Genomic DNA, 61,514 nt, shown 5'->3' on the forward strand with positions numbered 1-61,514 from the left:
GGAGGAGGGGCATAGAGGGAGGAGCCAGTGCACACCCAGAACTAAAGTCTTTCTTAAAGTGCCCATGTCTCCTGCGGAGCCGTCTATCCCCATGGTCCTTACGGAGTCCCCAGCATCCTCTAGGACGTTAGAGAAAATAGGATTTTAATACCTACAGGTAAATCCTTTTCTCTTATTCCGTAGAGGATGCTGGGCACCCGTCCCAGTGCGTACTGTGTCTGCAGTTATTAAATGGCCCTTAACTCCAGAACATTTATGTGGAGACAACTTTCCCGACTTGACCATCTTCCTTGGACGTTTTCCCCCTGTGTGACTGCTCCCCAGCCTCGGAGGGTTGCATCCATGGTCCCTAGGATCCAGTCCTGGATCCCGAACCTTCGCCCCTCTAGGAGGTGAGAACTGTGCAGCCACCAATGGAGTGAGATTCTGGTCTTGGAAGACAGGATTATCCTCCGGTGCGTGTGTAGGTGGGATCCGGACCACTTGTCCAACAGGTCCCCCTGGAACACTCTGGCATGGAACCAGCCAAACTGAATGGGCTCGTAGGCCGCAACCATCTTACCCAGCAACCAAATGCACTGATGGATTAACACTCTTGCTGGTTTCAGAATTTGTTTGACCAGACTCTGGATCTCCAGAGCCTTTCCACTGGAAGAAAACCTCTTCTGTGTCCAGTATCACTCCCAAAAACAACAACCGCGTCATTGGGACCAACTGCGATTTTGGCAAGTTTAGGAGCCAACTATGTTGTTGAAGAACTGTCAGGGAGAGTGCAATGTTTTGCACTAACTGGTCCCTGGATTTCGCCTTTATCAAAAGATCATCCAAGTACGGGATAATTGTTACTCCTTGCTTGCGATCACCCTGGTGAAAATCCTCAGAGCCGTGGACAGACCAAACGGCAATGTCTGAAATTGGTAATGGCAATACTGAATTGCAAACCTCAGGTAGCTTGATGCAGAGGCTAAATGGGAACATGTAAGTAGGCATCCTTTATGTCTACCAAAACCATGAAATCTCCTTCCTCCGGACTGGAGATCACTGCACTGAGAGATTCCATCTTGAAATTTAATTTCCTTAGGTAGAAATTGAGGGATTTCAGATTTCAGATTGGTCTGACTGAGCTGTCCGGCTTAGGGACCACGAAGAGGCTTGAATAAAAACCTTCTCCCTGCTGACTAAAGCCGATTTGAACAATCGGTGAGGGGGAACGTCTTGAAACCCCAGTTTGTACCCTTGGGACACTATTTGTAAAACACACGAGTCCATGTCCGAATGAATCCGGAACTGACTGAAGAGTTTTAGACGTGCCCCCACTGGTGCGGGCTCCTGCAAGAGAGCCCCAGCGTCATGCGGTGGATTTGGCAGAAGCAGAGGATGATCTCTGCTCCTGCGATCTTGAAGAGGATGCAGACCTCTTCCCTCTTCTCCTTCCTCTACCTGCAAAGAAAGGGGAATCTTAACTTCTTGCATATCTATTGGGCCGAAATGACTGCATCAGATAATGATGCGTCTTCATCCGTTGGGAGGGAACATAGGGCAAGAAGGTTGACTTACCTGCGGGAGCTGCCGAGATCAAATTAACTAGGCAGTCACCAAACAACGCTTCACCTTCATAGGGAAGGGACTCCCTTTCTTCTTGGAGTCAGCATCAGCATTCTCTTGGTGAATCCACAATGCCCTCCTATCCGAGACTGCCATGAAATTGGCCCGTGAACTCAAGAGTCCTATATCCCTTGCAGTCTCACGTAAGTATGCTGCAGTGTCCTTGATATGATACAACGTAAGGAGTATCCCATCTCTCCAAGGTATCTATATCGGATGACAAGGTATTCGACCAATTCTTGAATACTACTACTCACCCATGCACATGTAATGGCAGGTCTAAGTAATGTACCCTTGGTTACATAACTAGAAATAATGTAGCTTCCTGCATACGATCCGCTGGATTTGTGACAGGGCCCCGTGCAGAACAGGGGGTGACTCCCACTTTATTCTGTCCGCGGCGGGAAATGAATAAACAACCAGAATCCTTTTGGGGATTTGAAACCATCTTGTCGAGCTGGCCCAGACTTTCTCAAACAGAGATGGAGGAACGTTACATCAGCTTTCATTATATATCTATATATACATACATATAGACCCCTTTCTCAGGAACAGCAGGGTCTTCAGTGATTTTAATATGTCCTTAATATCCACAATCATGTACTGAATGCTCCTTGCCAATATTGGATCTAATCAGGAAACATTATGGTCGACATAGGAATCAGTATCCGTGTCAGTATCAGTGTGTAGTAACTGGGCAAAATAACATTTTTGCGACCCCGCGGGGCCTGAGGGAAAAGAAACATAGCCAAGAACATCACATCTATTCTCTACGTCTGTGTCTGGGACACAGATTTATCCAACCTTACTCTGATATTACTGAAACTTTTACCCAGTCAGTTATTGGTGGTGCCAACAGGGCCACCATCATATGTCTGCATTCCTAATATAGTTTCCTCTTGGGAAAAACATTCAGCCATCGACATGTTGACACACATGTACCAAGTACCCACAGACACATCGGCTTATGGGGGACAGACCGTCAGTAAATCTGTCAGAGGGACACAGAGGATTTTTCAGCTCACAATCCAGCGCCAAAAGTACACAGTCTGGGAAATAATAAACTCTATAGTGATAGACTTGTAATGCTCTAAAGATGTTCTGGTGAGGTGAGGAAGAAGCCCCGCTACTGTAATGGCGCGTATTTGTCCTGCTCAGAAATAATTAATTACGCTAGCGGGGTAAGGACAGTGCCCAGGCACTAATGTCCACTTTTTCCAGCCTTTTGTGAGGAATTTATGCTGCCCAGGGTGCCCCCCCCCCCCCTGTGCCCTGCACCCTGCAGTGCCTGTGTTTGTGTGGGAGCATGGCGCGCAGCGTTCCGCTCGCTGCTCGGTACCTCAGAATGCCATCACTGGAGAAGAAGTCTTCTGTTCTTCTGCTACTCACCTGTCTTCTGGCTCTGTAAGGGGGTGACGGCAGGCTGCGGGAGTGTGCATCTAGGCGTACCCAGCGATCAGCACCCTCAGGAGCTAATGGTGTCCTGTCAGCCTGAAGCAGAGCTATTGAACTCACTAGAAGTTGGTCATACTTCTCTCCCCTAAGTCCCACGAAGCAGGGAGACTGTTGCCAGCAGCCTCCCTGAAAATAAAAAAAACTAACAAGTCTTTTCAGAGAAACTCAGTAGAGCTCCCCTGTAGTGCATCCAGTATCACTGCGCACAATACTAAAACTGGAGTCTGGAGGAGGGGCATAGAGGGAGGAGACAGTTCACACCCTTTGAAAGTCTTAAAGTGCCCATGTCTCCTGCGGATCCAGTCTATACCCCAAGGTTCTTAATGTGACCCCAGCATCATCTAGGACGTATGAGAAAACAAATAACGCACACATGAGGAGGAGAGAACTAAGGAAGCTATAAGGAGAAGAGGGGAGGGGGGGTTGAAAGGTAAGGTAGTAAAGGCATATTGGATAAACTACAACCTTATACATATTCATTAATGTACCAGTAGTTAGAAGTAGAAGAGCTCTAACAGAAACCACAAAGCTTATCTAAAGCCACACCACACTGGATATGCCCAATCTCATTTGATTTTTGAAGCAAAGCAGTATTGGACTTTGTTAATACATGGATGGGAGACTGCTTGGTAGTATCAAATTCTTTAGGTGTTTTTAAACTACCAACACCATTTTCTTGGTACATTTAATTTTTACATGTATTCTTTTATGTACCAGAAGTTAGAAGTAGAAGAGCTGTAATAAAAACCACCAGCTCATCTACAGCCACAGCACACTGGATTTGCCCAATCTCTCCTGATCATGGAAGCTGAGCAGTGTTGGTCCTGGTTTTAGTACTTGGATGGGAGACCACCAGGAAATACCAGGAGCTGTGTGTATTTTTACAATACTAACACCGTTCTCTTGATGCATTCCATTTTGAAACATTGGGGCAGATCTATTAAGCCTGGTGAACTGATAAAGTGCAAGGTGATAAAGTACCAGCCAGTCAGCTCCTAACTGTCATTTTTCAAACCCAGCCTGTGACATGGCAATTAGGAGCTGATTGGCTGGTACTTTATCACCATGCAAATTATCATTTCACCAGGTTTAATAAATCGTCCGCTTACTCATTTATGTACGAGTAGTTAGAAGTAGAAGAACTCTAACAGAAACCACTAAGCTCATCTACAGCCACACCACACTGTATATGCCCAATATCACCTGATTTTAGGCCTGGTATGTTCTTGGATGTGAGACCACCTGGGAATACCAGGTGCTGTAGGTAGTTTTATACTACCAACACCGTTCTCTTGATGCATTCTATTTTGAAACTTATTCATTGATGTACCAGTAGTTAGAAGTAGAAGTTAGAAACAGCAAAAATCATCTACAGCCGCATCACACTGGATATGTCCAATCTCATCTGATGTTGGAAGCTAAGCAGTGTTGTGCCTGGTTAGTTTTTGGATTTCAGGTCCTGCCTTCTGGTTTGGCCACGGCACCTCGGAAATTCACCAAGGTCATGGCCGTGATGACGACCCTTCACCATCGGTGGACCAGGGAGGAATCTCTCCTCCCGATAAACATTCTGGAATTGCAGGCAGTGTTCAATTCATTGACACTGGCCCTGCCTCTAGTACAGAACAGGCCTGTTCAAGTACAATCGGACAACGCCACCACGGTAGTGTACACAAATCATCAAGGCGGCACTCGAAATTGCATAGCAAAGCTGGAAGTATCAAAAATCCTCAGTTGGGTAGAACGTCATCTGCCAGCAATATCGGCAGTGTTCATTCCCGGAGTCCTCAACTGGGAAGCGGATTTCCTCAGTCGTCAGGACGTTCACGCTGGAGAGTGGAGAGGCCGCAGCAGAAATGTCTGCACTGGTGTCAGTAGGTGACTGAGGCAGGGATGACTGGGAGATAGTGGGTGACTGAAGCATGTATGAGTGGGAGATAGTGGGTGACTGAGGCCGGGGTGACAGAGATAGTGGGTGACTAAAGCAGGGGTGACTGGTATAGTGGGTGACTGAGGCAGGGGTCGCAGGTATAGTGGTTAACTGAGGCAGCGGTGACTGGGAGATAGTGGGTAACTGGGGCAGGGGTGACCGGGAAAGTGTGTGACTCAGGCAGGGGTGATAGGGAGATAGTGGGCAGCAGATCACTGCCTTGCTGACAGCAGCACATCCCTGCTTCACTGACAGCAGCACATCCCTGCCTCACTTATAGCAGCACATTCCTGCCTTACTGACAGCAGCAGATCACTGCCTCACTGACAGCAGCAGATCACTGCTTCACTGACAGCAGCACATCCCTGCCTCACTGGCAGCAGCAGATCCCTGCCTCACTGGCAGCAGCAGATCCCTGCCTCACTGGCAGCAGCAGATCCCTGCCTTACTGACAGCTGTATATAGGGCCTAATTCAGACCTGATCTCTGCTGTGCATATTCACACAACAGGAGATCAGGTCTGAAGTGTGTGCTGGTGCCGCAGTGCACCGGCACATGCCAGAGATGCGATCAGCATCTCTGCCCAGTGAGCGCCTCTGCCAACACATACTTATCTTGCATATGAGATCTCTTGATCATAAAGATAGTTCTCACAGGGTGAGGTTCATCCATTACATTTTAAAGTAGGAAGGTACAAATTACATATTCAAATTACATATATGTGCTGGATTCAAATGTTTTCCCCCCTTCCTTTCTCAATTGTGCCCATCAGCAGCTATTCTAATGTTGCTGCCAATGGGTGTGACACATTCATTTCTTCTGTGGGGTACACTGGACTCCACAAGGATTCACATTGGGGTGTAGAGTAGGATCTTGATCTGAGGCACCAACAGGCTCAAAGCTTTTGACTGTTCCCAAGATGCTCAGCGCCCCCTGCTCTATAACCTCGCTTCCATGAACAGGGAGCTCAGTTTGTAGTTGGTGCCTTCAGTAGCAGGCCACTTAACAGGGGGCTGCCTCAGGCAGCCTATTCTTAGCTATTAATTTTGACAAGAAAAGAAGAACTTTTTTTATAAGAATCTACAAGGGCTGCAGCAGGCTAGGTCTAATAGACATCTTTACTGCAGCTCCATCACTCCCAGCGGCGCAGTATACTCCCGTGCCCTGGTTGCTGGGTCACTGCAGCGGAGGCTCCGGTTTCTTCCTAAGGTCAGTCACACACACACCGCCCTCCGGGATCACGAGGCCGCTGATGAAAGGGAGGTAAGGGGCTTCTGTGCCCACACTATACCGAGATCCAGCGTGGCTGTAGGGGGCAGGCCGTGTGCGCACTGGCGTGGACACTGATTACTGGGCAGACGCTCCACTAGCCACCAGGGACAGTTAAGGAGCACAGCTCTGGGGGTTTTTCTCCTATATTAACCCCATTTTGTACTACCTGCAGTGCATTGTGATAGGTAATAGAGCCTGATTCAGGTTGGATTGTAATCGCAAAGAGCTGCGCATTGGAAAATTCAGGGCTATGCCGTGTAGATGATGGCCTAACAGGAGGCTTTAAAATTTTCTTTCTAGTGTCCTTCGTTTGGAATTTTAAAGCCTCCTGTTAGGCCATCATCTACACGGCATAGCCCTGAATTTTCCAATGCGCAGCTCTTTGCAAAAGAGAGATATTGGCAAGGAAAAGCTGTCTTGTACCTTTGCATTTTTCTCCCAAACGAAGGACACTAGAAAGAAAATTTTAAAGCCTCCTGTTAGGCCATCATCTACACGGCATAGCCCTGAATTTTCCAATGCGCAGCTCTTTGCAAAAGAGAGATATTGGCAAGGAAAAGCTGTCTTGTACCATTGGATTTTTCTCCCAAACGAAGGACACTAGAATGAAAATTTTAAAGCCTCCTGTTAGTGCTTCATCTACACGGTATAGCCCTGAATTTTCCAATGCGTAGCTCTTTGCAAAAGAGAGATATTGGCAAGGAAAAGCTGTCTTGTACCTTTGCATTTTTCTCCCAAACAAATGTAGTTTGTTTTTGTCAATTACCATTTTAATAATAGGGTAAAAAAAATTAAGTAGATTTTTGAAAGAAAACAATACTGTCAATATACTATTAAAACAAATTAAAATGGTAAAAGTTATTGTACTTTAAGAAAACATAAAAGAGCTAAAATATCAATCCCAGTTTTGGATTACTTTAATTAACAAAAAAAATGCATATAGCAGAGGATAGTTTCAATCTGCCTACCTCTGGGTAATGGGCTCAGCATGCTTCCATTGCAGTACTCTGCTGCACATGTAAGTGCAAGAGATCCTAAAGCACTCACTCATCATGGGAAAGTACCAATGTGTTTCTTCGTTGGTTGATGGAAGAAACATCTTAAAAAAACTCTCCAGATTATTGACTTTTTAAAGTTTTTCTAGGAAAAGTTTTAGATGTATGCTTATTAGCCTTTGTCAGTATGTACTTTTCGCGAAGTGTCTCTGTGGCGCAATTGGTTAGTGTGTCCGGCTACTAACCAAAAGGTTGGTGGTTCAATCCCACCCAGGGATGTAATTGACCTTGTTATCAGATTTTGGTGATCTTTAAGTAGACAAGTCAAAATTTCAAACCCCCTGTTATGGTGTAGGGTACCTGGCCTTTTCTGATGTAATCAGAGTTAGATTTGATTCAGTGATTTAATAAAAACAGCTAGGAAGCACAATTTAGCAGTGGGTTGCAGAGAAAAAGAAATATGCTGGCAAAAAAAATCCAATTGAGTGATTAAACAGCTCTTCATTTTCTGGCTTTATTTTTATGCTAACAAATTTGTTCTCTGAAAAGTGTCCACAAAGCCAAGTCTCTGATTAACACCTTTGTAGGGATGGTTTTTCACCTATTACTAAATTAAACTTGCTTCATTGGAAAGGCAGCAAGATGCATCCTCATTTCAATGTCTACTGAAATAATACAGGTTGACACCAGGAAACATTAACGCCACTGCATCCTTGCTGCTTTCTCATGTAGAAGTCTGTTTAATGTGAAAACAAGGTGATATCTAATTAGCACACAGGTAAGGAATTAAGAAAATCTTTATTTAAGGGTGAAGATGTTTCTCACAAAATCGTTGCCCCAATGCATCATTGAAATTCAAGCTGGAAAGATGATTTTAATATATCACTTGTACATTTTGTATTGCTCTTCTGGTGACAATGTAGTTTGTTTTTGTCAATTACCCTTTTAATAATAGGGTAAAGAAAATTAAGTGGATTTTTTAAAGAAAACAATACTGTCAATATACTATTAAAACAAATTAAAATGGTAAAAGTTATTGTACTTTAAGTAAAAATAAAAGAGCAAAAATATCAATCCCAGTTTTGATTACTTAAATTAACAAAAAAAAATGCATATAACAAAGGATAGTTTCAATCTGCCTACCTCTGGGTTATGGGCCCAGCATGCTTCCACTGCAGTACTCTGCTGCACATGTAAGTGCAAGAGATCCTGAAGCACTCACTCATCATGCGAAAGTACCAATGTGTTTCTTCATTGGTTGATGGAAGAAACATCTTACAAAAACTCTCCAGATTATTGACTTTTTAAAGTTTTTCTAGGAAACGTTCTAGATGTATGCTTATTAGACTTTGTCAGTATGTACTTTTTGCAAAGTGTCTCTGTGGCGCAATCTGTTAGTGTGTCCGGCTACTAACCAAAAGGTTAGTGCTTCAATCCCAACCAGGGACGTAATTGACCTTGTTATCAGATTTTGGTGATCTTTAAGTAGACAAGTCAAAATTTCAAACCCCCTGTTATGGTGTAGGGTACCTGGCCTTCTCTGATGTAATCAGAGTTAGATTTGATTCAGTGATTTTATAAAAACAGCTAGGAAGCACAATTTAGCAGTGGGTTGCAGAGAAAAAGAAATATGCTGGCAAAAAAATCCAATTGAGTGATTAAACAGCTCTTCATTTTCTGGCTTTATTTTTATGCTAACAAATTTGTTCTCTGAATAGTGTCCACAAAGCCAAGTCTCTGATTAACACCTTTGTAAGGATGGTTTTTCACCTATTACTAAATTAAACTTGCTTCATTGGAAAGGCAGCAAGATGCATCCTCATTTCAATGTCTACTGAAATAATACAGGTTGACACCAGGAAACATTAACGCCACTGCATCCTTGCTGCTTTCTCATGTGGAAGTCTGTTTAATGTGAAAACAAGGTGATATCTAATTAGCACACAGGTAAGGAATTAAGAAAATCTTTATTTAAGGGTGAAAATGTTTCTCACAAAATCGTTGCCCCAATGCATCATTGAAATTCAAGCTGGAAAGATGATTTTAATATATCACTTGTACATTTTGTATTGCTCTTCTGGTGACAATGTAGTTTGTTTTTGTCAATTACCATTTTAATAATAGGGTAAAGAAAATTAAGTGGATTTTTAAAAGAAAACAATACTTTCAATATACTATTAAAACAAATTAAAATGGTAAAAGTTATTGTACTTTAATGAAAAATAAAAGAGCAAAAATATCAATCCCAGTTTTGGATTACTTTAATTAACAAAAAAAATGCATATAGCAGAGGATAGTTTTAATCTGCCTACCTCTGGGTTATGGGCCCAGCATGCTTCTATTGCAGTACTCTGCTGCACATGTAAGTGCAAGAAATCCTGAAGCACTCACTCATCATGGGAAAGTACCAATGTGTTTCTTCGTTGGTGGATGGAAGAAACATCTTACAAAAACTCTCCAGATTATTGACTTTTTAAAGTTTTTCTAGGAAACGTTTTAGATGAATGCTTATTAGCCTTTGTCAGTATGTACTTTTGCAAAGTGTCTCTGTGGCGCAATTAGTTAGTGTGTACGGCTATAAACCAAAAGGTTGGTGGTTCAATCCCACCCAGGGACGTAATTGACCTTGTTATCAGATTTTGGTGATCTTTAAGTAGACAAGTCAAAATTTCAAACCCCCTCTTATGGTGTAGGGTACCTGGCCTTCTCTGATGTAATCAGAGTTAGATTTGATTCAGTGATTTTATAAAAACAGCTAGGAAGCACAATTTAGCAGTGGGTTGCAGAGAAAAAGAAATATGCTGGCAAAAAAATCCAATTGAGTGATTAAACAGCTCTTCATTTTCTGGCTTTATTTTTATGCTAACAAATTTGTTCTCTGAAAAGTGTCCACAAAGCCAAGTCTCTGATTAACACCTTTGTAGGGATGGTTTTTCACCTATTACTAAATTAAATTTGCTTCATTGGAAAGGCAGCAAGATGCATCCTCATTTCAATTTCTACTGAAATAATACGGGTTGACACCAGGAAACATTAACGCCACTGCATCCTTGCTGCTTTCTCATGTGGAAGTCTGTTTAATGTGAAAACAAGGTGATATCTAATTAGCACACAGGTAAGGAATTAAGAAAATCTTTATTTAAGGGTGAAGATGTTTCTCACAAAATCGTTGCCCCAATGCATCATTGAAATTCAAGCTGGAAAGATGATTTTAATATATCACTTGTACATTTTGTATTGCTCTTCTGGTGACAATGTAGTTTGTTTTTGTCAATTACCATTTTAATAATAGGGTAAAGAAAATTAAGTGGATTTTTAAAAGAAAACAATACTTTCAATATACTATTAAAACAAATTAAAATGGTAAAAGTTATTGTACTTTAATGAAAAATAAAAGAGCAAAAATATCAATCCCAGTTTTGGATTACTTTAATTAACAAAAAAAATGCATATAGCAGAGGATAGTTTTAATCTGCCTACCTCTGGGTTATGGGCCCAGCATGCTTCCATTGCAGTACTCTGCTGCACATGTAAGTGCAAGAGATCCTGAAGCACTCAGTCATCATGGGAAAGTACCAATGTGTTTCTTCGTTGGTGGATGGAAGAAACATCTTACAAAAACTCTCCAGATTATTGACTTTTTAAAGTTTTTCTAGGAAACGTTTTAGATGAATGCTTATTAGCCTTTGTCAGTATGTGCTTTCGCAAAGTGTCTCTGTGGTGCAATCAGTTAGTGTGTACGGCTATAAACCAAAAGGTTGGTGGTTCAATCCCACCCAGGGACGTAATTGACCTTGTGATCAGATTTTGGTGATCTTTAAGTAGACAAGTCAAAATTTCAAATCCCCTCTTATGGTGTAGGGTACCTGGCCTTCTCTGATGTAATCAGAGTTAGATTTTATAAAAACAGCTAGGAAGCACAATTTAGCAGTGGGTTGCAGAGAAAAAGAAATATGCTGGCAAAAAAATCCAATTGAGTGATTAAACAGCTCTTCATTTTCTGGCTTTATTTTTATGCTAACAAATTTGTTCTCTGAAAAGTGTCCACAAAGCCAAGTCTCTGATGAACACCTTTGTAAGGATGGTTTTTCACCTATTACTAAATTAAACTTGCTTCATTGGAAAGGCAGCAAGATGCATCCTCATTTCAATGTCTACTGAAATAATACAGGTTGACACCAGGAAACATTAACGCCAATGCATCCTTGCTGCTTTCTCATGTGGAAGTCTGTTTAATGTGAAAACAAGGTGATATCTAATTAGCACACAGGTAAGGAATTAAGAAAATCTTTATTTAAGGGTGAAGATGTTTCTCACAAAATCGTTGCCCCAATGCATCATTGAAATTCAAGCTGGAAAGATGATTTTAATATATCACTTGTACATTTTGTATTGCTCTTCTGGTGACAATGTAGTTTGTTTTTGTCAATTACCATTTTAATAATAGGGTAAAGAAAATTAAGTGGATTTTTGAAAGAAAACAATACTGTCAATATACTATTAAAACAAATTAAAATGGTAAAAGTTATTGTACTTTAAGTTAACATAAAATAGCTAACATATCAATCCCAGTTTTGGATTACTTTAATTAACAAAAAAAATGCATATAGCAGAGGATAGTTTCAATCTGCCTACCTCTGGGTAATGGGCCCAGCATGCTTCCATTGCAGTACTCAGATGCACATGTAAGTGCAAGAGATCCTGAAGCACTCACTCATCATGGGAAAGTACCAATGTGTTTCTTCGTTGGTTGATTTAAGAAAATTCTTACAAAAACTCTCCAGATTATTGACTTTTTAAAGTTTTTCTAGGAAACGTTCTAGATGAATGCTTATTAGCCTTTGTCAGTATGTACTTTTTGCAAAGTGTCTCTGTGGCGCAATCGGTTAGTGTGTCTGGCTACTAACCAAAAGGTTGGTGGTTCAATCCCACCCAGGGACATAATTGACCTTGTGATCGGGTTTTGGTGATATTTAAGTAGACAAGTCAAAATTTCAAACCCCCTCTTATGGTGTAGGGTACCTGGCCTTCTCTGATGTAATCAGAGTTAGATTTGATTCAGTGATTTTATAAAAAACAGCTAGGAAGCACAATTTAGCAATGGGTTGCAGAGAAAAAAAATATGCTGGCAGAAAAATCCAATTGAGTGATTAAACAGCTCTTCATTTTCTGCCTTTATTTTTATGCTAACAAATTTGTTCTCTAAAAAGTGTCCACAAAGCCAAGTCTCTGATTAACACCTTTGTAGGGATGGTTTTTCACCTATAACTAAATTAAACTTGCTTCATTGGAAAGGCAGCAAGATGCATCCTCATTTCAATGTCTACTGAAATAATACAGGTTGACACCAGGAAACATTAACGCCACTGCATCCTTGCTGCTTTCTCATGTAGAAGTCTGTTTAATGTGAAAACAAGGTGATATCTAATTAGCACACAGGTAAGGAATTAAGAAAATCTTTATTTAAGGGTGAAGATGTTTCTCACAAAATCGTTGCCCCAATGCATCATTGAAATTCAAGCTGGAAAGATGATTTTAATATATCACTTGTACATTTTGTATTGCTCTTCTGGTGTTTTTGTCAATTACCCTTTTAATAATAGGGTAAAGAAAATTAAGTGGATTTTTTAAAGAAAACTATTCTGTCAATATACTATTAAAACAAATTAAAATGGTAAAAGTTATTGTACTTTAAGTAAAAATAAAAGAGGAAAAATATCAATCCCAGTTTTGATTACTTAAATTAACAAAAAAAAAATGCATATAGCAAAGGATAGTTTCAATCTGCCTACCTCTGGGTTATGGGCCCAGCATGCTTCCATTGCAGTACTCAGATGCACATGTAAGTGCAAGAGATCCTGAAGCACTCACTCATCATGGGAAAGTACCAATGTGTTTCTTCGTTGGTTGATGGAAGAAACATCTTACAAAAACTCTCCAGATTATTGACTTTTTAAAGTTTTTCTAGGAAACGTTCTAGATGTATGCTTATTAGCCTTTGTCAGTATATACTTTTTGCAAAGTGTCTCTGTGGCGCAATCGGTTAGTGTGTCCGGCTACTAACCAAAAGGTTGGTGGTTCAATCCCACCCAGGGACGTAATTGAACTTGTTATCAGATTTTGGTGATCTTTAAGTAGACAAGTCAAAATTTCAAACCCCCTCTTATGGTGTAGGGTACCTGGCCTTCTCTGATGTAATCAGAGTTAGATTTGATTCAGTGATTTTATAAAAACAGCTAGGAAGCACAATTTAGCAGTGGGTTGCAGAGAAAAAGAAATATGCTGGCAAAAAAAATCCAATTGAGTGATTAAACAGCTCTTCATTTTCTGGCTTTATTTTTATGCTAACAAATTTGTTCTCTGAAAAGTGTCCACAAAGCCAAGTCTCTGATTAACACCTTTGTAGGGATGGTTTTTCACCTATTACTAAATTAAACTTGCTTCATTGGAAAGGCAGTAAGATGCATCCTCATTTCAATGTCTACTGAAATAATACAGGTTGACACCAGGAAACATTAACGCCACTGCATCCTTGCTGCTTTCTCATGTAGAAGTCTGTTTAATGTGAAAACAAGGTGATATCTAATTAGCACACAGGTAAGGAATTAAGAAAATCTTTATTTAAGGGTGAAGATGTTTCTCACAAAATCGTTGCCCCAATGCATCATTGAAATTCAAGCTGGAAAGATGATTTTAATATATCACTTGTACATTTTGTATTGCTCTTCTGGTGACAATGTAGTTTGTTTTTGTCAATTACCCTTTTAATAATAGGGTAAAGAAAATTAAGTGGATTTTTTAAAGAAAACTATACTGTCAATATACTATTAAAACAAATTAAAATGGTAAAAGTTATTGTACTTTAAGTAAAAATAAAAGAGCAAAAATATCAATCCCAGTTTTGATTACTTAAATTAACAAAAAAAATGCATATAGCAAAGGATAGTTTCCATCTGCCTACCTCTGGGTTATGGGCCCAACATGCTTCCATTGCACATGTAAGTGCAAGAGATCCTGAAGCACTCACTCATCATGGGAAAGTACCAATGTGTTTCTTCGTTGGTTGATGGAAGAAACATCTTACAAAAACTCTCCAGATTATTGACTTTTTAAAGTTTTTCTAGGAAACGTTCTAGATGTATGCTTATTAGCCTTTGTCAGTATATACTTTTTGCAAAGTGTCTCTGTGGCGCAATCGGTTAGTGTGTCCGGCTACTAACCAAAAGGTTGGTGGTTCAATCCCACCCAGGGACGTAATTGAACTTGTTATCAGATTTTGGTGATCTTTAAGTAGACAAGTCAAAATTTCAAACCCCCTCTTATGGTGTAGGGTACCTGGCCTTCTCTGATGTAATCAGAGTTAGATTTGATTCAGTGATTTTATAAAAACAGCTAGGAAGCACAATTTAGCAGTGGGTTGCAGAGAAAAAGAAATATGCTGGCAAAAAAAATCCAATTGAGTGATTAAACAGCTCTTCATTTTCTGGCTTTATTTTTATGCTAACAAATTTGTTCTCTGAAAAGTGTCCACAAAGCCAAGTCTCTGATTAACACCTTTGTAGGGATGGTTTTTCACCTATTACTAAATTAAACTTGCTTCATTGGAAAGGCAGTAAGATGCATCCTCATTTCAATGTCTACTGAAATAATACAGGTTGACACCAGGAAACATTAACGCCACTGCATCCTTGCTGCTTTCTCATGTAGAAGTCTGTTTAATGTGAAAACAAGGTGATATCTAATTAGCACACAGGTAAGGAATTAAGAAAATCTTTATTTAAGGGTGAAGATGTTTCTCACAAAATCGTTGCCCCAATGCATCATTGAAATTCAAGCTGGAAAGATGATTTTAATATATCACTTGTACATTTTGTATTGCTCTTCTGGTGACAATGTAGTTTGTTTTTGTCAATTACCCTTTTAATAATAGGGTAAAGAAAATTAAGTGGATTTTTTAAAGAAAACTATACTGTCAATATACTATTAAAACAAATTAAAATGGTAAAAGTTATTGTACTTTAAGTAAAAATAAAAGAGCAAAAATATCAATCCCAGTTTTGATTACTTAAATTAACAAAAAAAATGCATATAGCAAAGGATAGTTTCCATCTGCCTACCTCTGGGTTATGGGCCCAGCATGCTTCCATTGCAGTACTCTGCTGCACATGTAAGTGCAAGAGATCCTGAAGCACTCACTCATCATGGGAAAGTACCAATGTGTTTCTTCGTTGGTTGATGGAAGAAACATCTTACAAAAACTCTCCAGATTATTGACTTTTTAAAGATTTTCTAGGAAACGTTTTAGATGAATGCTTATTAGCCTTTGTCAGTATGTACTTTTGCAAAGTGTCTCTGTGGTGCAATCAGTTAGTGTGTACGGCTATAAACCAAAAGGTTGGTGGTTCAATCCCACCCAGGGACGTAATTGACCTTGTTATCAGATTTTGGTGATCTTTAAGTAGACAAGTCAAAATTTCAAATCCCCTCTTATGGTGTAGGGTACCTGGCCTTCTCTGATGTAATCAGAGTTAGTTTTGATTCAGTGATTTTATAAAAACAGCTAGGAAGCACAATTTAGCAGTGGGTTGCAGAGAAAAAGAAATATGCTGGCAAAAAAATCCAATTGAGTGATTAAACAGCTCTTCATTTTCTGGCTTTATTTTTATGCTAACAAATTTGTTCTCTGAAAAGTGTCCACAAAGCCAAGTCTCTGATGAACACCTTTGTAAGGATGGTTTTTCACCTATTACTAAATTAAACTTGCTTCATTGGAAAGGCAGCAAGATGCATCCTCATTTCAATGTCTACTGAAATAATACAGGTTGACACCAGGAAACATTAACGCCAATGCATCCTTGCTGCTTTCTCATGTGGAAGTCTGTTTAATGTGAAAACAAGGTGATATCTAATTAGCACACAGGTAAGGAATTAAGAAAATCTTTATTTAAGGGTGAAGATGTTTCTCACAAAATCGTTGCCCCAATGCATCATTGAAATTCAAGCTGGAAAGATGATTTTAATATATCACTTGTACATTTTGTATTGCTCTTCTGGTGACAATGTAGTTTGTTTTTGTCAATTACCCTTTTAATAATAGGGTAAAGAAAATTAAGTGGATTTTTTAAAGAAAACTATACTGTCAATATACTATTAAAACAAATTAAAATGGTAAAAGTTATTGTACTTTAAGTAAAAATAAAAGAGCAAAAATATCAATCCCAGTTTTGATTACTTAAATTAACAAAAAAAATGCATATAGCAAAGGATAGTTTCAATCTGCCTACCTCTGGGTTATGGGCCCAGCATGCTTCCATTGCAGTACTCTGCTGCACATGTAAGTGCAAGAGATCCTGAAGCACTCACTCATCATAGGAAAGTACCAATGTGTTTCTTCGTTGGTTGATGGAAGAAACATCTTACAAAAACTCTCCAGATTATTGACTTTTTAAAGTTTTTCTAGGAAACGTTCTAGATGTATGCTTATTAGCCTTTGTCAGTACGTACTTTTTACAAAGTGTCTCTGTGGCGCAATCGGTTAGTGTGTCTGGTTACTAACCAAAAGGTTGGTGGTTCAATCCCACCCAGGGAAGTAATTGACCTTGTTATCAGATTTTGGTGATCTTTAAGTAGACAAGTCAAAATTTCAAACCCCCTGTTATGCTGTAGGGTACCTGGCCTTCTCTGATGTAGTTAGATTTGACTCAGTGATTTTATAAAAACAGCTAGGAAGCACAATTTAGCAGTGGGTTGCAGAGAAAAAGAAATATGCTGGCAAAAAAAAATCCAATTGAGTGATTAAACAGCTCTTCATTTTCTGGCTTTATTTTTATGCTAACAAATTTGTTCTTTGAAAAGTGTCCACAAAGCCAAGTCTCTGATTAACACCTTTGTAGGGATGGTTTTTCACCTATTACTAAATTAAACTTGCTTCATTGGAAAGGCAGCAAGATGCATCCTCATTTCAATGTCTACTGAAATAATACAGGTTGACACCAGGAAACATTAACGCCACTGTATCCTTGCTGCTTTCTCATGTGGAAGTCTGTTTAATGTGAAAACAAGGTGATATCTAATTAGCACACAGGTAAGGAATTAAGAAAATCTTTATTTAAGGGTGAAGATGTTTCTCACAAAATCGTTGCCCCAATGCATCATTGAAATTCAAGCTGGAAAGATGATTTTAATATATCACTTGTACATTTTGTATTGCTCTTCTGGTGACAATGTAGTTTGTTTTTGTCAATTACCATTTTAATAATAGGGTAAAGAAAATTAAGTGGATTTTTGAAAGAAAACAATGCTGTCAATATACTATTAAAACAAATTAAAATGGTAAAAGTTATTGTACTTTAAGTAAAAATAAAAGAGCCAAAATATCAATCCCAGTTTTGGATTACTTTAATTAACAAAAAAAAATGCATATAGCAGAGGATAGTTTCAATCTGCCTACCTCTGGGTTATGTGCCCAGCATGATTCCATTGCTGTACTCTGCTGCACATGTAAGTGCAATAGATCCTGAAGCACTCACTCATCATGGGAAAGTACCAATGTGTTTCTTCGTTGGTTGATGGAAGAAACATCTTACAAAAACTCTCCAGATTATTGACCTTTTAAAGTTTTTCTAGGAAACGTTTTAGATGAATGCTTATTAGCCTTTGTCAGTATGTACTTTTGCAAAGTGTCTCTGTGGCGCAATCAGTTAGTGTGTATGGCTATTAACCAAAAGGTTGGTGGTTCAATCCCACCCAGGGACGTAATTGACCTTGTTATCAGATTTTGGTGATCTTTAAGTAGACAAGTCAAAATTTCAAACCCCCTCTTATGGTGTAGGGTACCTGGCCTTCTCTGATGTAATCAGAGTTAGATTTGATTAAGTGATTTTATAAAAACAGCTAGGGAGCACAATTTAGCAGTGGGTTGCAGAGAAAAAGAAATATGCTGGCAAAAAAATCCAATTGAGTGATTAAACAGCTCTTCATTTTCTGGCTTTATTTTTATGCTAACAAATTTGTTCTCTGAAAAGTGTCCACAAAGCCAAGTCTCTGATTAACACCTTTGTAAGGATGGTTTTTCACCTATTACTAAATTAAACTTGCTTTATTGGAAAGGCAGCAAGATGCATCCTCATTTCAATGTCTACTGAAATAATACAGGTTGACACCAGGAAACATTAACGCCACTGTATCCTTGCTGCTTTCTCATGTGGAAGTCTGTTTAATGTGAAAACAAGGTGATATCTAATTAGCACACAGGTAAGGAATTAAGAAAATCTTTATTTAAGGGTGAAGATGTTTCTCACAAAATCGTTGCCCCAATGCATCATTGAAATTCAAGCTGGAAAGATGATTTTAATATATCACTTGTACATTTTGTATTGCTCTTCTGGTGACAATGTAGTTTGTTTTTGTCAATTACCATTTTAATAATAGGGTAAAGAAAATTAAGTGGATTTTTGAAAGAAAACAATACTGTCAATATACTATTAAAACAAATTAAAATGGTAAAAGTTATTGTACTTTAAGTAAAAATAAAAGAGCCAAAATATCAATCCCAGTTTTGGATTACTTTAATTAACAAAAAAAAATGCATATAGCAGAGGATAGTTTCAATCTGCCTACCTCTGGGTTATGTGCCCAGCATGATTCCATTGCTGTACTCTGCTGCACATGTAAGTGCAATAGATCCTGAAGCACTCACTCATCATGGGAAAGTACCAATGTGTTTCTTCGTTGGTTGATGGAAGAAACATCTTACAAAAACTCTCCAGATTATTGACTTTTTAAAGTTTTTCTAGGAAACGTTTTAGATGAATGCTTATTAGCCTTTGTCAGTATGTACTTTTGCAAAGTTCTCTGTGGCGCAATCAGTTAGTGTGTATGGCTATTAACCAAAAGGTTGGTGGTTCAATCCCACCCAGGGACGTAATTGACCTTGTTACCAGATTTTGGTGATCTTTAAGTAGACAAGTCAAAATTTCAAACCCCCTCTTATGGTGTAGGGTACCTGGCCTTCTCTGATGTAATCAGAGTTAGATTTGATTAAGTGATTTTATAAAAACAGCTAGGGAGCACAATTTAGCAGTGGGTTGCAGAGAAAAAGAAATATGCTGGCAAAAAAATCCAATTGAGTGATTAAACAGCTCTTCATTTTCTGGCTTTATTTTTATGCTAACAAATTTGTTCTCTGAAAAGTGTCCACAAAGCCAAGTCTCTGATTAACACCTTTGTAAGGATGGTTTTTCACCTATTACTAAATTAAACTTGCTTCATTGGAAAGGCAGCAAGATGCATCCTCATTTCAATATCTACTGAAATAATACAGGTTGACACCAGGAAACATTAACGCCACTGCATCCTTGCTGCTTTCTCATGTGGAAGTCTGTTTAATGTGAAAACAAGGTGATATCTAATTAGCACACAGGTAAGGAATTAAGAAAATCTTTATTTAAGGGTGAAGATGTTTCTCACAAAATCGTTGCCCCAATGCATCATTGAAATTCAAGCTGGAAAGATGATTTTAATATATCACTTGTACATTTTGTATTGCTCTTCTGGTGACAATGTAGTTTGTTTTTGTCAATTACCATTTTAATAATAGGGTAAAGAAAATTAAGTGGATTTTTTAAAGAAAATAATACTTTCAATATACTATTAAAACAAATTAAAATGGTAAAAGTTATTGTACTTTAAGTAAAAATAAAAGAGCAAAAATATCAATCCCAGTTTTGATTACTTAAATTAACAAAAAAAAATGCATATAGCAAAGGATAGTTTCAATCTGCCTACTTCTGGGTTATGGGCCCAGCATGCTTCCATTGCAGTACTCTGCTGCACATGTAAGTGCAAGAGATCCTGAAGCACTCAGTCATCATGGGAAAGTACCAATGTGTTTCTTTGTTGGTTGATGGAAGAAACATCTTACAAAAACTCTCCAGATTATTGACTTTTTAAAGTTTTTCTAGGAAACGTTCTAGATGTATGCTTATTAGCCTTTGTCAGTATGTACTTTTTGCAAAGTGTCTCTGTGGCGCAATCGGTTAGTGTGTCCGGCTACTAACCAAAAGGTTGGTGGTTCAATCCCACCCAGGGACGTAATTGACCTTGTTATCAGATTTTGGTGATCTTTAAGTAGACAAGTCAAAATTTCAAACCCCCTGTTATGGTGTAGGGTACCTGGCCTTCTCTGATGTAATCAGAGTTAGATTTGATTCATTGATTTTATAAAAACAGCTAGGAAGCACAATTTAGCAGTGGGTTGCAGAGAAAAAGAAATATGCTGGCAAAAAAAATCCAATTGAGTGATTAAACAGCTCTTCATTTTCTGGCTTTATTTTTATGCTAACAAATTTGTTCTCTGAAAAGTGTCCACAAAGCCAAGTCTCTGATTAACACCTTTGTAGGGATGGTTTTTCACCTATTACTAAATTAAACTTGCTTCATTGGAAAGGCAGCAAGATGCATGCTCATTTCAATGTCTACTGAAATAATACAGGTTGACACCAGGAAACATTAACGCCACTGCATCCTTGCTGCTTTCTCATGTAGAAGTCTGTTTAATGTGAAAACAAGGTGATATCTAATTAGCACACAGGTAAGGAATTAAGAAAATCTTTATTTAAGGGTGAAGATGTTTCTCACAAAATCGTTGCCCCAATGCATCATTGAAATTCAAGCTGGAAAGATGATTTTAATATATCACTTGTACATTTTGTATTGCTCTTCTGGTGACAATGTAGTTTGTTTTTGTCAATTACCCTTTTAATAATAGGGTAAAGAAAATTAAGTGGATTTTTTAAAGAAAACTATACTGTCAATATACTATTAAAACAAATTAAAATGGTAAAAGTTATTGTACTTTAAGTAAAAATAAAAGAGCAAAAATATCAATCCCAGTTTTGATTACTTAAATTAACAAAAAAAATGCATATAGCAAAGGATAGTTTCAATCTGCCTACCTCTGGGTTATGGGCCCAGCATGCTTCCATTGCAGTAATCTGCTGCACATGTAAGTGCAAGAGATCCTGAAGCACTCAGTCATCATGGGAAAGTACCAATGTGTTTCTTCGTTGGTTGATGGAAGAAACATCTTACAAAAACTCTCCAGATTATTGACTTTTTAAAGTTTTTCTAGGAAACGTTCTAGATGTATGCTTATTAGCCTTTGTCAGTACGTACTTTTCGCAAAGTGTCTCTGTGGCGCAATCGGTTAGTGTGTCCGGCTACTAACCAAAAGGTTGGTGGTTCAATCCCACCCAGGGACGTAATTGACCTTGTTATCAGATTTTGGTGATCTTTAAGTAGACAAGTCAAAATTTCAAACCCCCTGTTATGGTGTAGGGTACCTGGCCTTCTCTGATGTAATCAGAGTTAGATTTGATTCAGTGATTTAATAAAAACAGCTAGGAAGCACAATTTAGCAGTGGGTTGCAGAGAAAAAGAAATATGCTGGCAAAAAAAATCCAATTGAGTGATTAAACAGCTCTTCATTTCTGGCTTTATTTTTATGCTAACAAATTTGTTCTATGAAAAGTGTCCACAAAGCCAAGTCTCTGATTAACACCTTTGTAGGGATGGTTTTTCACCTATTACTAAATTAAACTTGCTTCATTGGAAAGGCAGCAAGATGCATCCTCATTTCAATGTCTACTGAAATAATACAGGTTGACACCAGGAAACATTAACGCCACTGCATCCTTGCTGCTTTCTCATGTAGAAGTCTGTTTAATGTGAAAACAAGGTGATATCTAATTAGCACACAGGTAAGGAATTAAGAAAATCTTTATTTAAGGGTGAAGATGTTTCTCACAAAATCGTTGCCCCAATGCATCATTGAAATTCAAGCTGGAAAGATGATTTTAATATATCACTTGTACATTTTGTATTGCTCTTCTGGTGACAATGTAGTTTGTTTTTGTCAATTACCCTTTTAATAATAGGGTAAAGAAAATTAAGTGGATTTTTTAAAGAAAACTATACTGTCAATATACTATTAAAACAAATTAAAATGGTAAAAGTTATTGTACTTTAAGAAAAAATAAAAGAGCAAAAATATCAATCCCAGTTTTGATTACTTAAATTAACCAAAAAAATGTATATAGCAAAGGATAGTTTCAATCTGCCTACCTCTAGGTTATGGGCCCAGCATGCTTCCATTGCAGTACTCTGCTGCACATGTAAGTGCAAGAGATCCTGAAGCACTCAGTCATCATGGGAAAGTACCAATGTGTTTCTTCGTTGGTTGATGGAAGAAACATCTTACAAAAACTCTCCAGATTATTGACTTTTTAAAGTTTTTCTAGGAAACGTTCTAGATGTATGCTTATTAGCCTTTGTCAGTATGTATCTTTTGCAAAGTGTCTCTGTGGCGCAATCGGTTAGTGTGTCTGGCTACTAACCAAAAGGTTGGTGGTTCAATCCAACCCAGGGACGTAATTGACCTTGTTATCAGATTTTGGTGATCTTTAAGTAGACAAGTCAAAATTTCAAACCCCCTGTTATGGTGTAGGGTACCTGGCCTTCTCTGATGTAATCAGAGTTAGATTTGATTCATTGATTTTATAAAAACAGCTAGGAAGCACAATTTAGCAGTGGGTTGCAGAGAAAAAGAAATATGCTGGCAAAAAAAAATCCAATTGAGTGATTAAACAGCTCTTCATTTTCTGGCTTTATTTTTATGCTAACAAATTTGTTCTCTGAAAAGTGTCCACAAAGCCAAGTCTCTGATTAACACCTTTGTAGGGATGGTTTTTCACCTATTACTAAATTAAACTTGCTTCATTGGAAAGGCAGCAAGATGCATCCTCATTTCAATGTCTACTGAAATAATACAGGTTGACACCAGGAAACATTAACGCCACTGCATCCTTGCTGCTTTCTCATGTAGAAGTCTGTTTAATGTGAAAACAAGGTGATATCTAATTAGCACACAGGTAAGGAATTAAGAAAATCTTTATTTAAGGGTGAAGATGTTTCTCACAAAATCGTTGCCCCAATGCATCATTGAAATTCAAGCTGGAAAGATGATTTTAATATATCACTTGAACATTTTGTATTGCTCTTCTGGTGACAATGTAGTTTGTTTTTGTCAATTACCCTTTTAATAATAGGGTAAAGAAAATTAAGTGGATTTTTTAAAGAAAACTATACTGTCAATATACTATTAAAACAAATTAAAATGGTAAAAGTTATTGTACTTTAAGTAAAAATAAAAGAGCAAAAATATCAATCCCAGTTTTGATTACTTAAATTAACAAAAAAAAAATGCATATAGCAAAGGATAGTTTCAATCTGCCTACCTCTGGGCTATGGGCCCAGCATGCTTCCATTGCAGTACTCTGCTGCACATGTAAGTGCAAGAGATCCTGAAGCACTCAGTCATCATGGGAAAGTACCAATGTGTTTCTTCGTTGGTTGATGGAAGAAACATCTTACAAAAACTCTCCAGATTATTGACTTTTTAAAGTTTTTCTAGGAAACGTTCTAGATGTATGCTTATTAGCCTTTGTCAGTACGTACTTTTTGCAAAGTGTCTCTGTGGCGCAATCGGTTAGTGTGTCCGGCTACTAACCAAAAGGTTGGTGGTTCAATCCCACCCAGGGACGTAATTGACCTTGTTATCAGATTTTGGTGATCTTTAAGTAGACAAGTCAAAATTTCAAACCCCCTGTTATGGTGTAGGGTACCTGGCCTTCTCTGATGTAGTTAGATTTGATTCATTGATTTTATAAAAACAGCTAGGAAGCACAATTTAGCAGTGGGTTGCAGAGAAAAAGAAATATGCTGGCAAAAAAAATCCAATTGAGTGATTAAACAGCTCTTCATTTCTGGCTTTATTTTTATGCTAACAAATTTGTTCTATGAAAAGTGTCCACAAAGCCAAGTCTCTGATTAACACCTTTGTAGGGATGGTTTTTCACCTATTACTAAATTAAACTTGCTTCATTGGAAAGGCAGCAAGATGCATCCTCATTTCAATGTCTACTGAAATAATACAGGTTGACACCAGGAAACATTAACGCCACTGCATCCTTGCTGCTTTCTCATGTAGAAGACTGTTTAATGTGAAAACAAGGTGATATCTAATTAGCACACAGGTAAGGAATTAAGAAAATCTTTATTTAAGGGTGAAGATGTTTCTCACAAAATCGTTGCCCCAATGCATCATTGAAATTCAAGCTGGAAAGATGATTTTAATATATCACTTGTACATTTTGTATTGCTCTTCTGGTGACAATGTAGTTTGTTTTTGTCAATTACCCTTTTAATAATAGGGTAAAGAAAATTAAGTGGATTTTTTAAAGAAAACTATACTGTCATTATACTATTAAAACAAATTAAAATGGTAAAAGTTATTGTACTTTAAGAAAAAATAAAAGAGCAAAAATATCAATCCCAGTTTTGATTACTTAAATTAACCAAAAAAATGTATATAGCAAAGGATAGTTTCAATCTGCCTACCTCTGGGTTATGGGCCCAGCATGCTTCCATTGCAGTACTCTGCTGCACATGTAAGTGCAAGAGATCCTGAAGCACTCAGTCATCATGGGAAAGTACCAATGTGTTTCTTCGTTGGTTGATGGAAGAAACATCTTACAAAAACTCTCCAGATTATTGACTTTTTAAAGTTTTTCTAGGAAACGTTCTAGATGTATGCTTATTAGCCTTTGTCAGTATGTACTTTTTGCAAAGAGTCTCTGTGGCGCAATCAGCTAGTGTGTCCGGCTACTAACCAAAAGGTTGGTGGTTCAATCCAACCCAGGGACGTAATTGACCTTGTTATCAGATTTTGGTGATCTTTAAGTAGACAAGTCAAAATTTCAAACCCCCTGTTATGGTGTAGGGTACCTGGCCTTCTCTGATGTAATCAGAGTTAGATTTGATTCATTGATTTTATAAAAACAGCTAGGAAGCACAATTTAGCAGTGGGTTGCAGAGAAAAAGAAATATGCTGGCAAAAAAAAATCCAATTGAGTGATTAAACAGCTCTTCATTTTCTGGCTTTATTTTTATGCTAACAAATTTGTTCTCTGAAAAGTGTCCACAAAGCCAAGTCTCTGATTAACACTTTTGTAGGGATGGTTTTTCACCTATTACTAAATTAAACTTGCTTCATTGGAAAGGCAGCAAGATGCATCCTCATTTCAATGTCTACTGAAATAATACAGGTTGACACCAGGAAACATTAACGCCACTGCATCCTTGCTGCTTTCTCATGTAGAAGTCTGTTTAATGTGAAAACAAGGTGATATCTAATTAGCACACAGGTAAGGAATTAAGAAAATCTTTATTTAAGGGTGAAGATGTTTCTCACAAAATCGTTGCCCCAATGCATCATTGAAATTCAAGCTGGAAAGATGATTTTAATATATCACTTGAACATTTTGTATTGCTCTTCTGGTGACAATGTAGTTTGTTTTTGTCAATTACCCTTTTAATAATAGGGTAAAGAAAATTAAGTGGATTTTTTAAAGAAAACTATACTGTCAATATACTATTAAAACAAATTAAAATGGTAAAAGTTATTGTACTTTAAGTAAAAATAAAAGAGCAAAAATATCAATCCCAGTTTTGATTACTTAAATTAACAAAAAAAAATGCATATAGCAAAGGATAGTTTCAATCTGCCTACCTCTGGGTTATGGGCCCAGCATGCTTCCATTGCAGTACTCTGCTGCACATGTAAGTGCAAGAGATCCTGAAGCACTCAGTCATCATGGGAAAGTACCAATGTGTTTCTTCGTTGGTTGATGGAAGAAACATCTTACAAAAACTCTCCAGATTATTGACTTTTTAAAGTTTTTCTAGGAAACGTTCTAGATGTATGCTTATTAGCCTTTGTCAGTATGTACTTTTTGCAAAGAGTCTTTGTGGCGCAATCAGCTAGTGTGTCTGGCTACTAACCAAAAGGTTGGTGGTTCAATCCCAACCAGGGACGTAATTGACGTTGTTATCAGATTTTGGTGATCTTAAGTAGACAAGTCAAAATTTCAAACCCCCTATTATGGTGTAGGGTACCTGGCCTTCTCTGATGTAATCAGAGTTAGATTTGATTCATTGATTTTATAAAAACAACTAGGAAGCACAATTTAGCAGTGGGTTGCAGAGAAAAAGAAATATGCTGGCAAAAAAAAATCCAATTGAGTGATTAAACAGCTCTTCATTTTCTGGCTTTATTTTTATGCTAACAAATTTGTTCTCTGAAAAGTGTCCACAAAGCCAAGTCTCTGATTAACACCTTTGTAGGGATGGTTTTTCACCTATTACTAAATTAAACTTGCTTCATTGGAAAGGCAGCAAGATGCATCCTCATTTCAATGTCTACTGAAATAATACAGGTTGACACCAGGAAACATTAACGCCACTGCATCCTTGCTGCTTTCTCATGTAGAAGTTTGTTTAATGTGAAAACAAGGTGATATCTAATTAGCACACAGGTAAGGAATTAAGAAAATCTTTATTTAAGGGTGAAGATGTTTCTCACAAAATCGTTGCCCCAATGCATCATTGAAATTCAAGCTGGAAAGATGATTTTAATATATCACTTGTACATTTTGTATTGCTCTTCTGGTGACAATGTAGTTTGTTTTTGTCAATTACCCTTTTAATAATAGGGTAAAGAAAATTAAGTGGATTTTTTAAAGAAAACTATACTGTCAATATACTATTAAAACAAATTAAAATGGTAAAAGTTATTGTACTTTAAGTAAAAATAAAAGAGCAAAAATATCAATCCCAGTTTTGATTACTTAAATTAACAAAAAAAAATGCATATAGCAAAGGATAGTTTCAATCTGCCTACCTCTGGGTTATGGGCCCAGCATGCTTCCATTGCAGTACTCTGCTGCACATGTAAGTGCAAGAGATCCTGAAGCACTCAGTCATCATGGGAAAGTACCAATGTGTTTCTTCGTTGGTTGATGGAAGAAACATCTTACAAAAACTCTCCAGATTATTGACTTTTTAAAGTTTTTCTAGGAAACGTTCTAGATGTATGCTTATTAGCCTTTGTCAGTATGTACTTTTTACAAAGTGTCTCTGTGGCGCAATCGGTTAGTGTGTCTGGCTACTAACCAAAAGGTTGGTGGTTCAATCTCACCCAGGGACGTAATTGACCTTGTTATCAGATTTTGGTGATCTTTAAGTAGACAAGTCAAAATTTCAAACCCCCTGTTATGGTGTAGGGTACCTGGCCTTCTCTGATGTAATCAGAGTTAGATTTGATTCAGTGATTTTATAAAAACAGCTAGGAAGCACAATTTAGCAGTGGGTTGCAGAGAAAAAGAAATATGCTGGCAAAAAAAATCCAATTCAGTGATTAAACAGCTCTTCATTTTCTGGCTTTATTTTTATGCTAACAAATTTGTTCTCTGAAAAGTGTCCACAAAGCCAAGTCTCTGATTAACACCTTTGTAGGGATGGTTTTTCACCTATTACTAAATTAAACTTGCTTCATTGGAAAGGCAGCAAGATGCATCCTCATTTCAATTTCTACTGAAATAATACAGGTTGACACCAGGAAACATTAACGCCACTGCATCCTTGCTGCTTTCTCATGTGGAAGTTTGTTTAATGTGAAAACAAGGTGATATCTAATTAGCACACAGGTAAGGAATTAAGAAAACCTTTATTTAAGGGTGAAGATGTTTCTCACAAAATCGTTGCCCCAATGCATCATTGAAATTCAAGCTGGAAAGATGATTTTAATATATCACTTGTACATTTTGTATTGCTCTTCTGGTGACAATGTAGTTTGTTTTTGTCAATTACCCTTTTAATAATAGGGTAAAGAAAATTAAGTGGATTTTTTAAAGAAAACTATACTGTCAATATACTATTCAAACAAATTAAAATGGTAAAAGTTATTGTACTTCAAGTAAAAATAAAAGAGCAAAAATATCAATCCCAGTTTTGATTACTTAAATTAACAAAAAAAATGCATATAGCAAAGGATAGTTTCAATCTGCCTACCTCTGGGTTATGGGCCCAGCATGCTTCCATTGCAGTACTCTGCTGCACATGTAAGTGCAAGAGATCCTGAAGCACTCACTCATCATGGGAAAGTACCAATGTGTTTCTTCATTGGTTGATGGAAGAAACATCTTACAAAAACTCTCCAGATTATTGACTTTTTAAAGTTTTTCTAGGAAACGTTCTAGATGTATGCTTATTAGACTTTGTCAGTATGTACTTTTTGCAAAGTGTCTCTGTGGCGCAATCGGTTAGTGTGTCCGGCTACTAACCAAAAGGTTGGTGGTTCAATCCCAACCAGGGACGTAATTGACCTTGTTATCAGATTTTGGTGATCTTTAAGTAGACAAGTCAAAATTTCAAACCCCCTGTTATGCTGTAGGGTACCTGGCCTTCTCTGATGTAGTTAGATTTGACTCAGTGATTTTATAAAAACAGCTAGGAAGCACAATTTAGCAGTGGGTTGCAGAGAAAAAGAAATATGCTGGCAAAAAAAATCCAATTGAGTGATTAAACAGCTCTTCATTTTCTGGCTTTATTTTTATGCTAACAAATTTGTTCTTTGAAAAGTGTCCACAAAGCCAAGTCTCTGATTAACACCTTTGTAGGGATGGTTTTTCACCTATTACTAAATTAAACTTGCTTCATTGGAAAGGCAGCAAGATGCATCCTCAATTCAATGTCTACTGAAATAATACAGGTTGACACCAGGAAACATTAACGCCACTGTATCCTTGCTGCTTTCTCATGTGGAAGTCTGTTTAATGTGAAAACAAGGTGATATCTAATTAGCACACAGGTAAGGAATTAAGAAAATCTTTATTTAAGGGTGAAGATGTTGCTCACAAAATCGTTGCCCCAATGCATCATTGAAATTCAAGCTGGAAAGATGATTTTAATATATCACTTGTACATTTTGTATTGCTCTTCTGGTGACAATGTAGTTTGTTTTTGTCAATTACCATTTTAATAATAGGGTAAAGAAAATTAAGTGGATTTTTGAAAGAAAACAATACTGTCAATATACTATTAAAACAAATTAAAATGGTAAAAGTTATTGTACTTTAAGTAAAAATAAAAGAGCAAAAATATCAATCCCAGTTTTGATTACTTAAATGAACAAAAAAAATGCATATAGCAAAGGATAGTTTCAATCTGCCTACCTCTGGGTTATGGGCCCAGCATGCTTCCATTGCAGTACTCTGCTGCACATGTAAGTGCAAGAGATCCTGAAGCACTCACTCATCATGGGAAAGTACCAATGTGTTTCTTCATTGGTTGATGGAAGAAACTTCTTACAAAAACACTCCAGATTATTGACTTTTTAAAGTTTTTCTAGGAAACGTTCTAGATGTATGCTTATTAGACTTTGTCAGTATGTACTTTTTGCAAAGTGTCTCTGTGGCGCAATCGGTTAGTGTGTCCGGCTACTAACCAAAAGGTTGGTGGTTCAATCCCAACCAGGGACGTAATTGACCTTGTTATCAGATTTTGGTGATCTTTAAGTAGACAAGTCAAAATTTCAAACCCCCTGTTATGCTGTAGGGTACCTGGCCTTCTCTGATGTAGTTAGATTTGACTCAGTGATTTTATAAAAACAGCTAGGAAGCACAATTTAGCAGTGGGTTGCAGAGAAAAAGAAATATGCTGGCAAAAAAAATCCAATTGAGTGATTAAACAGCTCTTCATTTTCTGGCTTTATTTTTATGCTAACAAATTTGTTCTTTGAAAAGTGTCCACAAAGCCAAGTCTCTGATTAACACCTTTGTAGGGATGGTTTTTCACCTATTACTAAATTAAACTTGCTTCATTGGAAAGGCAGCAAGATGCATCCTCAATTCAATGTCTACTGAAATAATACAGGTTGACACCAGGAAACATTAACGCCACTGTATCCTTGCTGCTTTCTCATGTGGAAGTCTGTTTAATGTGAAAACAAGGTGATATCTAATTAGCACACAGGTAAGGAATTAAGAAAATCTTTATTTAAGGGTGAAGATGTTGCTCACAAAATCGTTGCCCCAATGCATCATTGAAATTCAAGCTGGAAAGATGATTTTAATATATCACTTGTACATTTTGTATTGCTCTTCTGGTGACAATGTAGTTTGTTTTTGTCAATTACCATTTTAATAATAGGGTAAAGAAAATTAAGTGGATTTTTGAAAGAAAACAATACTGTCAATATACTATTAAAACAAATTAAAATGGTAAAAGTTATTGTACTTTAAGTAAAAATAAAAGAGCAAAAATATCAATCCCAGTTTTGATTACTTAAATGAACAAAAAAAATGCATATAGCAAAGGATAGTTTCAATCTGCCTACCGCTGGGTTATGGGCCCAGCATGCTTCCATTGCTGTACTCTGCTGCACATGTAAGTGCAAGAGATCCTGAAGCACTCACTCATCATGGGAAAGTACCAATGTGTTTCTTCGTTGGTTGATGGAAGAAACATTTTACAAAAACTCTCCAGATTATTGACTTTTTAAAGTTTTTCTAGGAAACGTTTTAGATGAATGCTTATTAGCCTTTGTCCGTATGTACTTTTGCAAAGTGTCTTTGTGGCGCAATCAGTTAGTGTGCACGGCTATTAACCAAAAGGTTGGTGGTTCAATCCCACCCAGGGATGTATTTGACCTTGTTATCAGATTTTGGTGATCTTTAAGTAGACAAGTCAAAATTTCAAATCCCCCTGTTCTGGTGTAGGGTACCTGGCCTTCTCTGATGTAATCAGAGTTAGATTTGATTCAGTGATTTTATAAAAACAGCTAGGAAGCACAATTTAGCAGTGGGTTGCAGAGAAAAAGAAATATGCTGGCAAAAAAAATCCAATTGAGTGATTAAACAGCTCTTAATTTTCTGGCTTTATTTTTATGCTAACAAATTTGTTCTCTGAAAAGTGTCCACAAAGCCAAGTCTCTGATTAACACCTTTGTAAGGATGGTTTTTAACCTATTACTAAATTAAACTTGCTTCATTGGAAAGGCAGCAAGATGCATCCTCATTTCAATGTCTACTGAAATAATACAGGTTGACACCAGGAAACATTAACGCCACTGCATCCTTGCTGCTTTCTCATGTGGAAGTCTGTTTAATGTGAAAACAAGGTGATATCTAATTATCACACAGGTAAGGAATTAAGAAAATCTTTATTTAAGGGTGAAAATGTTTCTCACAAAATCGTTGCCCCAATGCATCATTGAAATTCAAGCTGGAAAGATGATTTTAATATATCACTTGTACATTTTGTATTGCTCTTCTGGTGACAATGTAGTTTGTTTTTGTCAATTACCCTTTTAATAATAGGGTAAAGAAAATTAAGTGGCTTTTTTAAAGAAAACTATACTGTCAATATACTATTAAAACAAATTAAAATGGTAAAAGTTATTGTACTTTAAGTAAAAATAAAAGAGCAAAAATATCAATCCCAGTTTTGATTACTAAAATTAACAAAAAAAAATGCATATAGCAAAGGATAGTTTCAATCTGCCTACCTCTGGGTTATGGGCCCAGCATGCTTCCATTGCAGTACTCTGCTGCACATGTAAGTGCAAGAGATCCTGAAGCACTCAGTCATCATGGGAAAGTACCAATGTGTTTCTTCGTTGGTTGATGGAAGCAACATCTTACAAAAACTCTCCAGATTATTGACTTTTTAAAGTTTTTCTAGGAAACGGTCTAGATGTATGCTTATTAGCCTTTGTCAGTATGTACTTTTTGCAAAGAGTCTCTGTGGCGCAATCAGCTAGTGTGTCCGGCTACTAACCAAAAGGTTGGTGGTTCAATCCCAACCAGGGACGTAATTGACCTTGTTATCAGATTTTGGTGATCTTTAAGTAGACAAGTCAAAATTTCAAACCCCCTGTTATGGTGTAGGGTACCTGGCCTTCTCTGATGTAATCAGAGTTAGATTTGATTCATTGATTTTATAAAAACAACTAGGAAGCACAATTTAGCAGTGGGTTGCAGAGAAAAAGAAATATGCTGGCAAAAAAAAATCCAATTGAGTGATTAAACAGCTCTTCATTTTCTGGCTTTATTTTTATGCTAACAAATTTGTTCTCTGAAAAGTGTCCACAAAGCCAAGTCTCTGATTAACACCTTTGTAGGGATGGTTTTTCACCTATTACTAAATTAAACTTGCTTCATTGGAAAGGCAGCAAGATGCATCCTCATTTCAATGTCTACTGAAATAATACAGGTTGACACCAGGAAACATTAACGCCACTGCATCCTTGCTGCTTTCTCATGTAGAAGTCTGTTTAATGTGAAAACAAGGTGATATCTAATTAGCACACAGGTAAGGAATTAAGAAAATCTTTATTTAAGGGTGAAGATGTTTCTCACAAAACCGTTGCCCCAATGCATCATTGAAATTCAAGCTGGAAAGATGATTTTAATATATCACTTGTACATTTTGTATTGCTCTTCTGGTGACAATGTAGTTTGTTTTTGTCAATTACCCTTTTAATAATAGGGTAAAGAAAATTAAGTGGATTTTTTAAAGAAAACTATACTGTCAATATACTATTAAAACAAATTAAAATGGTAAAAGTTATTGTACTTTAAGTAAAAATAAAAGAGCAAAAATATCAATCCCAGTTTTGATTACTTAAATTAACAAAAAAAAATGCATACAGCAAAGGATAGTTTCAATCTGCCTACCTCTGGGTTATGGGCCCAGCATGCTTCCATTGCAGTACTCTGCTGCACATGTAAGTGCAAGAGATCCTGAAGCACTCAGTCATCATGGGAAAGTACCAATGTGTTTCTTCGTTGGTTGATGGAAGAAACATTTTACAAAAACTCTCCAGATTATTGACTTTTTAAAGTTTTTCTAGGAAACGTTCTAGATGTATGCTTATTAGCCTTTGTCAGTATGTACTTTTTACAAAGTGTCTCTGTGGCGCAATCGGTTAGTGTATCTGGCTACTAACCAAAAGGTTGGTGGTTCAATCCCACCCAGGGACGTAATTGACCTTGTTATCAGATTTTGGTGATCTTTAAGTAGACAAGTCAAAATTTCAAACCCCCTGTTATGGTGTAGGGTACCTGGCCTTCTCTGATGTAATCAGAGTTAGATTTGATTCAGTGATTTTATAAAAACAGCTAGGAAGCACAATTTAGCAGTGGGTTGCAGAGAAAAAGAAATATGCTGGCAAAAAAAATCCAATTGAGTGATTAAACAGCTCTTCATTTTCTGGCTTTATTTTTATGCTAACAAATTTGTTCTCTGAAAAGTGTCCACAAAGCCAAGTCTCTGATTAACACCTTTGTAGGGATGGTTTTTCACCTATTACTAAATTAAACTTGCTTCATTGGAAAGGCAGCAAGATGCATCCTCATTTCAATTTCTACTGAAATAATACAGGTTGACACCAGGAAACATTAACGCCACTGCATCCTTGCTGCTTTCTCATGTGGAAGTTTGTTTAATGTGAAAACAAGGTGATATCTAATTAGCACACAGGTAAGGAATTAAGAAAACCTTTATTTAAGGGTGAAGATGTTAGATGTTTCTCACAAAATCGTTGCCCCAATGCATCATTGAAATTCAAGCTGGAAAGATGATTTTAATATATCACTTGTACATTTTGTATTGCTCTTCTGGTGACAATGTAGTTTGTTTTTGTCAATTACCCTTTTAATAATAGGGTAAAGAAAATTAAGTGGATTTTTTAAAGAAAACTATACTGTCAATATACTATTCAAACAAATTAAAATGGTAAAAGTTATTGTACTTCAAGTAAAAATAAAAGAGCAAAAATATCAATCCCAGTTTTGATTACTTAAATTAACAAAAAAAATGCATATAGCAAAGGATAGTTTCAATCTGCCTACCTCTGGGTTATGGGCCCAGCATGCTTCCATTGCAGTACTCTGCTGCACATGTAAGTGCAAGAGATCCTGAAGCACTCACTCATCATGGGAAAGTACCAATGTGTTTCTTCATTGGTTGATGGAAGAAACATCTTACAAAAACTCTCCAGATTATTGACTTTTTAAAGTTTTTCTAGGAAACGTTCTAGATGTATGCTTATTAGACTTTGTCAGTATGTACTTTTTGCAAAGTGTCTCTGTGGCGCAATCGGTTAGTGTGTCCGGCTACTAACCAAAAGGTTGGTGATTCAATCCCAACCAGGGACGTAATTGACCTTGTTATCAGATTTTGGTGATCTTTAAGTAGACAAGTCAAAATTTCAAACCCCCTGTTATGCTGTAGGGTACCTGGCCTTCTCTGATGTAGTTAGATTTGATTCAGTGATTTTATAAAAACAAGAAAAAAGAACCAAAACGTGCGCAAAAGGAAGAGCCAATCAAAAATTATTTGGATTAATTATTTTTATTTTCTTATTTTTGTTTTTATTAAATATTATTTAATTGTAGTTAATACCAAATAAATTAATTATAAATATATTCCTTAGAGTGACCACAATAGGATATTGAAAATAATATTAAAATGAATAAAATAACACAATCATGAAATATATAACCATCTAGTTAATTACTCATATATGGTTAGTATTCCAGAAAACCAATAATGGATACAAATATATAGAATCCTGAAGAACACTGGCAGGCCAGCCTTAATTAATAATTAATAAATTGTGCACAAACAAAATGTATCAAAAATCAATGGAGTATACACATGGAAGATGTATTGCCTGTAGGATATCATAAAATTGCATATAAAATAAAAACTCAGAGTTCTTCCAATAACGATTTAAACTGGTAGTGGTTAGCCGTTATATATGTATCCAAAAGTCTCGTACGGCTCATTAGCTCTTAACCTCGTACGGCTGCTGATGTGAATGCTAAATGTTTGAGCAAATGAATAGAAACCAGTCCCGTCCTTTTGACCAATGTTATTGAAAAGTCTCGATAAAGGCACCTATCCTTAAGCAGCCGTTAGTATGGGCAGCCAATGCCGTAGAATTACAGTCCCGTATTTAAGATGATTAATATGAATAAATAAAATACTAAAACAAAGTCCCGAATGGCTCAAATAGCCCCTAGCCTAGTGAGGCCATAGGTGTGGGTGGCTAAAATGACGGGATAATGTATAAATAAATAAAACCCCGTCTCACTCGTAGCAATCTCACCCGTGCCAGTGAATGCAGTAGTCGTCTCACTCGTAGCAATCTCACCCGTGCCAGTGAATGCAGTAGCTGTCTCACTCGTAGCAATCTCACCCGTGCCAGTGAATGCTATAGCCGTCCGACCGGCCGGATGTTCACCGGACCTCCGCCGTTTCCAATCCACAAGCCGTTCTGTGCTGCGCTGCCTGGATGCTCCTCCGACAGCGCAGCTGGGTAATCCTTAGGCTGGGATGTAGGAGATGGAAATATCTGTGGCGGTTTAGGGCGGATTAGGGCTGTCGGTGATATCCGTTCGTCTCCAAATAGCAGAGAGATGGTGTATATCCGTGGATCACTCCAAAGCCGTTCAATCTAACGCGTTTCTCGACCGTAGGCACTGGTCGTTTCATCAGAGGAAGTGTAACTGTAATTCTACGGCATTGGCTGCCCATACTAACGGCTGCTTAAGGATAGGTGCCTTTATCGAGACTTTTCAATAACATTATTATTAATTTATTATTTTCAATATCCTATTGTGGTCACTCTAAGGAATATATTTATAATTAATTTATTTGGTATTAACTACAATTAAATAATATTTAATAAAAACAAAAATAAGAAAATAAAAATAATTAATCCAAATAATTTTTGATTGGCTCTTCCTTTTGCGCACGTTTTGGTTCTTTTTTCTTGTTATTGCTATTTTTTGGGGGTTGACAGCTTCCCCATTTTTCCATATTGTGCGGCATCAGGAAGTTCATCTAGGTTGTAAGTCACGGGCGCCTCTCTTTCTTTTCTTTTATAAAAACAGCTAGGAAGCACAATTTAGCAGTGGGTTGCAGAGAAAAAGAAATATGCTGGCAAAAAAAATCCAATTGAGTGATTAAACAGCTCTTCATTTTCTGGCTTTATTTTTATGCTAACAAATTTGTTCTTTGAAAAGTGTCCACAAAGCCAAGTCTCTGATTAACACCTTTGTAGGGATGGTTTTTCACCTATTACTAAATTAAACTTGCTTCATTGGAAAGGCAGCAAGATGCATCCTCAATTCAATGTCTACTGAAATAATACAGGTTGACACCAGGAAACATTAACGCCACTGTATCCTTGCTGCTTTCTCATGTGGAAGTCTGTTTAATGTGAAAACAAGGTGATATCTAATTAGCACACAGGTAAGGAATTAAGAAAATCTTTATTTAAGGGTGAAGATGTTTCTCACAAAATCGTTGCCCCAATGCATCATTGAAATTCAAGCTGGAAAGATGATTTTAATATATCACTTGTACATTTTGTATTGCTCTTCTGGTGACAATGTAGTTTGTTTTTGTCAATTACCATTTTAATAATAGGGTAAAGAAAATTAAGTGGATTTTTGAAAGAAAACAATACTGTCAATATACTATTAAAACAAATTAAAATGGTAAAAGTTATTGTACTTTAAGTAAAAATAAGAGCAAAAATATCAATCCCAGTTTTGATTACTTAAATGAACAAAAAAAAATGCATATAGCAAAGGATAGTTTCAATCTGCCTACCGCTGGGTTATGGGCCCAGCATGCTTCCATTGCTGTACTCTGCTGCACATGTAAGTGCAAGAGATCCTGAAGCACTCACTCATCATGGGAAAGTACCAATGTGTTTCTTCGTTGGTTGATGAAAGAAACATTTTACAAAAACTCTCCAGATTATTGACTTTTTAAAGTTTTTCTAGGAAACGTTTTAGATGAATGCTTATTAGCCTTTGTCAGTATGTACTTTGGCAAAGTGTCTTTGTGGCGCAATCAGTTAGTGTGCACGGCTATTAACCAAAAGGTTGGTGGTTCAATCCCACCCAGGGACGTAATTGACCTTGTTATCAGATTTTGGTGATCTTTAAGTAGACAAGTCAAAATTTCAAATCCCCCTGTTCTGGTGTAGGGTACCTGGCCTTCTCTGATGTAATCAGAGTTAGATTTGATTCAGTGATTTTATAAAAACAGCTAGGAAGCACAATTTAGCAGTGGGTTGCAGAGAAAAAGAAATATGCTGGCAAAAAAAATCCAATTGAGTGATTAAACAGCTCTTAATTTTCTGGCTTTATTTTTATGCTAACAAATTTGTTCTCTGAAAAGTGTCCACAAAGCCAAGTCTCTGATTAACACCTTTGTAAGGATGGTTTTTAACCTATTACTAAATTAAACTTGCTTCATTGGAAAGGCAGCAAGATGCATCCTCATTTCAATGTCTACTGAAATAATACAGGTTGACACCAGGAAACATTAACGCCACTGCATCCTTGCTGCTTTCTCATGTGGAAGTCTGTTTAATGTGAAAACAAGGTGATATCTAATTAGCACACAGGTAAGGAATTAAGAAAATCTTTATTTAAGGGTGAAAATGTTTCTCATAAAATCGTTGCCCCAATGCATCATTGAAATTCAAGCTGGAAAGATGATTTTAATATATCACTTGTACATTTTGTATTGCTCTTCTGGTGACAATGTAGTTTGTTTTTGTCAATTACCCTTTTAATAATAGGGTAAAGAAAATTAAGTGGCTTTTTTAAAGAAAACTATACTGTCAATATACTATTAAAACAAATTAAAATGGTAAAAGTTATTGTACTTTAAGTAAAAATAAAAGAGCAAAAATATCAATCCCAGTTTTGATTACTTAAATTAACAAAAAAAAATGCATATAGCAAAAGATAGTTTCAATCTGCCTACCTCTGGGTTATGGGCCCAGCATGCTTCCATTGCAGTACTCTGCTGCACATGTAAGTGCAAGAGATCCTGAAGCACTCAGTCATCATGGGAAAGTACCAATGTGTTTCTTCGTTGGTTGATGGAAGAAACATCTTACAAAAACTCTCCAGATTATTGACTTTTTAAAGTTTTTCTAGGAAACGTTCTAGATGTATGCTTATTAGCCTTTGTCAGTAAGTACTTTTTGCAAAGTGTCTCTGTAGCGCAATCAGCTAGTGTGTCCGGCTACTAACCAAAAGGTTGGTGGTTCAATCCCAACCAGGGACGTAATTGACCTTGTTATCAGATTTTGGTGATCTTTAAGTAGACAAGTCAAAATTTCAAACCCCCTGTTATGGTGTAGGGTACCTGGCCTTCTCTGATGTAATCAGAGTTAGATTTGATTCATTGATTTTATAAAAACAGCTAGGTAGCACAATTTAGCAGTGGGTTGCAGAGAAAAAGAAATATGCTGGCAAAAAAAAATCCAATTGAGTGATTAAACAGCTCTTCATTTTCTGGCTTTATTTTTATGCTAACAAATTTGTTCTCTGAAAAGTGTCCACAAAGCCAAGTCTCTGATTAACACCTTTGTAGGGATGGTTTTTCACCTATTACTAAATTAAACTTGCTTCATTGGAAAGGCAGCAAGATGCATCCTCATTTCAATGTCTACTGAAATAATACAGGTTGACACCAGGAAACATTAACGCCACTGCATCCTTGCTGCTTTCTCATGTAGAAGTCTGTTTAATGTGAAAACAAGGTGATATCTAATTAGCACACAGGTAAGGAATTAAGAAAATCTTTATTTAAGGGTGAAGATGTTTCTCACAAAATCGTTGCCCCAATGCATCATTGAAATTCAAGCTGGAAAGATGATTTTAATATATCACTTGTACATTTTGTATTGCTCTTCTGGTGACAATGTAGTTTGTTTTTGTCAATTACCCTTTTAATAATAGGGTAAAGAAAATTAAGTGGATTTTTTAAAGAAAACTATACTGTCAATATACTATTAAAACAAATTAAAATGGTAAAAGTTATTGTACTTTAAGTAAAAATAAAAGAGCAAAAATATCAATCCCAGTTTTGATTACTTAAATTAACAAAAAAAATGCATATAGCAAAGGATAGTTTCAATCTGCCTACCTCTGGGTTATGGGCCCAGCATGCTTCCATTGCAGTAATCTGCTGCACATGTAAGTGCAAGAGATCCTGAAGCACTCAGTCATCATGGGAAAGTACCAATGTGTTTCTTCGTTGGTTGATGGAAGAAACATCTTACAAAAACTTTCCAGATTATTGACTTTTTAAAGTTTTTCTAGGAAACGTTCTAGATGTATGCTTATTAGCCTTTGTCAGTATGTACTTTTTACAAAGTGTCTCTGTGGCGCAATCGGTTAGTGTGTCTGGCTACTAGCAAAAGGTTGGTGGTTCAATCCCACCCAGGGACGTAATTGACCTTGTTATCAGATTTTGGTGATCTTTAAGTAGACTAGTCAAAATTTCAAACCCCCTGTTATGATGTAGGGTACCTGGCCTTCTCTGATGTAATCAGAGTTAGATTTGATTCAGTGATTTTATAAAAACAGATAGGAAGCACAATTTAGCAGTGGGTTGCAGAGAAAAAGAAATATGCTGGCAAAAAAAATCCAATTGAGTGATTAAACAGCTCTTCATTTTCTGACTTTATTTTTATGCTAACAAATTTGTTCTCTGAAAAGTGTCCACAAAGCCAAGTCTCTGATTAACACCTTTGTAGGGATGGTTTTTCACCTATTACTAAATTAAACTTGCTTCATTGGAAAGGCAGCAAGATGCATCCTCATTTCAATTTCTACTGAAATAATACAGGTTGACACCAGGAAACATTAACGCCACTGCATCCTTGCTGCTTTCTCATGTGGAAGTTTGTTTAATGTGAAAACAAGGTGATATCTAATTAGCACACAGGTAAGGAATTAAGAAAATCTTTATTTAAGGGTGAAGATGTTTCTCACAAAATCGTTGCCCCAATGCATCATTGAAATTCAAGCTGGAAAGATGATTTTAATATATCACTTGTACATTTTGTATTGCTCTTCTGGTGACAATGTAGTTTGTTTTTGTCAATTACCCTTTTTATAATATGGTAAAGAAAATTAAGTGGATTTTTTAAAGAAAACTATACTGTCAATATACTATTCAAACAAATTAAAATGGTAAAAGTTATTGTACTTCAAGTAAAAATAAAAGAGCAAAAATATCAATCCCAGTTTTGATTACTTAAATTAACAAAAAAAATGCATATAGCAAAGGATAGTTTCAATCTGCCTACCTCTGGGTTATGGGCCCAGTATGCTTCCATTGCAGTACTCTGCTGCACATGTAAGTGCAAGAGATCCTGAAGCACTCACTCATCATGGGAAAGTACCAATGTGTTTCTTCGTTGGTTGATGGAAGAAACATTTTACAAAAACTCTCCAGATTATTGACTTTTTAAAGTTTTTCTAGGAAACGTTCTAGATGTATGCTTATTAGCCTTTGTCAGTATGTACTTTTTGGGAAGTGTCTCTGTGGCGCAATCGGTTAGTGTGTCCGGCTCCTAACCAAAAGGTTGGTGGTTCAATCCCAACCAGGGACGTAATTGACCTTGTTATTAGATTTTGGTGATCTTTAAGTAGACAAGTTAAAATTTCAAACCCCCTGTTATGGTGTAGGGTACCTGGCCTTCTCTGATGTAATAAGAGTTAGATTTGATTCAGTGATTTTATAAAAACAGCTAGGAAGCACAATTTAGCAGTGGGTTGCAGAGAAAAAGAAATATGCTGGCAAAAAAAATCCAATTGAGTGATTAAACAGCTCTTCATTTTCTGGCTTTATTTTTATGCTAACAAATTTGTTCTTTGAAAAGTGTCCACAAAGCCAAGTCTCTGATTAACACCTTTGTAGGGATGGTTTTTCACCTATTACTAAATTAAACTTGCTTCATTGGAAAGGCAGCAAGATGCATCCTCAATTCAATGTCTACTGAAATAATACAGGTTGACACCAGGAAACATTAACGCCACTGTATCCTTGCTGCTTTCTCATGTGGAAGTCTGTTTAATGTGAAAACAAGGTGATATCTAATTAGCACACAGGTAAGGAATTAAGAAAATCTTTATTTAAGGGTGAAGATGTTTCTCACAAAATCGTTGCCCCAATGCATCATTGAAATTCAAGCTGGAAAGATGATTTTAATATATCACTTGTACATTTTGTATTGCTCTTCTGGTGACAATGTAGTTTGTTTTTGTCAATTACCATTTTAATAATAGGGTAAAGAAAATTAAGTGGATTTTTGAAAGAAAACAATACTGTCAATATACTATTAAAACAAATTAAAATGGTAAAAGTTATTGTACTTTAAGTAAAAATAAAAGAGCCAAAATATCAATCCCAGTTTTGGATTACTTTAATTAACAAAAAAAAAAAATGCATATAGCAGAGGATAGTTTCAATCTGCCTACCGCTGGGTTATGGGCCCAGCATGCTTCCATTGCTGTACTCTGCTGCACATGTAAGTGCAAGAGATCCTGAAGCACTCACTCATCATGGGAAAGTACCAATGTGTTTCTTTGTTGGTTGATGGAAGAAACATTTTACAAAAACTCTCCAGATTATTGACTTTTTAAAGTTTTTCTAGGAAACGTTTTAGATGAATGCTTATTAGCCTTTGTCAGTATGTACTTTTGCAAAGTGTCTTTGTGGCGCAATCAGTTAGTGTGCACGGCTATTAACCAAAAGGTTGGTGGTTCAATCCCACCCGGGGACGTAATTGGCCTTGTTATCAGATTTTGGTGATCTTTAAGTAGACAAGTCAAAATTTCAAATCCCCCTGTTCTGGTGTAGGGTACCTGGCCTTCTCTAATGTAATCAGAGTTAGATTTGATTCAGTGATTTTATAAAAACAGCTAGGAAGCACAATTTAGCAGTGGGTTGCAGAGAAAAAGAAATATGCTGGCAAAAAAAATCCAATTGAGTGATTAAACAGCTCTTAATTTTCTGGCTTTATTTTTATGCTAACAAATTTGTTCTCTGAAAAGTGTCCACAAAGCCAAGTCTCTGATTAACACCTTTGTAAGGATGGTTTTTAACCTATTACTAAATTAAACTTGCTTCATTGGAAAGGCAGCAAGATGCATCCTCATTTCAATGTCTACTGAAATAATACAGGTTGACACCAGGAAACATTAACGCCACTGCATCCTTGCTGCTTTCTCATGTGGAAGTCTGTTTAATGTGAAAACAAGGTGATATCTAATTAGCACACAGGTAAGGAATTAAGAAAATCTTTATTTAAGGGTGAAAATGTTTCTCACAAAATCGTTGCCCCAATGCATCATTGAAATTCAAGCTGGAAAGATGATTTTAATATATCACTTGTACAGTTTGTATTGCTCTTCTGGTGACAATGTAGTTTGTTTTTGTCAATTACCATTTTAATAATAGGGTAAAGAAAATTAAGTGGATTTTTGAAAGAAAACAATACTGTCAATATACTATTAAAACAAATTAAAATGGTAAAAGTTATTGTACTGTAAGTAAAAATAAAAGAGCCAACATATCAATCCCAGTTTTGGATTACTTTAATTAACAAAAAAAAATGCATATAGCAGAGGATAGTTTCAATCTGCCTACCTCTGGGTTATGTGCCCAGCATGCTTCCATTGCTGTACTCTGCTGCACATGTAAGTGCAATAGATCCTGAAGCACTCACTCATCATGGGAAAGTACCAATGTGTTTCTTCGTTGGTTGATGGAAGAAACATCTTACAAAAACTCTCCAGATTATTGACTTTTTAAAGTTTTTCTAGGAAACGTTTTAGATGAATGCTTATTAGCCTTTGTCAGTATGTACTTTTGCAAAGTGTCTCTGTGGCGCAATCAGTTAGTGTGTATGGCTATAAACCAAAAGGTTGGTGGTTCAATCCCACCCAGGGACGTAATTGACCTTGTTATCAGATTTTGGTGATCTTTAAGTAGACAAGTCAAAATTTCAACCCCCCTCTTATGGTGTAGGGTACCTGGCCTTCTCTGATGTAATCAGAGTTAGATTTGATTCAGTGATTTTATAAAAACAGCTAGGAAGCACAATTTAGCAGTGGGTTACAGAGAAAAAGAAATATGCTGGCAAAAAAATCCAATTGAGTGATTAAACAGCTCTTCATTTTCTGGCTTTATTTTTATGCTAACAAATTTGTTCTCTGAAAAGTGTCCACAAAGCCAAGTCTCTGATTAACACCTTTGTAAGGATGGTTTTTCACCTATTACTAAATTAAACTTGCTTCATTGGAAAGGCAGCAAGATGCATCCTCATTTCAATGTCTACTGAAATAATACAGGTTGACACCAGGAAACATTAACGCCACGTGGAAGTCTGTTTAATGTGAAAACAAGGTGATATCTAATTAGCACACAGGTAAGGAATTAAGAAAATCTTTATTTAAGGGTGAAAATGTTTCTCACAAAATCGTTGCCCCAATGCATCATTGAAATTCAAGCTGGAAAGATGATTTTAATATATCACTTGTACATTTTGTATTGCTCTTCTGGTGACAATGTAGTTTGTTTTTGTCAATTACCATTTTAATAATAGGGTAAAGAAAATTAAGTGGATTTTTAAAAGAAAACAATACTTTCAATATACTATTAAAACAAATTAAAATGGTAAAAGTTATTGTACTTTAATGAAAAATAAAAGAGCAAAAATATCAATCCCAGTTTTGGATTACTTTAATTAACAAAAAAAATGCATATAGCAGAGGATAGTTTTAATCTGCCTACCTCTGGGTTATGGGCCCAGCATGCTTCCATTGCAGTACTCTGCTGCACATGTAAGTGCAAGAGATCCTGAAGCACTCACTCATCATGGGAAAGTACCAATGTGTTTCTTCGTTGGTGGATGGAAGAAACATCTTACAAAAACTCTCCAGATTATTGACTTTTTAAAGTTTTTCTAGGAAACGTTTTAGATGAATGCTTATTAGCCTTTGTCAGTATGTACTTTTGCAAAGTGTCTCTGTGGCGCAATCAGTTAGTGTGTACGGCTATAAACCAAAAGGTTGGTGGTTCAATCCCACCCAGGGACGTAATTGACCTTGTTATCAGATTTTGGTGATCTTTAAGTAGACAAGTCAAAATTTCAAATCCCCTCTTATGGTGTAGGGTACCTGGCCTTCTCTGATGTAATCAGAGTTAGATTTGATTCAGTGATTTTATGAAAACAGCTAGGAAGCACAATTTAGCAGTGGGTTGCAGAGAAAAAGAAATATGCTGGCAAAAAAATCCAATTGAGTGATTAAACAGCTCTTCATTTTCTGGCTTTATTTTTATGCTAACAAATTTGTTCTCTGAAAAGTGTCCACAAAGCCAAGTCTCTGATTAACACCTTTGTAGGGATGGTTTTTCACCTATTACTAAATTAAACTTGCTTCATTGGAAAGGCAGCAAGATGCATCCTCATTTCAATGTCTACTGAAATAATACAGGTTGACACCAGGAAACATTAACGCCAATGCATCCTTGCTGCTTTCTCATGTGGAAGACTGTTTAATGTGAAAACAAGGTGATATCTAATTAGCACACAGGTAAGGAATTAAGAAAATCTTTATTTAAGGGTGAAGATGTTTCTCACAAAATCGTTGCCCCAATGCATCATTGAAATTCAAGCTGGAAAGATGATTTTAATATATCACTTGTACATTTTGTATTGCTCTTCTGGTGACAATGTAGTTTGTTTTTGTCAATTACCATTTTAATAATAGGGTAAAGAAAATTAAGTGGATTTTTGAAAGAAAACAATACTGTCAATATACTATTAAAACAAATTAAAATGGTAAAAGTTATTGTACTTTAATTAAATAAAAAATAGCTAACATATCAATCCCAGTTTTGGATTACTTTAACAAAAAAAATGCATATAGCAGAGGATAGTTTCAATCTGCCTACCTCTGGGTAATGGGCCCAGCATGCTTCCATTGCAGTACTCTGCTGCACATGTAAGTGCAAGAGATCCTGAAGCACTCACTCATCATGGGAAAGTACCAATGTGTTTCTTCGTTGGTTGATTTAAGAAAATTCTTACAAAAACTCTCCAGATTATTGACTTTTTAAAGTTTTTCTAGGAAACGTTCTAGATTAATGCTTATTAGCCTTTGTCAGTATGTACTTTTTGCAAAGTGTCTCTGTGGCGCAATCGGTTAGTGTGTCTGGGTACTCACCAAAAGGTTGGTGGTTCAATCCCACCCAGGGACATGATTGACCTTGTGATCAGGTTTTGGTGATATTTAAGTAGACAAGTCAAAATTTCAAACCCCCTCTTTTGGTGTAGGGTACCTGGCCTTCTCTGATGTAATCGGAGTTAGATTTGATTCAGTGATTTTATAAAAAACAGCTAGGAAGCACAATTTAGCAATGGGTTGCAGAGAAAAAAATATGCTGGTAGAAAAATCCAATTGAGTGATTAAACAGCTCTTCATTTTCTGCCTTTATTTTTATGCTAACAAATTTGTTCTCTGAAAAGTGTCCACAAAGCCAAGTCTCTGATTAACACCTTTGTAAGGATGGTTTTTCACCTATTACTAAATTAAACTTGCTTCATTGGAAAGGCAGCAAGATGCATCCTCATTTCAATGTCTACTGAAATAATACAGGTTGACACCAGGAAACATTAACGCCACTGCATCCTTGCTGCTTTCTCATGTAGAAGTCTGTTTTATGTGAAAACAAGGTGACATGTAATTAGCACACAGGTAAGGAATTAAGAAAATCTTTATTTAAGGGTGAAGATGTTTCTCACAAAATCGTTGCCCCAATGCATCATTGAAATTCAAGCTGGAAAGATGATTTTAATATATCACTTGTACATTTTGTATTGCTCTTCTGGTGACAATGTAGTTTGTTTTTGTCAATTACCCTTTTAATAATAGGGTAAAGAAAATTAAGTGGATTTTTTAAAGAAAACTATACTGTCAATATACTATTAAAACAAATTAAAATGGTAAAAGTTATTGTACTTTAAGTAAAAATAAAAGAGCAAAAATATCAATCCCAGTTTTGATTACTTAAATTAACAAAAAAATGCATATAGCAAAGGATAGTTTCAATCTGCCTACCTCTGGGTTATGGGCCCAGCATGCTTCCATTGCAGTACTCTGCTGCACATGTAAGTGCAAGAGATCCTGAAGCACTCACTCATCATGGGAAAGTACCAATGTGTTTCTTCGTTGGTTGATGGAAGAAACATCTTACAAAAACTCTCCAGATTATAGACTTTTTAAAGTTTTTCTAGGAAACGTTCTAGATGTATGCTTATTAGCCTTTGTCAGTATGTAATTTTTGCAAAGTGTCTCTGTGGCGCAATCGGTTAGTGTGTCCGGCTACTAACCAAAAGGTTGGTGGTTCAATCCCACCCAGGGACGTAATTGACCTTGTTATCAGATTTTGGTGATCTTTAAGTAGACAAGTCAAAATTTCAAACCCCCTGTTATGGTGTAGGGTACCTGGCCTTCTCTGATGTAATCAGAGTTAGATTTGATTCATTGATTTTATAAAAACAGCTAGGAAGCACAATTTAGCAGTGGGTTGCAGAGAAAAAGAAATATGCTGGAAAAAAAAATCCAATTGAGTGATTAAACAGCTCTTCATTTTCTGGCTTTATTTTTATGCTAACAAATTTGTTCTCTGAAAAGTGTCCACAAAGCCAAGTCTCTGATTAACACCTTTGTAGGGATGGTTTTTCACCTATTACTAAATTAAACTTGCTTCATTGGAAAGGCAGCAAGATGCATCCTCATTTCAATGTCTACTGAAATAATACAGGTTGACACCAGGAAACATTAACGCCACTGCATCCTTGCTGCTTTCTCATGTAGAAGTCTGTTTAATGTGAAAACAAGGTGATATCTAATTAGCACACAGGTAAGGAATTAAGAAAATCTTTATTTAAGGGTGAAGATGTTTCTCACAAAATCGTTGCCCCAATGCATCATTGAAATTCAAGCTGGAAAGATGATTTTAATATATCACTTGTACATTTTGTATTGCTCTTCTGGTGACAATGTAGTTTGTTTTTGTCAATTACCATTTTAATAATAGGGTAAAGAAAATTAAGTGGATTTTTAAAAGAAAACAATACTTTCAATATACTATTAAAACAAATTAAAATGGTAAAAGTTATTGTACTTTAATGAAAAATAAAAGAGCAAAAATATCAATCCCAGTTTTGGATTACTTTAATTAACAAAAAAAATGCATATAGCAGAGGATAGTTTTAATCTGCCTACCTCTGGGTTATGGGCCCAGCATGCTTCCATTGCAGTACTCTGCTGCACATGTAAGTGCAAGAGATCCTGAAGCACTCACTCATCATGGGAAAGTACCAATGTGTTTCTTCGTTGGTGGATGAAAGAAACATCTTACAAAAACTCTCCAGATTATTGACTTTTTAAAGTTTTTCTAGGAAACGTTTTAGATGAATGCTTATTAGCCTTTGTCAGTATGTACTTTTGCAAAGTCTCTCTGTGGCGCAATCAGTAAGTGTGTACGGCTAAAAACCAAAAGGTTGGTGGTTCAATCCCACCCAGGGACGTAATTGACCTTGTTATCAGATTTTGGTGATCTTTAAGTAGACAAGTCAAAATTTCAAACCCCCTCTTATGGTGTAGGGTACCTGGCCTTCTCTGATGTAATCAGAGTTAGATTTGATTCAGTGATTTTATAAAAACAGCTAGGAAGCACAATTTAGCAGTGGGTTGCAGAGAAAAAGAAATATGCTGGCAAAAAAATCCAATTGAGTGATTAAACAGCTCTTCATTTTCTGGCTTTATTTTTATGCTAACAAATTTGTTCTCTGAAAAGTGTCCACAAAGCCAAGTCTCTGATTAACACCTTTGTAGGGATTGTTTTTCACCTATTACTAAATTTAATTTGCTTCATTGGAAAGGCAGCAAGATGCATCCTCATTTCAATGTCTACTGAAATAATACGGGTTGACACCAGGAAACATTAACGCCACAGCATCCTTGCTGCTTTCTCGTGTGGAAGTCTGTTTAATGTGAAAACAAGGTGATATCTAATTAGCACACAGGTAAGGAATTAAGAAAATCTTTATTTAAGGGTGAAGATGTTTCTCACAAAATCGTTGCCCCAATGCATCATTGAAATTCAAGCTGGAAAGATGATTTTAATATATCACTTGTACATTTTGTATTGCTCTTCTGGTGACAATGTAGTTTGTTTTTGTCAATTACCCTTTTAATAATATGGTAAAGAAAATTAAGTGGATTTTTTAAAGAAAACTATACTGTCAATATACTATTAAAACAAATTAAAATGGTAAGTAAAAATAAAAGAGCAAAAATATCAATCCCAGTTTTGATTACTTAAATTAACAAAAAAAAATGCATATAGCAAAGGATAGTTTCAATCTGCCTACCTCTGGGTTATGGGCCCAGCATGCTTCCATTGCAGTACTCTGCTGCACATGTAAGTGCAAGAGATCCTGAAGCACTCACTCATCATGGGAAAGTACCAATGTGTTTCTTCGTTGGTTGATGGAAGAAACATCTTACAAAAACTCTCCAGATTATTGACTTTTTAAAGTTTTTCTAGGAAACGTTCTAGATGTATGCTTATTAGCCTTTGTCAGTATGTGCTTTTTGCAAAGTGTCTCTGTGGCGCAATTGGTTAGTGTGTCCGGCTACTAACCAAATAGTTGGTGGTTCAATCCCACCCAGGGACGTAATTGACCTTGTTATCAGATTTTGGTGATCTTTAAGTAGACAAGTCAAAATTTCAAACCCCCTGTTCTGGTGTAGGGTACCTCGCCTTCTCTGATGTAATCAGAGTTAGATTTGATTCATTGATTTTATAAAAACAGCTAGGAAGCACAATTTAGCAGTGGGTTGCAGAGAAAAAGAAATATGCTGGCAAAAAAAATCCAATTGAGTGATTAAACAGCTCTTCATTTTCTGGCTTTATTTTTATGCTAACAAATTTGTTCTCTGAAAAGTGTCCACAAAGCCAAGTCTCTGATTAACACCTTTGTAGGGATGGTTTTTCACCTATTACTAAATTAAACTTGCTTCATTGGAAAGGCAGCAAGATGCATCCTCATTTCAATGTCTACTGAAATAATACAGGTTGACACCAGGAAACATTAACGCCACTGCATCCTTGCTGCTTTCTCATGTAGAAGTCTGTTTTATGTGAAAACAAGGTGATATCTAATTAGCACACAGGTAAGGAATTAAGAAAATCTTTATTTAAGGGTGAAGATGTTTCTCACAAAATCGTTGCCCCAATGCATCATTGAAATTCAAGCTGGAAAGATGATTTTAATATATCACTTGTACATTTTGTATTGCTCTTCTGGTGACAATGTAGTTTGTTTTTGTCAATTACCCTTTTAATAATAGGGTAAAGAAAATTAAGTGGATTTTTTAAAGAAAACTATACTGTCAATATACTATTAAAACAAATTAAAATGGTAAAAGTTATTGTACTTTAAGTAAAAATAAAAGAGCAAAAATATCAATCCCAGTTTTGATTACTTAAATTAACAAAAAAAAATGCATATAGCAAAGGATAGTTTCAATCTGCCTACCTCTGGGTTATGGGCCCAGCATGCTTCCATTGCAGTACTCTGCTGCACATGTAAGTGCAAGAGATCCTGAAGCACTCACTCATCATGGGAAAGTACCAATGTGTTTCTTCGTTGGTTGATGGAAGAAACATCTTACAAAAACTCTCCAGATTATAGACTTTTTAAAGTTTTTCTAGGAAACGTTCTAGATGTATGCTTATTAGCCTTTGTCAGTATGTAATTTTTGCAAAGTGTCTCTGTGGCGCAATCGGTTAGTGTGTCCGGCTACTAACCAAAAGGTTGGTGGTTCAATCCCACCCAGGGACGTAATTGACCTTGTTATCAGATTTTGGTGATCTTTAAGTAGACAAGTCAAAATTTCAAACCCCCTGTTATGGTGTAGGGTACCTGGCCTTCTCTGATGTAATCAGAGTTAGATTTGATTCATTGATTTTATAAAAACAGCTAGGAAGCACAATTTAGCAGTGGGTTGCAGAGAAAAAGAAATATGCTGGAAAAAAAAATCCAATTGAGTGATTAAACAGCTCTTCATTTTCTGGCTTTATTTTTATGCTAACAAATTTGTTCTCTGAAAAGTGTCCACAAAGCCAAGTCTCTGATTAACACCTTTGTAGGGATGGTTTTTCACCTATTACTAAATTAAACTTGCTTCATTGGAAAGGCAGCAAGATGCATCCTCATTTCAATGTCTACTGAAATAATACAGGTTGACACCAGGAAACATTAACGCCACTGCATCCTTGCTGCTTTCTCATGTAGAAGTCTGTTTAATGTGAAAACAAGGTGATATCTAATTAGCACACAGGTAAGGAATTAAGAAAATCTTTATTTAAGGGTGAAGATGTTTCTCACAAAATCGTTGCCCCAATGCATCATTGAAATTCAAGCTGGAAAGATGATTTTAATATATCACTTGTACATTTTGTATTGCTCTTCTGGTGACAATGTAGTTTGTTTTTGTCAATTACCATTTTAATAATAGGGTAAAGAAAATTAAGTGGATTTTTAAAAGAAAACAATACTTTCAATATACTATTAAAACAAATTAAAATGGTAAAAGTTATTGTACTTTAATGAAAAATAAAAGAGCAAAAATATCAATCCCAGTTTTGGATTACTTTAATTAACAAAAAAAATGCATATAGCAGAGGATAGTTTTAATCTGCCTACCTCTGGGTTATGGGCCCAGCATGCTTCCATTGCAGTACTCTGCTGCACATGTAAGTGCAAGAGATCCTGAAGCACTCACTCATCATGGGAAAGTACCAATGTGTTTCTTCGTTGGTGGATGAAAGAAACATCTTACAAAAACTCTCCAGATTATTGACTTTTTAAAGTTTTTCTAGGAAACGTTTTAGATGAATGCTTATTAGCCTTTGTCAGTATGTACTTTTGCAAAGTCTCTCTGTGGCGCAATCAGTAAGTGTGTACGGCTAAAAACCAAAAGGTTGGTGGTTCAATCCCACCCAGGGACGTAATTGACCTTGTTATCAGATTTTGGTGATCTTTAAGTAGACAAGTCAAAATTTCAAACCCCCTCTTATGGTGTAGGGTACCTGGCCTTCTCTGATGTAATCAGAGTTAGATTTGATTCAGTGATTTTATAAAAACAGCTAGGAAGCACAATTTAGCAGTGGGTTGCAGAGAAAAAGAAATATGCTGGCAAAAAAATCCAATTGAGTGATTAAACAGCTCTTCATTTTCTGGCTTTATTTTTATGCTAACAAATTTGTTCTCTGAAAAGTGTCCACAAAGCCAAGTCTCTGATTAACACCTTTGTAGGGATTGTTTTTCACCTATTACTAAATTTAATTTGCTTCATTGGAAAGGCAGCAAGATGCATCCTCATTTCAATGTCTACTGAAATAATACGGGTTGACACCAGGAAACATTAACGCCACAGCATCCTTGCTGCTTTCTCGTGTGGAAGTCTGTTTAATGTGAAAACAAGGTGATATCTAATTAGCACACAGGTAAGGAATTAAGAAAATCTTTATTTAAGGGTGAAGATGTTTCTCACAAAATCGTTGCCCCAATGCATCATTGAAATTCAAGCTGGAAAGATGATTTTAATATATCACTTGTACATTTTGTATTGCTCTTCTGGTGACAATGTAGTTTGTTTTTGTCAATTACCCTTTTAATAATATGGTAAAGAAAATTAAGTGGATTTTTTAAAGAAAACTATACTGTCAATATACTATTAAAACAAATTAAAATGGTAAGTAAAAATAAAAGAGCAAAAATATCAATCCCAGTTTTGATTACTTAAATTAACAAAAAAAAATGCATATAGCAAAGGATAGTTTCAATCTGCCTACCTCTGGGTTATGGGCCCAGCATGCTTCCATTGCAGTACTCTGCTGCACATGTAAGTGCAAGAGATCCTGAAGCACTCACTCATCATGGGAAAGTACCAATGTGTTTCTTCGTTGGTTGATGGAAGAAACATCTTACAAAAACTCTCCAGATTATTGACTTTTTAAAGTTTTTCTAGGAAACGTTCTAGATGTATGCTTATTAGCCTTTGTCAGTATGTGCTTTTTGCAAAGTGTCTCTGTGGCGCAATTGGTTAGTGTGTCCGGCTACTAACCAAATAGTTGGTGGTTCAATCCCACCCAGGGACGTAATTGACCTTGTTATCAGATTTTGGTGATCTTTAAGTAGACAAGTCAAAATTTCAAACCCCCTGTTCTGGTGTAGGGTACCTCGCCTTCTCTGATGTAATCAGAGTTAGATTTGATTCATTGATTTTATAAAAACAGCTAGGAAGCACAATTTAGCAGTGGGTTGCAGAGAAAAAGAAATATGCTGGCAAAAAAAATCCAATTGAGTGATTAAACAGCTCTTCATTTTCTGGCTTTATTTTTATGCTAACAAATTTGTTCTCTGAAAAGTGTCCACAAAGCCAAGTCTCTGATTAACACCTTTGTAGGGATGGTTTTTCACCTATTACTAAATTAAACTTGCTTCATTGGAAAGGCAGCAAGATGCATCCTCATTTCAATGTCTACTGAAATAATACAGGTTGACACCAGGAAACATTAACGCCACTGCATCCTTGCTGCTTTCTCATGTAGAAGTCTGTTTTATGTGAAAACAAGGTGATATCTAATTAGCACACAGGTAAGGAATTAAGAAAATCTTTATTTAAGGGTGAAGATGTTTCTCACAAAATCGTTGCCCCAATGCATCATTGAAATTCAAGCTGGAAAGATGATTTTAATATATCACTTGTACATTTTGTATTGCTCTTCTGGTGACAATGTAGTTTGTTTTTGTCAATTACCCTTTTAATAATAGGGTAAAGAAAATTAAGTGGATTTTTTAAAGAAAACTATACTGTCAATATACTATTAAAACAAATTAAAATGGTAAAAGTTATTGTACTTTAAGTAAAAATAAAAGAGCAAAAATATCAATCCCAGTTTTGATTACTTAAATTAACAAAAAAAAATGCATATAGCAAAGGATAGTTTCAATCTGCCTACCTCTGGGTTATGGGCCCAGCATGCTTCCATTGCAGTACTCTGCTGCACATGTAAGTGCAAGAGATCCTGAAGCACTCACTCATCATGGGAAAGTACCAATGTGTTTCTTCGTTGGTTGATGGAAGAAACATCTTACAAAAACTCTCCAGATTATTGACTTTTTAAAGTTTTTCTAGGAAACGTTCTAGATGTATGCTTATTAGCCTTTGTCAGTATGTGCTTTTTGCAACGTGTCTCTGTGGCGCAATTGGTTAGTGTGTCCGGCTACTAACCAAATGGTTGGTGGTTCAATCCCACCCAGGGACGTAATTGACCTTGTTATCAGATTTTGGTGATCTTTAAGTAGACAAGTCAAAATTTCAAACCCCCTGTTCTGGTGTAGGGTACCTCGCCTTCTCTGATGTAATCAGAGTTAGATTTGATTCATTGATTTTATAAAAACAGCTAGGAAGCACAATTTAGCAGTGGGTTGCAGAGAAAAAGAAATATGCTGGCAAAAAAAATCCAATTGAGTGATTAAACAGCTCTTCATTTTCTGGCTTTATTTTTATGCTAACAAATTTGTTCTCTGAAAAGTGTCCACAAAGCCAAGTCTCTGATTAACACCTTTGTAGGGATGGTTTTTCACCTATTACTAAATTAAACTTGCTTCATTGGAAAGGCAGCAAGATGCATCCTCATTTCAATGTCTACTGAAATAATACAGGTTGACACCAGGAAACATTAACGCCACTGCATCCTTGCTGCTTTCTCATGTAGAAGTCTGTTTAATGTGAAAACAAGGTGATATCTAATTAGCACACAGGTAAGGAATTAAGAAAATCTTTATTTAAGGGTGAAGATGTTTCTCACAAAATCGTTGCCCCAATGCATCATTGAAATTCAAGCTGGAAAGATGATTTTAATATATCACTTGTACATTTTGTATTGCTCTTCTGGTGACAATGTAGTTTGTTTTTGTCAATTACCCTTTTAATAATAGGGTAAAGAAAATTAAGTGGATTTTTTAAAGAAAACTATACTGTCAATATACTATTAAAACAAATTAAAATGGTAAAAGTTATTGTACTTTAAGTAAAAATAAAAGAGCAAAATATCAATCCCAGTTTTGATTACTTAAATTAACAAAAAAAAATGCATATAGCAAAGGATAGTTTCAATCTGCCTACCTCTGGGTTATGGGCCCAGCATGCTTCCATTGCAGTACTCTGCTGCACATGTAAGTGCAAGAGATCCTGAAGCACTCACTCATCATGGGAAAGTACCAATGTGTTTCTTCGTTGGTTGATGGAAGAAACATCTTACAAAAACTCTCCAGATTATTGACTTTTTAAAGTTTTTCTAGGAAACGTTCTAGATGTATGCTTATTAGCCTTTGTCAGTATGTGCTTTTTGCAACGTGTCTCTGTGGGGCAATTGGTTAGTGTGTCCGGCTACTAACCAAATGGTTGGTGGTTCAATCCCAACCAGGGACGTAATTGACCTTGTTATCAGATTTTGGTGATCTTTAAGTAGACAAGTCAAAATTTCAAACCCCCTGTTCTGGTGTAGGGTACCTGGCCTTCTCCGATGTAATCAGAGTTAGATTTGATTCATTGATTTTATAAAAACAGCTAGGAAGCACAATTTAGCAGTGGGTTGCAGAGAAAAAGAAATATGCTGGCAAAAAAAATCCAATTGAGTGATTAAACAGCTCTTCATTTTCTGGCTTTATTTTTATGCTAACAAATTTGTTCTCTGAAAAGTGTCCACAAAGCCAAGTCTCTGATTAACACCTTTGTAGGGATGGTTTTTCACCTATTACTAAATTAAACTTGCTTCATTGGAAAGGCAGCAAGATGCATCCTCATTTCAATGTCTACTGAAATAATACAGGTTGACACCAGGAAACATTAACGCCACTGCATCCTTGCTGCTTTCTCATGTAGAAGTCTGTTTAATGTGAAAACAAGGTGATATCTAATTAGCACACAGGTAAGGAATTAAGAAAATCTTTATTTAAGGGTGAAGATGTTTCTCACAAAATCGTTGCCCCAATGCATCATTGAAATTCAAGCTGGAAAGATGATTTTAATATATCACTTGTACATTTTGTATTGCTCTTCTGGTGACAATGTAGTTTGTTTTTGTCAATTACCCTTTTAATAATAGGGTAAAGAAAATTAAGTGGATTTTTTTAAAGAAAACTATACTGTCAATATACTATTCAAACAAATTAAAATGGTAAAAGTTATTGTACTTCAAGTAAAAATAAAAGAGCAAAATATCAATCCCAGTTTTGATTACTTAAATTAACAAAAAAAATGCATATAGCAAAGGATAGTTTCAATCTGCCTACCTCTGGGTTATGGGCCCAGCATGCTTCCATTGCAGTACTCTGCTGCACATGTAAGTGCAAGAGATCCTGAAGCACTCACTCATCATGGGAAAGTACCAATGTGTTTCTTCGTTGGTTGATGGAAGAAACATTTTACAAAAACTCTCCAGATTATTGACTTTTTAAAGTCTTTCTAGGAAACGTTCTAGATGTATGCTTATTAGCCTTTGTCAGTATGTGCATTTCGCAAAGTGTCTCTGTGGCGCAATCGGTTAGTGTGTCCGGCTACTAACCAAATGGTTGGTGGTTCAATCCCAACCAGGGACGTATTTGACCTTGTTATCAGATTTTGGTGATCTTTAAGTAGACAAGTCAAAATTTCAAACCCCCTGTTCTGGTGTAGGGTACCTGGCCTTCTCTGATGTAATCAGAGTTAGATTTGATTCATTGATTTTATAAAAACAGCTAGGAAGCACAATTTAGCAGTGGGTTGCAGAGAAAAAGAAATATGCTGGCAAAAAAAATTCAATTGAGTGATTAAACAGCTCTTCATTTTCTGGCTTTATTTTTATGCTAACAAATTTGTTCTCTGAAAAGTGTCCACAAAGCCAAGTCTCTGATTAACACCATTGTAGGGATGGTTTTTCACCTATTACTAAATTAAACTTGCTTCATTGGAAAGGCAGCAAGATGCATCCTCATTTCAATGTCTACTGAAATAATACAGGTTGACACCAGGAAACATTAACGCCACTGCATCCTTGCTGCTTTCTCATGTAGAAGTCTGTTTAATGTGAACACAAGGTGATATCTAATTAGCACACAGGTAAGGAATTAAGAAAATCTTTATTTAAGGGTGAAGATGTTTCTCACAAAATCGTTGCCCCAATGCATCATTGAAATTCAAGCTGGAAAGATGATTTTAATATATCACTTGTACATTTTGTATTGCTCTTCTGGTGACAATGTAGTTTGTTTTTGTCAATTACCCTTTTAATAATAGGGTAAAGAAAATTAAGTGGATTTTTTTAAAGAAAACTATACTGTCAATATACTATTCAAACAAATTAAAATGGTAAAAGTTATTGTACTTCAAGTAAAAATAAAAGAGCAAAATATCAATCCCAGTTTTGATTACTTAAATTAACAAAAAAAATGCATATAGCAAAGGATAGTTTCAATCTGCCTACCTCTGGGTTATGGGCCCAGCATGCTTCCATTGCAGTACTCTGCTGCACATGTAAGTGCAAGAGATCCTGAAGCACTCACTCATCATGGGAAAGTACCAATGTGTTTCTTCGTTGGTTGATGGAAGAAACATCTTACAAAAACTCTCCAGATTATTGACTTTTTAAAGTTTTTCTAGGAAACGTTCTAGATGTATGCTTATTAGCCTTTGTCAGTATATAATTTTTACAAAGTGTCTCTGTGGCGCAATTGGTTAGTGTGTCTGGCTACTAACCAAAAGGTTGGTGGTTCAATCCCACCCAGGGATGTAATTGACCTTGTTATCAGATTTTGGTGATCTTTAAGTAGACAAGTCAAAATTTCAAACCCCCTGTTATGGTGTAGGGTACCTGGCCTTCTCTGATGTAATCAGAGTTAGATTTGATTCAGTGATTTTATAAAAACAGATAGGAAGCACAATGTAGCAGTGGGTTGCAGAGAAAAAGAAATATGCTGGCAAAAAAAATCCAATTGAGTGATTAAACAGCTCTTCATTTTCTGGCTTTATTTTTATGCTAACAAATTTGTTCTCTGAAAAGTGTCCACAAAGCCAAGTCTCTGATTAACACCTTTGTAGGGATGGTTTTTCACCTATTACTAAATTTAATTTGCTTCATTGGAAAGGCAGCAAGATGCATCCTCATTTCAATGTCTACTGAAATAATACGGGTTGACACCAGGAAACATTAACGCCACAGCATCCTTGCTGCTTTCTCATGTGGAAGTCTGTTTAATGTGAAAACAAGGTGATATCTAATTAGCACACAGGTAAGGAATTAAGAAAATCTTTATTTAAGGGTGAAGATGTTTCTCACAAAATCGTTGCCCCAATGCATCATTGAAATTCAAGCTGGAAAGATGATTTTAATATATCACTTGTACATTTTGTATTGCTCTTCTGGTGACAATGTAGTTTGTTTTTGTCAATTACCCTTTTAATAATAGGGTAAAGAAAAGTAAGTGGATTTTTTAAAGAAAACTATACTGTCAATATACTATTAAAACAAATTAAAATGGTAAGTAAAAATAAAAGAGCAAAAATATCAATCCCAGTTTTGATTACCTAAATTAACAAAAAAAAATGCATATAGCAAAGGATAGTTTCAATCTGCCTACCTCTGGGTTATGGGCCCAGCATGCTTCCATTGCAGTACTCTGCTGCACATGTAAGTGCAAGAGATCCTGAAGCACTCAGTCATCATGGGAAAGTATCAATGTGTTTCTTCGTTGGTTGATGGAAGAAACATCTTACAAAAACTCTCCAGATTATTGACTTTTTAAAGTTTTTCTAGGAAACGTTCTAGATGTATGCTTATTAGCCTTTGTCAGTATGTGCTTTTTGCAAAGTGTCTCTGTGGCGCAATTGGTTAGTGTGTCCGGCTACTAACCAAATGGTTGGTGGCTCAATCCCACCCAGGGACGTAATTGACCTTGTTATCAGATTTTGGTGATCTTTAAGTAGACAAGTCAAAATTTCAAACCCCCTGTTCTGGTGTAGGGTACCTCGCCTTCTCTGATGTAATCAGAGTTAGATTTGATTCATTGATTTTATAAAAACAGCTAGGAAGCACAATTTAGCAGTGGGTTGCAGAGAAAAAGAAATATGCTGGCAAAAAAAATCCAATTGAGTGATTAAACAGCTCTTCATTTTCTGGCTTTATTTTTATGCTAACAAATTTGTTCTCTGAAAAGTGTCCACAAAGCCAAGTCTCTGATTAACACCTTTGTAGGGATGGTTTTTCACCTATTACTAAATTAAACTTGCTTCATTGGAAAGGCAGCAAGATGCATCCTCATTTCAATGTCTACTGAAATAATACAGGTTGACACCAGGAAACATTAACGCCACTGCATCCTTGCTGCTTTCTCATGTAGAAGTCTGTTTAATGTGAAAACAAGGTGATATCTAATTAGCACACAGGTAAGGAATTAAGAAAATCTTTATTTAAGGGTGAAGATGTTTCTCACAAAATCGTTGCCCCAATGCATCATTGAAATTCAAGCTGGAAAGATGATTTTAATATATCACTTGTACATTTTGTATTGCTCTTCTGGTGACAATGTAGTTTGTTTTTGTCAATTACCCTTTTAATAATAGGGTAAAGAAAATTAAGTGGATTTTTTAAAGAAAACTATACTGTCAATATACTATTAAAACAAATTAAAATGGTAAAAGTTATTGTACTTTAAGTAAAAATAAAAGAGCAAAAATATCAATCCCAGTTTTGATTACTTAAATTAACAAAAAAAAAAATGCATATAGCAAAGGATAGTTTCAATCTGCCTACCTCTGGGTTATGGGCCCAGCATGCTTCCATTGCAGTACTCTGCTGCACATGTAAGTGCAAGAGATCCTGAAGCACTCACTCATCATGGGAAAGTACCAATGTGTTTCTTCGTTGGTTGATGGAAGAAACATCTTACAAAAACTCTCCAGATTATTGACTTTTTAAAGTTTTTCTAGGAAACGTTCTAGATGTATGCTTATTAGCCTTTGTCAGTATGTGCTTTTTGCAACGTGTCTCTGTGGCGCAATTGGTTAGTGTGTCCGGCTACTAACCAAATGGTTGGTGGTTCAATCCCAACCAGGGACGTAATTGACCTTGTTATCAGATTTTGGTGATCTTTAAGTAGACAAGTCAAAATTTCAAACCCCCTGTTCTGGTGTAGGGTACCTGGCCTTCTCTGATGTAATCAGAGTTAGATTTGATTCATTGATTTTATAAAAACAGCTAGGAAGCACAATTTAGCAGTGGGTTGCAGAGAAAAAGAAATATGCTGGCAAAAAAAATCCAATTGAGTGATTAAACAGCTCTTCATTTTCTGGCTTTATTTTTATGCTAACAAATTTGTTCTCTGAAAAGTGTCCACAAAGCCAAGTCTCTGATTAACACCTTTGTAGGGATGGTTTTTCACCTATTACTAAATTAAACTTGCTTCATTGGAAAGGCAGCAAGATGCATCCTCATTTCAATGTCTACTGAAATAATACAGGTTGACACCAGGAAACATTAACGCCACTGCATCCTTGCTGCTTTCTCATGTAGAAGTCTGTTTAATGTGAAAACAAGGTGATATCTAATTAGCACACAGGTAAGGAATTAAGAAAATCTTTATTTAAGGGTGAAGATGTTTCTCACAAAATCGTTGCCCCAATGCATCATTGAAATTCAAGCTGGAAAGATGATTTTAATATATCACTTGTACATTTTGTATTGCTCTTCTGGTGACAATGTAGTTTGTTTTTGTCAATTACCCTTTTAATAATAGGGTAAAGAAAATTAAGTGGATTTTTTTAAAGAAAACTATACTGTCAATATACTATTCAAACAAATTAAAATGGTAAAAGTTATTGTACTTCAAGTAAAAATAAAAGAGCAAAATATCAATCCCAGTTTTGATTACTTAAATTAACAAAAAAAATGCATATAGCAAAGGATAGTTTCAATCTGCCTACCTCTGGGTTATGGGCCCAGCATGCTTCCATTGCAGTACTCTGCTGCACATGTAAGTGCAAGAGATCCTGAAGCACTCACTCATCATGGGAAAGTACCAATGTGTTTCTTCGTTGGTTGATGGAAGAAACATTTTACAAAAACTCTCCAGATTATTGACATTTTAAAGTCTTTCTAGGAAACGTTCTAGATGTATGCTTATTAGCCTTTGTCAGTATGCGCATTTTGCAAAGTGTCTCTGTGGCGCAATCGGTTAGTGTGTCCGGCTACTAACCAAATGGTTGGTGGTTCAATCCCAACCAGGGATGTAATTGACCTTGTTATCAGATTTTGGTGATCTTTAAGTAGACAAGTCAAAATTTCAAACCCCCTGTTCTGGTGTAGGGTACCTGGCCTTCTCTGATGTAATCAGAGTTAGATTTGATTCATTGATTTTATAAAAACAGCTAGGAAGCACAATTTAGCAGTGGGTTGCAGAGAAAAAGAAATATGCTGGCAAAAAAAATTCAATTGAGTGATTAAACAGCTCTTCATTTTCTGGCTTTATTTTTATGCTAACAAATTTGTTCTCTGAAAAGTGTCCACAAAGCCAAGTCTCTGATTAACACCTTTGTAAGGATGGTTTTTCACCTATTACTAAATTAAACTTGCTTCATTGGAAAGGCAGCCAGATGCATCCTCATTTCAATGTCTACTGAAATAATACAGGTTGACACCAGGAAACATTAACGCCACTGCATCCTTGCTGCTTTCTCATGTAGAAGTCTGTTTAATGTGAAAACAAGGTGATATATAATTAGCACACAGGTAAGGAATTAAGAAAATCTTTATTTAAGGGTGAAGATGTTTCTCACAAAATCGTTGCCCCAATGCATCATTGAAATTCAAGCTGGAAAGATGATTTTAATATATCACTTGTACATTTTGTATTGCTCTTCTGGTGACAATGTAGTTTGTTTTTGTCAATTACCCTTTTAATAATAGGGTAAAGAAAATTAAGTGGATTTTTTTAAAGAAAACTATACTGTCAATATACTATTCAAACAAATTAAAATGGTAAAAGTTATTGTACTTCAAGTAAAAATAAAAGAGCAAAATATCAATCCCAGTTTTGATTACTTAAATTAACAAAAAAAATGCATATAGCAAAGGATAGTTTCAATCTGCCTACCTCTGGGTTATGGTCCCAGCATGCTTCCATTGCAGTACTCTGCTGCACATGTAAGTGCAAGAGATCCTGAAGCACTCACTCATCATGGGAAAGTACCAATGTGTTTCTTCGTTGGTTGATGGAAGAAACATTTACAAAAACTCTCCAGATTATTGACTTTTTAAAGTCTTTCTAGGAAACGTTCTAGATGTAT

At 36.3% G+C, this 61,514-nt stretch overlaps 11 non-coding genes across 11 annotated transcripts; all 11 read left to right on the forward strand.

Annotated features, from left to right (window-relative positions):
• Positions 1 to 12,124: 12,124 nt before the first annotated feature.
• Positions 12,125 to 12,198, forward strand: TRNAS-ACU (transfer RNA serine (anticodon ACU)). Its single transcript has one exon. It is a non-coding gene; the product is annotated as a tRNA-Ser (tRNA).
• A 1,083-nt stretch (positions 12,199 to 13,281) lies between these two features.
• Positions 13,282 to 13,355, forward strand: TRNAS-ACU (transfer RNA serine (anticodon ACU)). The gene has a single exon. It is a non-coding gene; the product is annotated as a tRNA-Ser (tRNA).
• A 1,082-nt stretch (positions 13,356 to 14,437) lies between these two features.
• Positions 14,438 to 14,511, forward strand: TRNAS-ACU (transfer RNA serine (anticodon ACU)). Its single transcript has one exon. It is a non-coding gene; the product is annotated as a tRNA-Ser (tRNA).
• Positions 14,512 to 20,275: 5,764 nt separating this feature from the next.
• Positions 20,276 to 20,349, forward strand: TRNAS-ACU (transfer RNA serine (anticodon ACU)). Its single transcript has one exon. It is a non-coding gene; the product is annotated as a tRNA-Ser (tRNA).
• Positions 20,350 to 21,444: 1,095 nt separating this feature from the next.
• TRNAS-ACU (transfer RNA serine (anticodon ACU)) lies at positions 21,445 to 21,518 on the forward strand. Its single transcript has one exon. It is a non-coding gene; the product is annotated as a tRNA-Ser (tRNA).
• A 2,266-nt stretch (positions 21,519 to 23,784) lies between these two features.
• TRNAS-ACU (transfer RNA serine (anticodon ACU)) lies at positions 23,785 to 23,858 on the forward strand. The gene has a single exon. It is a non-coding gene; the product is annotated as a tRNA-Ser (tRNA).
• A 9,265-nt stretch (positions 23,859 to 33,123) lies between these two features.
• Positions 33,124 to 33,197, forward strand: TRNAS-ACU (transfer RNA serine (anticodon ACU)). Its single transcript has one exon. It is a non-coding gene; the product is annotated as a tRNA-Ser (tRNA).
• A 9,727-nt stretch (positions 33,198 to 42,924) lies between these two features.
• TRNAY-AUA (transfer RNA tyrosine (anticodon AUA)) lies at positions 42,925 to 42,998 on the forward strand. The gene has a single exon. It is a non-coding gene; the product is annotated as a tRNA-Tyr (tRNA).
• A 3,403-nt stretch (positions 42,999 to 46,401) lies between these two features.
• TRNAS-ACU (transfer RNA serine (anticodon ACU)) lies at positions 46,402 to 46,475 on the forward strand. Its single transcript has one exon. It is a non-coding gene; the product is annotated as a tRNA-Ser (tRNA).
• Positions 46,476 to 49,892: 3,417 nt separating this feature from the next.
• Positions 49,893 to 49,966, forward strand: TRNAS-ACU (transfer RNA serine (anticodon ACU)). Its single transcript has one exon. It is a non-coding gene; the product is annotated as a tRNA-Ser (tRNA).
• Positions 49,967 to 56,890: 6,924 nt separating this feature from the next.
• On the forward strand, positions 56,891 to 56,964 carry TRNAS-ACU (transfer RNA serine (anticodon ACU)). Its single transcript has one exon. It is a non-coding gene; the product is annotated as a tRNA-Ser (tRNA).
• The last annotated feature ends 4,550 nt before the right edge of the window (positions 56,965 to 61,514 follow it).

The sequence above is a fragment of the Pseudophryne corroboree genome, chromosome 8 (genome assembly GCF_028390025.1).
Source record: "Pseudophryne corroboree isolate aPseCor3 chromosome 8, aPseCor3.hap2, whole genome shotgun sequence".
In the NCBI taxonomy this organism is placed as follows: Eukaryota; Metazoa; Chordata; class Amphibia; order Anura; family Myobatrachidae; genus Pseudophryne; species Pseudophryne corroboree.